A 72,089-nucleotide genomic window follows, 5' to 3' on the forward strand; every position below is an offset into this window, starting at 1 on the left:
GATCCAATGGACATTGAAACTAACACAATAAAAAGGAAAATGAAGAGTGGGGGAAAAAGAAGACCAGGAAGAAACGCTAAACACAGTAATCACAACTTCTATTGTAGGATTAGGAATATGAATGTCAGAATCCAATTCCATTTTGAAGTCTTGGAATCTGGTAGACCATGAAGTATAAAACTGATGGATTTAGAAAATGCTCAAAATAGAAATCCTCTGTATAAATAAGAGGCTCTGGTAAGAAAGGCAACACTTGTATCATACATGTAATACAGCCAAATAAGTAATGAAAACATAATACATAGTGATGTAGGTAAAAAAATGTATAGTGAAATTATTTTGGTTTATCCTCAAGTAAAAATGAACTCTTCAAATCTATTCAGAGAAAACCTCACATAGATTAAAGCATATAATTTTAATTTTTTAGTTCTCTGCAGCAAAATGAAGGCCAATTCATAACCAAAACAACAGTTGTTAACTTAACCACTTTCTCCAACTATAAAGCCACTATGTTGATATACCTTTTAAATGGAATTCAAAGATCATATACTAAGTTGTACCTGACAATGCAAATTGAAATCATATCTCATAACACAAGAGCACTATCTTCTTAGCTTACATTAAATCTTCCAATAAAGCCACAAATAGTATGATTTTCTATGAGCAGTGGATAAGGCTCTCTTAAATTCATGAATTAGAAATTAGTTCTAGAATGAGAAGGGAATTTTAACCAAAATAAAATGATATAAGATCCATTGAGAAGAGTTTTTATAATTGTGTTTTTTCCAATTTATTAATAATATCAAGATTCAAGACTTAACTAGGAGTTGGATGTATAGCTAGAGTTATGCATATAGTGAAGACCCATGATAGGAAATAGGTTACATATTTAGTCCAGCAAACAAGTATTGCCTTTAATTTACACCATACATCATACAAGTGGTGTAATGTATTCAAATAACTGGGGGTTGCTACAGTTTTAACATCAATATAAAAACTGCAAGCAGGCTGGAATTTAAAAAAAAAAAAAAAAAAAAAAGCTTTAACAAGAACAAAAAAAAAAATTACAGAACTCATGTTTACATGAAGAACAAGTGAAAAAGGAAATCATGAAAAACAATACCTGTGATCCCCAAGTTTTGGACGTGTGCTAGCCAAAGAACCAGTGAACCCCACCCCAACAACTGGGAAACCTATTAAAGATATGTCCACGTTACACCACACAAGTAATAACTGAGTTTTTTGAAGCAGAAACAAGTACTCAGTTTAAGATGCTTAAATACTTGCATACTGGAAAAAGTAGCAAGACTCTCTCTCTCTCTCTCTCTGTATATATATATATATATATATATATATATATATATCTTTTTAAAGGAAATTGAATTATATTCAGCTGTAACTATAGGAATATTTTTATCTAGTGGCAGAATCCTGAAGTTTGAACAATGAACGATGAAAGAGACCAGATAAAAATAACAATTATAGTTTAGCACATCTCAATTTCCATTTACCATAATCGATATCCTTAACTAAATAAAAGTGCTTAAATATCGCCAGGCACAGTTGTAATGAGAAGTATTCATTTCATGCAGTTAGACATGCATTATACAGAACCTGGACTAGAGAGCTTCAATGCACGGTTGTAAGCCAACAACGCCAATTCTTCAACAGTTTGCTGACCAGTGAAATGTGTTGGAATCTGCATAATAATAGAGAGATCTCGTTAATTCCGACTTAGACGAATGTATTGAAGAATTCGTAAACCTCTTCAAGAAATATTCCACAATCATGTTTATATGAATCTATATTCGAATTAATCCATATATAATGAAACAGACTAAAATTTCAACTGTATATGTTCTATTATCACATCAAAACGTCCATTTGGCGGGAAATTGATCATCAAATTTTAAATTACTAATGAAGGGGAACAAATCGTTTTTCTACCTTGCCAAGCAATTGGGTCATGGACATTCTGGAATAAGGGACGACAGCTTCTAGGACCGTATTCGAAGCTCCGGGGATGGACATCAACCAGCCAAGAGACTGCTCAATTTTTTATTTTTCTCGATTATTTGTCAAATAATTCCAGAAGAAGAAGATGGTGGTGAAGATTAAACTGACAAGTTTGTTACATAGAGAACAGAGGAAGCAAGGATGGCGTGGAACCTGAGAAGCTCCGCCGGTGAGATAGAGAACAGCCTGCGTGGGACTTGAGTGTATGGCTTCGACCAGGACCCGAATCCAACCGTCCGCCATCTGCGTACGTTGATCGCCTCTCTGCGCTCCCCCTGAACCTGAATCCAACCGTCCGCGCTCCGTCATCATCTATTCATCTTTGCACAACTACGGGTTACTGTTTCTGATTTTCTTGTATTTCAAAGAAATTATAGGTTTACAGGCATCAAAGTCAAGATGGCCGAGTTGGTCTAAGGCGCTAGTTTCAGGTACTAGTCCGAAAGGGCATGGGTTCGAATCCCATTCTTGACAAGTTAATTTTGCGCTTACTCAGCATTAGACCACCTGAATGCCTGATGGGTTTAATTTTGCGCTTCCTCAGTAACTATGTTAAACCACCTGATGGATTGAACCGCTGAGTAGACCGCATTTGGTAAATTGGTTGACGTTAGACAGACATTTTTACTGTTCTTTTTCATCTATTTATTTCGACATTTTTTCCCTTATTTTCTTCCGGTAGGTCTCTTGAGCCTTTTCATTCAAAGTCTGAATTTTAATTTCTTATATTGTCATAACCTTTTTATCATTTTCTTTCCAACAAGTTTTTTCTTTGTGCCTACTCATAATGGTTAGAGTTAGAGTGGTGGACCACCTGATGGGTTGCACTCCGGATTTGTTACTCACAAATTGTTCCCACATGACCACATCTCTACCCACAAAGCACCATGGGTCAATTTGGTTCAGTTCCATGGCAGAACCTGGACCTACCTTATAGGGGTCGGTTCCAAGTTTTTGGAACCGGAACCTATCTTGTAAAAGATCGGTTCCGGGGCCTGCCCATGGAACCTGTTCTTTGTTTACTCTTCCTTTTAAGAAATGAAACATGTCCTTAAAAAGTTGATTTCTTGACAAGCTTCATGTTGCACTTACTTAGTATGTTAGACCACATGTAGGTTGAACCGCTGAGTAGACAGAATTTGGTTGACATCAGGCATTTTTACTGTTCATTTTCTTCTATTTATTTCGACATTTCTTCCCTTTTCTTTCTTCTAGTAGGCCTCTTCGGCCTTCTCATTAAGCCTAAATTTTAATTTCTTACTAGTGGGAACCCGTGCGATGCACGGGATTTGTTAAGTTAAAGATAAACAATAGAAACACGTAAGAGTATACAATTGTTTTTATATAATAATTAATAATCATTTATATTTTATATACTACTTTTAATATTTTTTTTTACAATACAAAAATAACAATAATTAGTTTTAGATAGGATTGTTTATCAAACTTAGGGATGACAATTTTCCCCATTTCCCCGATCCCCGTAGGGATTTACCTCAAATGGGGCGGGGATGGGGATGATTTTCCCCCCACGAGGACAGAATGGGGAAATTTTCATCCCTATTGGCGGGGACGGGGAGAGCACTCCCTGCCCCGAGTGGACCCCGATCCCCATCCCATGGGATCCCTGCTAATATATATGTATATATACACATACGTTTATATATGTACACATACGTCTATGTGTTAATATTTTTAAAAATATGGTTGAATATGTTTGAATCTTTTCTATTAGGATTGTAAATTTTAATTATTTTATTTTTTTAAATAAAATAAAAAAAAAACATAATGGTTGACATTATAAAGAATCACGAGGAGTGGGGATCCCCGTGGAGACGGGGATGGGATAACTTTGTCCCCATTAGTGGGGATAGGGACGAGAACATGAATGGGGATTTTCGTGGGGACGGGGATAGGAAGAGGTTCCTTGTCCCCGCCCTGCCCCGTTTCCATTCCAAATTAAACTAATGAAACTGACTAACCCGATTTCTAGTATTCCCAGTTAGCTTTGGTTCAACAATTTCCCAACCTGATTAGGTTGGACCATTTTCACTTTGGCCATTTGTAAACTGACTAAAATCGAGCGGCCCAACCATAGATATATATTAATATTTTATATTTTAAATACATTTTTAAATATAGCAAAGTGAGAAAATTCCAATATTTCTTAGGCTAAAATAGTTTATATCGTAAATTTAATTTTTTAAGTTTAAATCTTTTGAACTAATTGACCAAACCGATAATTGACCCAAACCGATATAACCTGAGTGACCAATCCCCCAACCTAACCAAGTCAATTTGGTTGGCCAAACAACCTACAACTGAACCGAACCAACCCGTAAAGAATAGTTTAATCTCCAATAATTATTAAAAATTTATAGCGAAAGTACACAATAAATTAAATTTAAAAAGCTAAATAACAATAGTTTAAACTCTAATAATTATTGAAAATTTTCTATTAAATAACAAAACAAAAATAAATTTATACATAATTATTGAAAATATATTTATCACAAAAAACAATAAATAATTATTGAAATACAATAAATATTAATTTAGTATAGATTAATATATAATAAATAAAGATTAAGTTTTAAAGCTATTATTATTAAACAATAATTTTTTTGAAAGTTATTTTCTAGAATTATTAATTGGTATAAATGAAATTAGTTATTTACAATATTATTTATTTAATGAAATAATATCATTTAATATCATTTTTTAAATTTTAAAATATTAACTACTTGTTGAATTTAATAATCCATCAAATTATAGTACTATTAATACATAATTTTGTTATTTAAAATATTTTTTATTTAAGATATTTAGTTACTGAAATATTTAAATAATATTTCATTTTTAATCCAGAAAATCATAATTTATATTATTTGTACATAATTTCGTGATGAATTTTGTAAAAATATATAATTATTAATAATATGAATATTATTAAATCAATTATAATTATTTTTGTCTTTTTAATAAATATTTTAAAGTTATTATATAATTTTACTAGAATATTTAAATAATTATTAACTTTTTTAATTCAAACTTTCTTTAGATAGATGTAGATAAAGAGTGAGAGAGAAGATAAATAAGAATTAGAGATAATTTAGGAGAGAAATTCTCTACTAAATTAGAGATAGCTTATGAGAAAGTTGGGGATAATGGGGGAGGTTGTTTAGGAGAAATTTTACGATATTAGATTATTTAGGTTATTGGAAAGTGTAGGGGGGGAGAGAGAGAGATAGAGAGAGAGAGAGAGAGAGATTTTTTAATTGGTAGTTTCAAAAATGACATAGATTACAAAAATTCAAAAAAAGGAGAAAATTTCTATACTTCATTGTATATATATATATATATCGAGAGAGAGAGAGGGAGAGAAAGATATTGTTGTAACCTTTTATCATTTTCTTTCCAACAAGTTTTTTTTTTCTTTGTGCCTACTAAGTATGGTTAGACCACTTGATGAGTTGCACTCTAGATCTATTATTCACAAATTGTTCCCACATGGCCACTTCTCTACCCATAGAGCACCACCATCGTGCACTGGGAACATCTCCACTGAATGACAAAGGATATATTTCTAATGCATAACTGTAATTAGGGGTGAGCATGGGTTAGTTTGGTTCAATTCCATGGCAAAACCTGGACCTACCTTGTAGCAGTCAGTTCCAGGTTTTTGGAACCAGAACCTATCCTATGAAGTTCGGTTCTGGGGTCTACCCGTGGAACCTGATCTTTGTCTACTATTCCTCTTAAAAAATGAAACATGTCCTTTAAAAGTTGATTTTCAATAATGATAATATATAATTTAACAATTATATTATGTTTTATTGATTAAATTGACTAACTCAATGTGTAGATTATCATAATATATTAACATATGCTTCAAAATTTATCATATTATAATTTAAATTTTGTAAATGTTACCTTTTACATTATTTATAATGCATATTCAGATACTAAAAGAAAAACAAATAATCAAATTACTTGGGTACTTTAATGGTCAAGTGAGACCATGGATTTTGTAAAAATGAGTGCATGGGTTCAAATCTTCACATTTTATATTTTGGAGTTTATTTCAGGGCAAGTTTGGTTCCAAGGCCGACTCCACCAAGGGCACATATCCCATATTTTGTCCTCATCCCATTCTCAGTTCAATTGGACTTAAACCTTAGAAGACCTTTGAGAGACAATGAACTCAATGAAGTTACTAGTTTTCTGCACACCCTCAAAGAAGCAAACCTATCACTAAATACCCCTGACATTCAAGTTTGGGCCCTCCATCCAATTGGTAAGTTTTCAACCAAGCCTTGCTCTAGGGCTTTAACCGAGGAAGAACAGATAATTGATTAGTTCCCCTTCCAGAGAATTTGGTGCCCCCATTTTCCTTCCAGAGTTTGCTTTTTTGTGTGAAAAGCTCTAAAGAGGATCAATACTTATGACCTTCATCCAAAAAGAACCATGGAAGATTTTATTTACTCCCACATGTTTGTTGCTTCTTCTTAAAAGATGGAGAATCAGCCAATCACATACTGCTACATTGTGAGGAAACCAGGAAACTTTAGATTTTCTTCCACACTATATTCAATTACAGTTGGATCTTCCCAGAACATGTGATAGATTGTCTCACACAATGGTCAAGAAGAGGTTTAAGCAAAAGAGGGAAGACGTTGTGGCATTCAGAAGCTCATGCTATCCCTTGGAGCATTTTGGAAGAGAGAAATGATTGTATTTTCAACAACAGAATAAGAAACCACTAGAAGATCATGCCAATCATTTCTTATAGATTCTTCCTTTGGACCTCTAGTTCAGAGTATTTCAAAGGAGTCTACATCTCTGATCTTCAAAGGAATGCTGTAAACCTCCTATTCTCTAAACACATGTCATTTACCACCTCCCAAATCAATAGATCTATAGAGGAAGGGGAGAAAATCTTGTATTTTGATGGAAGTGTCATCGGAAATCTTGGTATAGCAGGAATTGGTGGAATTTTTAGAAGACATGATACAATCAGTTGGATTTTCAATGAACCAATTGGGATAGCCTCTTCAACAAAGGCTGAAGTCATGGCAGCCTTGACTAGAATCAAGATTGCAAGAGATTTGGGCTACTTTAATATATTCATAAAAGGAAATTTCGCATATACAATCAAGTGGTTAGCTGATTGTGACAGTGATCCCTGGACTTTAGCTCATTTCTTGGCTGAAGCTAGAGACATCCTCTCTAACATGAATGCACGGTTGGGTTGGGTCCCTAAGGAACAAAGCTTTGTTTTTGATGGTCTTGCAAAGGATGGCGCTCACAGGGATTTCTTGTTTAGCGATAGTTCTCTCCCTATATAACCGAGTTAGTAGTTTTCTGTGTACATTTACTCATGTACTCCTTTCTTTTGAATAAAGTTACCATCTTTTTCAAAAAAAAAAAAAGAAAAAGAAAAAAAGGGTTAGAAATACCTTAACAGCCTCTGCAGTGGACAAAAGGTACTGATAATAATAATGGCGTAAAGCATCCGGTACACAAGCAAGTGTATTCCAAACATCAAGGTCTTGGTCTGTAACCTGTAGTATGGTCAGCAAGGTACTAATATTGTAATGTTTCAAGAGAAAAAAAGGGAAAACCGATCAACATAAACATTAAATAAAGATGAATGCAATTGGAAAATACAAAAAGAAAACATCTATTCCTATAGAATGAGACTTTTTCCCCTATTGTTGTCTTTAACAAGCTACATATATCACATTTGATGAAATGTAACACAACAGTATCACCAAATATCCACTAGCTAGTATAGAAAAGATATAAATATCCTCAAGTAGTTTAGTATTAAAAATATCAGAAATGTTTTAATTTTTTGAAGAATGGTGAAAATTTTATTAGAAAAAAAGAGTGTGTGAGAGAGAGAAGGCTTCTAAGGGAAAGATTTCCTCAAAAAAATTTTTAATTGATTACTTTGATCTTTCTACATCTTCAACAAGGGGTTATTGCTTGGTACAACGACAAGAAATAGCAAAACCTCATGTTGACATGCCTTAAAACACAAATTCAAGCCTGAGTGTCGTCACTTGGTTTCAAAATGCTAGAGGTTAGCTCCATATCCAGTCCAACCAACCCAAGACCCTAGATAGATGGAACCATCATTGGAATGCCATTTTTTATCTTTCAACAAACCAAATCATCCTTTACTTTTTAATTCCTTCAACCACATCTTTCCTCATGACTCACAACCATTAAATATCCTTCTTCCTTCGATTTAGCATTTCTTTCCTCCTCCAATTGAAACATCTACTTAGTCCACAAAACCTCCAACAATAATCAATTTCTATGTGATGAACTCGCTAAAAAAAATGCAATGTCTTGATACACTTTGATGTCTAAAAAAGGACTTTCCATATCTTCATAAAAGGTTTAGTGTGCAAAACCTTGTCACATGATTTTTGTATCAATTATGAACATCATCCACATCAACCAAGTCGTAGCAAGTTATTATATGTAACCCCAAGGGAGGTTTCTCCAATAGTTCAGGACCTGGGGAAAGGTGAGTGTAATCAACACCACATAAAAATGTAATACAAATAGGTTCATGTATCTGAAGTTTTGGGAGTCATCATAAACAAATACTTGGAACAATTCCCAACAGTGTCAATAGCATTAATCCCTGCTTAAGTACCAAAATCATAAACTACCCAACTCCCAAAGAAGGCAAAAGATGAAAATAAGAGAGAGAGAGAATAATGAACTTCTTCTTAGAATGTCATTGCAGTGAGTCAATATCCTGCTAAATGCAGATATTCCTTTGGAATAGAGTTAAGATCTCTATGTTCATTATCTTTCAATGGGCCCAAATAAAAAAAAGGAAGTGCTTCACTTCCCTTGTTCAAAAGTTATTCCAGGAAGTACAAAATCATCTATATTGGAACTTGCACAAAGCACCCAGAACGAGAAGAAGTAGAGTGTTCTCTTTTTTGGCTGGCAAGAAGTAGAGTGTTCCTCTAATTGATTTACGACACTGGAGAGTAAAGTATAAAATTACTCTGGGAACAAATCATTAGTTGTAGTCACCCTATTGGTTTATAAAGCACAATTTTTGTCATGTTTTCTTAGCCTATAACAAAGCATAACTCTTTTCGAGTAAATTAATTTCTTTCAAGTGAAGTGAAAGGTGTCTTCCCTCAATTAGTTAAAAGAGTGTTCTTGTTTTATATTGGATTGAATGCAACCATTTTTAAAATAGAAAAAATGGTTCTAAACCCTATCAAGGAAGTTCTTGACTTCAAGATATTTTTCACTATGAAAAATGTCAATAAATTTGGTTGTTAAGGTTGTTATTGTTTTCAATAACCAAAATAAAAATTAAAATAGAATACCTACAAAACATCTCTCTCACACATACATATTTACATATACAAGTGGCATGTTTCCTAGCTGGTTTGTTTATTAAAGAAGTTACTTTTGAGAGGAGAGGTGAGATGGAGGCAGAAATCAAGGGCATTATGGTTAAAGGAGGGAGACAATACAACTTTCTTCCACGCATTTGCAAGTGGGAGAAGGAGGAACCTGATTACAAGGGTACAAGTAGGGGAGGAAGCGGTTGAGAATTGGGAAAATATTCAAAGGTTAGTATTGGACTTTTACAGGAAGCTTCAGGGAGGAAATGGTGTTGGATCTCTTTGGGGGTGTTGAAACAAAATAAAAAAAAAAATTGAGTGAGAGAGAAGCTGGTTGACTAGAGAGGGAGGTTGAAGTAGGATAAGTTAAAGAGGCTTTGAAGAGGATAAATGGAGACAAAGCTCTGAGTCACAAATGATCAAGGAATTCTATGAAAATAAAATGGTGGAAAGGAGAGCTAATGCAACTTTTATTTCACTAATACAAAAGAAGATGGGGGTTGTGAACATAAAGGATTTTAGGCCAATAAGCTTGGCATGCAGTCCCTGTAAGCTCTTGGTCAAAGTCTTATGAAATAGGCTATGGAAAGTGGTTCATGTAGTGGATGAAACTCAAATGGCTTTTGTGAAGGTAAGACAAATTTTGGATGGGGTGATGGTGGCAAGTGAATTTATATACTCAATATTGAGAAAATGGAGGCCTGGGCTAGTGTATAAATTAGACATTGAGAAAGCATATGATCATGTGGAGTGGAGATTCTTGGAAGAAGTACATAGGTTGATGGGATTCGGAGAAAAATAGAGGGGTTAGATGTATGGGCGTATCTCATCTATTTCCTTTCTAGTGATCCTTAATAGGGTTTCTTCATAGTTCTTTCAAGCTTCAAGGGGGCTGAGACAAGGGGACTCTTTGTCCCCCTTATTGTTTGTCTTGGCTATGGAAGCTATAAATCTCTTGTTAAAGTGGTGAATTCAGTAGGTTTGGCTAAAGGGATATAGTGTAGGGTCAAAGGGGCCATGCTTTGGACATTTACAATTTGCGGATGATACCCTCATCTTTTTAGTTGCAAAGGTGGATCAAGTGCTAAATTTAAAAGTAATACTATTGTATTTTGAGTTGCTGACAGGTATGAAAGTGAATCTAGAGAGGAGTGTTTTGATTATAGTTGGAGAGATTAGCTAGGAAAATATGGCAATGTTTGTAGTAGATTTAGAGTGCCAAATAGGGGAGCTTCCCTTTTCCTATTTAGGCCTCCCAGTTGGGGCCAAATATGGTTCAGCAAGCACATGGAGGCCGCTTATAGAGAGGGTGGAAATGAGGTTGGAAAAATGGAAAGCAAGATATTTCTCACTTGGGGGAGAATAACCCTCATAAGAAGTGTGTTGTCGAGTCTTACTACATACTACCTCTCACTATTGAAAATACCAACTGTTGTAGCCAATAAGATAGAAAAGATCCAAAGGGATTTTCTTTGAAAAAGGGCAAAGGGACTTAGAAAGTTTCATTTAGTAAAGTAGAAAAAGGTATGCAAACCAAAAACATTAGGTGGTTGGGTTAAGAAGGATAAAGACATTCAATAACTCTTATGGGTAAATATGATTATGGAGGTTTGGGTTGGAAAAGGAGAGGGATTCGTTATGAAGAGTGGTGGTTACGGGGTGGTGAGGTTTGGGTGGGAATCGAAGGAGCTTTCAAACTCCCATTTGCTTTTTGACATTTTTTTTGGGTAAATTGCTGAAATTTTCCTGAAGTTTCTCGTTATTGCTGAAACCTCCCCTCAGGTTAGGTAATTGCAATCACCTCCCTTAAACTTTCTAACATAGTTGCAAGTAGACCCCTTTGATAGAATCTTTTAAAAAAAGGCATCAAAATCTCCAAAATACCCTTTCAATTACTTTTGACAAAAATGTCTTTTTTTTCCCAAATTTTCTCTTCATATGAATTGCTTGCCCAAAGCCTTCCAATCTTTTTTTTCTGAAATTGATTTATTTTTCAATCACTCGAAGGTAAAGTTGGAGTGTGAAATTCTCTACTTTTTTGTTTTTATAAAGTTTGTATTATTTTTACAGTAGAAACTAGCCTCAATAATAATTGCATGGGCATTTTGGATTTTTTTGGTGCCGCTTGTTAGAGGACTCTAATAGGGGGAGTCTACTTGCAATTATATCAGAAAGTTTAGACGAGGTGATTGCAATTACCAAACTTCATGAAATATTTCAACTTTCAACAACAGTCACAAACTTCATGGGAGGTTTCAGCAATTTACCCTTTTTTTGTGCTTGCTCAGTGTGGTTAGACCACCTGATGGGTTGAACCGCTGATGGATAGAAAATAAAGAGGTACCAACTGGTTGAACCATTTGAACCATTATATATTGAGGATTACCCTTGTGCACCTGAAGCCAAAAGTAGTAACTAGTTTTATCTGGGATTGACGTTTAAATAAAGGTACTTTTTATAGAATATATTCTTATTAATAAATTAAACTAAAAATTATCAAAGTAATATATTACTAATAAAATGAACTAAAAATAACTTTAATATTACATATTATAATGAAATTATATTAAAATTATGAAAATGGCTCTTTAGTAAAAACACAACATTCAAACCATATTTGCTAATGGATAGAATAAGAATTTTAAGTATAAATAAGCATATTTAACTGGGTCAATAAACGTAGTCCGACTGAATAGCCTGGTTGGTGGGTCAGAATCTTAAATGTTAGCAAGGGACTAGGGAGACTGGGAGAGGGCGTGGCAACTGGGATAGGGGAACATCACATGAGACTCACGGCCATACCACAAAGAACCTATCGTTAACCAATCCCATGGAGGATATCCAGTGACCAACTAAATTCAGATGACAGGGGAGATATTCCCAATGTACGGCTGTGGTAGGATGTGGGAAGAGTTTGTGGGGTAAGAGATTCGATTATTGTAATTGGTTCAAGAACCCAGCTTTGCTGCATCTGTGGAGCCAAGCAGAGTGCCATAATCGACTGAATATCAGTTTGTTAGAAACTAATATTGCAAATTTGGAATTCATGCTCCATGTAGCAATGGGATAACTATGTTCCAGATCAATTGTTTCTTCTTCTCTGTTTCTAAAAAAGGCGACAGGAATACTTGAATTATCCAACACTTTGGGACTTTACGCAACAATTTGGGAAGCAATAGAATTATGTTTCTTTTTCTTTTCTAGCGAACATCAGATAGCCCCCATTACAATGCCATATTTTAAATATTAAGGAGCAAGCCCCAGGTTTAGAGAATCTCTATTGAAAATAGAAACCATAAAAAGGAGTTTTGGGATATTGGTCAATGTAAAATGCAGTAAGCACGGTGCCAATGTAAAACCTTTCCTTTTTAATGACTGGTCTTTTATTGGTTCCATGGAGCTACAAAGGGGGGTTAGCTCATACAACAAAACATGTGGGATTCAATCCAAGTCTCCCCTACAACCAGCTACAAACCTTACCAACTGAGCCGGTCGTCACCTTCAATTACTTGTCTAAGTAACTGACTAAATTGTATTTCCGTGTAGCAGAAATAGGTATGTAGTTTTCTTTGGAGAAGCCAAATTCACTCGAATAGTGACCTAATGACAACCACACCCAGCTTTCCACAAAAGTTACATGTGAGATACTTATCCATGAAATCCAATTTCAGCTTTATTGCTCATTTGAGAGGGCTTAGCTTCCTGTTACTGCTTTAGTTAAGCCACTTTGAAGATGACCATAGACATTGACAATTGCAAGAAGCTTGTCCTAACTCCTAAGAACTGCCTAGATTGCTATACAATGACTCTCTGAACCAAGGTTCGTATTGATACGTATTGGCCGATACGTATCGTTCCGGAACCCTTCCGATACACCCCTACAATGGGTGTATCGGGGGTCTGACTGATTCAGGGTGTGGAGAAGGCCTAAACCGGCTCCCCTGAACCAGTTGCAAAAAAAATAAAAAATAAAACACTAAAAAGCTGTATGGATTCGCCCCATACGCCCATACCAATATATCGGTATTTTGAACCTTGCTCTGAACTGCTTATAAGCTTGTTTGGTGAACCCTAAAAAACTGTAATCCACATCATAAAAACCCTCCTGATGGGATTTCCTAAAACCAAAAAAAAAAAAAGGTAAATTTGAGTTCACAATTCAGGTCAGTGTGAAGGGGGAGAGTGGGGGGATAAATACATTTTATGAATTCTGAGGTGGAGTGAACTGTAAAAAGGCCAAAAAAAAAATGTAAACATGCGGAGAGAACGGCATCCAGCTATGCATCAGTGTGGTAACCAAAAAACTTGTCCCGTTTACAGCATGCTATCAGGGTCGGTGCAGACACACATCCACAGGAAGTGGCTTTTCTAGTCCCTCAACAGTATCTTAAGAACCAGTACAACATCTCTCTTCTATAATAATGAGTTCCTATAGAAAAAAGATATCATCTTATAGAACTCCAGCTTTTGTCTTTTTGGAAAAGTAAGTAAACCACCATTACTCACACACTTGGACAAAAAGTGGACAAGTTTTAACTGTCTAATACTCTAATTTTCAAACAACCATCAGCATCCAGACCAGTATTTTAGCTCTAATTAGGAAAACATCTAGTCCTAAAGTCCTCTTGAGAATGTTCTAGATTAAGAATGTACAACTTCAATACTAAGCAATTATTACCTATTTCAGTCGCATGAACTAAATTTACATTGGAGAAGAACATGGATTAAAAAAAAAAACATTTTTTTCTGAGTGTTCTGTCAGTCAGAACTTCTAATGGAAGTCTTATGAAGCAATACTTAATAAATGATGTATGAAAAAAAATTCAACAAAACCAGACAGGAAAATTATAACTTGATTGCCTCTAGGAATTTTCTTCGTTGTTCTTGTTTTTGCCTCTAAGCATGTCACTGAAACTTCCCCTCATGATCCTCCTGAATCTTGTGTCCTCTTGTGGAGGTTGTTGTACGGGTTTTGGAGGTTCAACTGGCTCTGGTAATTCTGCACTCTCCTTCTTGCCCAGCAGCCCACCTTCACCAAAGAAACTGCTCACTGACGATGCAATACCAAGATGGGCACCCATGACCTTACTAATAGCTTCAAAAGTTCCACCTGCTCTTTCCTTGAGTATAATTTCTAGGGCTTCTTTGTGTGCTGGATCAAGTGAATCTGGATCTTTTAGCAAATTCTGTATGGAAGGTAGGAGGAAATCCCGAACACTGGTTGTAGGCAGATCTATTGGAAGAATGAATTTAACTTAATCACAAACCACCTCAACCGGATTAAAGTAAATGGCACTACAGACATGCATGAATTGCAGTTTTTACTTATTATCATTATAACAGTATAATAATTATACTAATAATCAATTTTGTTATCGTTAAAGGTAAATCAACAATAATACATGATAAAATCCTTGAATTCTGTCACCATCCAGTTAGTTTTCTATTCAACCTATGAAACAAAACTCAGCAACATTAACATCACCTGATCCTCTAAATATGCCAACTATCCTGATATTGCTCCATTCTAGCATATAAAAGAATCTGAAAACCACCAAGGTGCCAACCAGCTGGTTGGTAAGGTCTCCTGCTGGTCATAGCGGAGACTTGGGATTGATCCCGCCTGCACCTGGATTGGGGGATGGGATACCCCCCGTTGTGTAGTCCTTTGAAAGAAATCAAGAAAAAAAAAAGAATCTGACAACCAACTTATTCACTGGACCCATATCACTTAAAACAACATTCAACATAATAATCAAAGAAAAAAGAAAGAGAGCACTATTCTTGTGAGAAGCAAACCTGTAGCATCTAGGGCACGTATTGATTCACAAAATGCATTGGCTCTCTCCCGGCGGCGCATCACATCACTTCTAGGTGTTGGTGCACTTGTTAGTTCGAAAATCTTAGACAAAAGATGTATACCATGTTAAAGAAATAAATGTCAGAACTATAAAATAAAAAATTACAAACCAAAATCCAAATAGTGAGATTAGTATTGTTAGTGGTGTTAGTGAAGGGGTATTTTGGTCTTTGCACTTGTTGAGAATGTTGATGTGTACTGTTATGTTAGTTCAAGTGCCTCTTATTTAAATAAGGGCACTTAAGTCTTTTCCAATAAATTAATAATATAATAACAGGTCTGGCCGAATCTAGGGATAACTTTTTCTCTAATTCGAACCAGACCTTCTCTCTTTTCTCTCTTCTTCTTTCCTCTCCTACTTCTACTTCTTGCTGTTCACTTTACTTTACAGTCAACGAACAAGACAGAATTCTAGGGTAGGTCGAACTTCAACATGGTATCAGAGCCACATTGAACAAATCAGACTTGCTAGAATTCTGTCTTCTGCGCATTCGAACTAGGGTTTCTCAACTGTGAATTGGAGCCTAGGAAAAGGGCTGAAAAGGAGTGATCGCCCTCTTCCCTTGGAGGTTCCTATGCCTCCGATTGTGTCGTTGGTGATTGGTTGCTGTGGTTTCTAAGCCCTAATTAGGGCTGGTACGTGTGGTGCAATGGTGTCTCAGTCCTTCGTGTGGTTGGCCTTCAGGCGATGAGGTAAAGTTTCTTTTTATGCATATTTTCTGTTATGGAATACATGAGAGGTGTAGTACAGTTCGTATGATGGGTTTTCAGATTGCAATATGCTAGGGTTTATTCTGGTTTGTGTGTATCGAAGGGCAATAATGTCTACTTAATGGTGAAACTTCCGATAGCTGTGGATTAGGGTTTGTGGTGTTACAAGTGTGGTTTTCAGCATTTAATATTGCTGAAATTAGTGTGCAGACTTCGGTGAGTAGGGTTTGTGGTGTTGCAGTTTTCAGCATTTAATATTGCTGAAATCAGGGTGCAGATTTCGGTGAGTAGGGTTTGTGGTGTTGCAGTTCTCAGCATTTATTACTGTTGAAATCAGTGTGCAGATTTCGGTGAAGTGTGCAGTGTGTAGTGCTCAGAATTCAGTGATAAGGGAGTTCGGCAATGGCAGATAACAGTGATAGTAAACCTAGTGTCATGATATCTACTGACTACCTGAATGTCCAAATGACCTCCATTAAACTGAATGGAGAGAACTATGTCCCTTGGGCCAAGTCTGTAGAGGTTTTTCTGAAGGCGAAGAAGAAAGTGAAGCACATAAGAGAGGAGAAACCCCCCGCTAATTCTCAGGAGTATGAAGACTGGAAACAGGAAGATGCACAGATCATCACATGGTTGTGGAACAGTATGGAACCCAGAATCAATGTGAACTTCATGTTTCTTGACACAGCCAAAGAGGTGTGGGATCATGCTAAGAAACTGTATTCAGGTCAGGATAATACCACTAGGGTATATCAACTGTATCATAAATACTTCAATCTGCAACAGGGAAATCAGAGCCTTGAGGAGTACTATGCCAGTGTGAGAAATATCCATAATGAGTTAAACGTCTATCATCTTCTCACTTCTGATGTCAAAGTTCAACAGCAACAGCGAGAGCAGCTTGATGTGACACGGTTTCTGGTGGGGCTGAAGTCTGAGTATGAACCAGTACGAGCCCAGATACTAGGGGGATCATCTCTTCCATCTTTAGAGGAGGTGTTTGCTCGTCTTCGGAGGGCTTCCATTGGATCTATGGATTCTAATGTCTCAAATAAATCAGCATTTGCAGTATCGAGAGGTCGAGGTGGCAGAAGTGGGGCTCGAGGAGCCCAGCCTGGCAGGAGTGGTAGTGGTGGACCTACACATACCCGTGGTGGTGGTCGTACTGGAGGCAGAGATTCAGGGGGAGCTCGTGGTAGAGGACGTGGCTCGGGTCCACGGAAGTGTACTCACTGTGGTTTGGATGGACATACTATTAACTACTGCTATGACTTACATGGTCCTCCCTCGACGTGGGCCAACCATGCCATGACTAGTGACACTAGTTTCAGCTCTAGACAGGAGAACCGGGCAGCTGATCCGAATGCCTTCTACTCCCTCAGATGGTCCAGGCAAGGAGATGGTGAGTGTTCCTCGGGATGAGTATGAAAGGTTTGTTCAATCCAAGTCACAGCAGAACACAACTACCTTTGCACACTCAGGTATGGCTTGTTTGGCATCCACACCCAACCCCTGGATTATTGACTCTGGAGCCTCCGATCACATGACGGGAACTCCAGGTGTGTTTTCATCTCTCACCCATTGCTCAACATCACAATCTGTTACCCTTGCTAATGGCTCCACATCATCTATCTGTGGTGTTGGTAATGTTGACCTAGACCCTGTATCCCTATCCTCTGTTTTATTTGTACCTAAGCTTCCATTTAATCTTATGTCTGTTAGTAAGCTAACCAAGTCTCTTAAGTGCTCCATCACATTTTACCCCTCTATGTGTGTTTTTCAGGATCTCAAGACGGGGATGAAGATTGGTGGAGGGCATGAAGCCGGTGGACTGTATTATCTTGATGGTGGTGGAAGAACGTCAATGGCCCTTCAGTCATCCATTTCTCCTCTCCAGTGGCATTGTAGATTTGGTCATCCTTCGCTGAAAGTGTTGCAGTCCTTAGTCCCTTCATTGAGTCAACTTTCTGTTTTAGATTGTGAGTCATGTCAATTTGGGAAACACCATCGTGTTCCCTTTCGTTCTAGGGTCGATAACCGTGTGTCGAGTCTTTTTTCTTTAATTCATTCAGATGTGTGGGGTCCTTATAAAGTGATGTCATATAATGGATACAGATATTTTGTTATTTTTGTTGATGACTGTTCAAGAATGACATGGCTCTATTTAATGAAAGAAAGAAGTGAATTATTTGCCATCTTCCAGAAATTTTATGCTTAGATCCGCAATCAATTTGGCGTTCACATCAAAATTTTCCGTTCTAATAATGGTCGTGAATACTTGTCTTCATCTTTTCAAGAATACTTGGACCAACATGGCATTATACACCAAACTTCATGTGCCTACACTCTGCAACAAAATGGGGTTGCTGAGAGAAAGAACCGACATCTTGTAGAAACGGCACGCTCCCTCATGCACCACATGAATGTTCCTAAAACCTTTTGGAGTGATGCAATGCTCACCTCTTGCTTCTTAATTAATCGGATGCCCACATCTATTCTTGATGGTCGTTCTCCTTTTAGTGTCTTATTCCCCAACATGTCTCCGTTTCCGCTTCCTCCTCGGGTATTTGGGTGTGTCTGCTTCGTTCATAATCTGGGTCCCGGGACTGACAAGTTAGATGCACGTTCCCTGAAGTGTATCTTCCTTGGCTATTCCCAAACTCAGAAAGGGTACAAGTGTTATCATCCCAGTTCTCGTCGTTCCTTGGTATGTGCTGATGTTACATTCTTCGAGTTTACTCCGTTCTTCATGGGGTCCGGTGATGCTGCTTCCTCCACATCACCACCTCCTCTTCCTCTTCCTGTGGCTGATCCACCTCCTCTGGTTCTAGTCATGCCTACGTCCTTGCCTCCGGTGCCACCGTCTGTTGACCGTCCACCCATCCGTCACGTGTATACACATCGCCCGCGTGTACCGGCTGCAGCTCCTCCGACTTCATCACCGTCAACAGATCCAGCTCCAGCTCCGACACCAGCTTCCGACCTAGATCTTCCTATTGCCTTCCGGAAAGGTAAACGTACCTGCACCCTTCACCCTATTTCCAATTTTGTTTCACTTACTCACCTCTCCGCCTCCCATCGCCAGTTCATCTCTTTGTTATCCTCCGTGGTTGTTCCTAAGGATGTCCAGGAAGCCCTTACCTCTCTAGAGTGGTGCCGTGCTATGGAAGAAGATTTCTCTGCTCTGCATCATAATCACACTTGGGACCTCACCGCTCTTCCTCCTGGGAAGTAGGCTGTCGGTTGTAAGTGGGTGTATAGTGTTAAGTACTTGCCAGATGGTCGTGTTGAGCGCCTGAAGGCGCGGCTGGTTGCCAATGGGTACTCCCAAACCTATGGCATTGACTACACAGAGACATTCTCCCCGGTTGCTAAGATAGGGTCAGTTCGTGTCGTCATCTCCCTTGCAGCTATGTATGATTGGCCTCTACATCAGCTGGATATCAAAAATGCCTTTTTGCATGGTGATTTGCTCGAGGAGGTCTACATGGAGCAACCACCAGGGTTTGTTGCTTAGGGGGAGGATGGTAAGGTATGCAGACTTAAGAAGGCTATATATGAACTTAAACAGTCCCCTCGAGCATGGTTTGGTAGGTTCAGTGAGGTGGTCAAGAAGTTTGGTATGAAACAGTGCCAAGTTGATCATTCTGTCTTCAGTCTTGACTCTTCGGCAGGTAAAATAATATTGGTGGTGTATGTGGATGATATCGTTGTGACTGGGAATGATAAAATGGGCATTGACAGATTGAAGGCATTCCTACAGGAACACTTTCAGACAAAGGACCTTGGCAAGTTGAAATACTTTTTGGGCATAGAGGTAGCAAGATCTAAGCATGGCATTAATTTGTGTCAGAGGAAATATGTGCTTGATTTACTGGAAGAAACAGGGTTGTTGGGTACTAAACCGACTAAGACACCTATGGAAACAAATACGAGGCTGAGCAGTGATATAGGTGAAGTATTTGAAGACCCTGGCAGATACCGACGACTTGTAGGCAAACTAAACTATCTAACCATTACTCGGCCAGATATTTCATTTGCGGTTAGTGTGGTGAGTCAGTTCATGCAAAAACCGTTGGTCCCACATTGGAATGCAGTGCTAAGGATTGTGAGGTATCTGAAAGGAGCTCCTGGTCATGGTTTGCTGTACAGGAGTGGTGGAAAACTGGTAGTAGAAGGATACACTGATGCTGATTGGGCAGGTTCTATGTCTGATAGACGATCTACCACAGGCTATTGCACCTTTCTGAGGGGTAACCTGGTAACGTGGAAAAGTAAGAAGCAAACAGTTGTGGCAAGAAGCAGTGCAGAAGCAGAATATAGGGCCATGGCACATACTGCTTGTGAATTAGTGTGGCTAAGGAACCTTCTACAGGAGATAGGATATGACATCAGTACTCCAATGAAGCTCTATTGTGACAATCAGGTAGCGGTTCATATCTCTTCCAATCCGGTGTTTCATGAAAGAACCAAGCACATCGAAGTTGACTGTCATTTTGTGAGAGAGAAGGTGCTGAATGGAGTGATAGAAACTGCATATGTTAGTACGGGAAACCAATGGGCAGACTTGTTTACAAAGGTTTGAGTCGGGGGAGAGTGGACTACATATGTAACAAGCTGGGATTATATGATATATACTCACCAGCTTGAGGGGGAGTGTTAGTGGTGTTAGTGAAGGGGTATTTTGGTCTTTGCACTTGTTGAGAATGTTGATGTGTACTGTTATGTTAGTTCGAGTGCCTCTTATTTAAATAAGGACACTTAAGTCTTTTCCAATAAGTTAATAATATAATAACAGGTCTGGCCGAATCTAGGGATAACTTTTTCTCTAATTCAAACCAGACCTTCTCTCTTTTCTCTCTTCTTCTTTCCTCTCCTACTTCTACTTCTTGCTGTTCACTTTACTTTACAGTCAACGAACAAGACAGAATTCTAGGGCAGGTCGAACTTCAACAAGTATCAAATGTCTGATGACAAAATAATATTAATAGTTCTGATAATTATTTCATTAGAAGGTTGAGGATATAATCTCGCAGCCTGTCTGTAGTATGTGGTACTGCAACCACTAATGCATGGATCACAGCAATGGTAGCTTCATGGGATCCATCTTCAAGAAAAGCATCCATCTGAACTCGTATCTTATCAATTATCTGAATGATGACAAGCCTGTTTAGTCATAATGCGTATGGAATTGCTCATATAAGATTTGAAATGCCAAATCAAGGACCAAGAATTTGTACCATGTCACTTTTAAAATGTTGCGCTACAGCTCCAAAAGCATCTATGCTTGCATATTTTACATTTAGATTTTGATCAGAGCCCAGGGTGACAAGGGCAGGTAAAACATGCGTAGAAGCCATTTTCACATCAATAGACGGAACCTATTCAGGAAAGAAACCAAAATAATTAGAAATGTATAATAAAATGTATTAAAAAACTTTATCGGATGGTAGTGCATACAAGGACTTTCAATAGATTGGCAGCACTGATCTTCATATTTGCATTGGTGCTGACAACCATCTCCCACAGAATATTGAAGATGATTCCATGGTGTTCTTCAAATGTGCTGCATGACGAGAGAACTTGTCAGCCAAGGTACCAAAAACAGCACATAAGCCTCATGTTCAAGAAACCCTCTTTCAGTGTGCCTTGAACAACAACTTTATCAAGTATTCACAAGCTGGATATAGAATACCAACCAGAGGAAGCGGACAGCATCAATGATCTCAGTAGTACGATTTGTCATGGAACCCTCTTTCAGTGTGCCTTGAACCAACAACTTTCTCAAGTATTCAGATAATTGTTCATGCCTACTGGAGGCACCAAGAATACCGGCCAAGAGAATTGGTAGAACACACACTATAGCAAGTCTCTCAGCCACAGCAGTTTTAGGTTGTAAACCTGCAATTAAGCAAACAAATATAAGACCATATGATAAGTGCCGAAATCTCTACATACATTTAGAATGCTTTACCTCTGATTCTTGACTGGATAGCAGAGGGGAAATATGTCAAATCATAAGTATCCCCAACTGCGACTAAGAAAACAGGAAGGATTACGTGTGTTGAATACTGATCCCCGAAGTATTCTGATACAGCCAACAGGTACTGAATAGAAATATGTAAGTCAGCAATAGCTGTATGAATGGATTTGTCTCCAACATAGACTTGAGAAAAATAATGAAATCAAGGGATGTCGACGAACGGACTCCAAAGATGGAGTTTCTTACCTTTGTGATTCTATTTCTTAAGTTGTCTTCCTTTTGAGGTAATAGACAGGCAAGTTGAATCAAGCCATGGAAACAGTCAACATGCATCCAATCAAATGCTGGCCATTCCATGTGACCCCTAAACAAGACAGTTAAAATCACTCAAACGCACACAATGGAGTAGAAAGACCATCGAAACATCTACTGGAACGTATCTCAAGATAAAAAGGTTTTGTTCCACCAAGAACAGAAATATGAGAAATAGAAGAGTTCTGTGAAAGTTAGCACACCCTGCATACAACTCAAGCACGGAGATGGAAAAGAATGCTCCTTGAGGATCAGAAGCAAGAGAACCATTAACAGAAGGAAATGGACATGACTCAATTGCTTTCTGGTGCACAAACGGAAGCAGATCAGTCAACATGCGGAGTAAGACATCAATATTCCATCTCTCTCGTTCACCTAATACACGTAAATGCGACTCCATGGAACCTTCAACCCCCGAAAGTGGTGGACACCGCTGAAAAATTAGAAAATGAGTATATCAGAAAGCAGGTATGGAATAATTTCCAGTCCCTAAGTAGCCAATCGTTTCGTTCAAGTCAAGCATACCTGAGCAGAGCCCAGGATATGACAAAGTAGAAGTCGTAAAATATGATCCAATTTGTTTCCCCAGCTTATAACTGCAGGTACTAATTCTTTGAGCGAAGTCTCAACTACCACTCCAGAGGGGTCACAGACCAGCTGGAACATCAACTCCTCAACCTATTCAACAAACAAAAAGAAATTTTGGGTAAACTTTCTTGTTTTGGATGTTGTCACCATGTTATGATTAGGGAAAAAGCCTCTAAGCCATTCCCAGAATCATATGCTTTCAACCTTTCTAGAGCTTACATTGCAGCCAATTCTGTCAAGTCAGTTTTCTGCTCCATGATTGCCTCTGAGCATATGTAGTGAGGCTGACCTTGAAATATTTGTCCATATTTGGAAAGAGTGGAAGCAGCAATGCGAGGTTATGAGCAGCAGCTTCTCGGACAACAGTTGCAGAATCCTCAACCAGTTGTTGCACAATGGACAGAATCAGAGAATCACGAATCTCAGGTCGAACAAATTCTGCAAGCTCTCCACATGATTGAGCAACAAGCAGCCTACGCTCCTCATACATGTGATTAATCTACAGTCAAGAAATCCCATGTATTAAACAACAATCCTTAAGCTTAAAAGGATGATATCAGCTAATTAAGTGGTTCTCTGCAGAATAATGATTAAAGCTCACTTGTTCCCAACACTGTGGAAGCAATTCTGATTCAGTTCTCATCTCTCCCACATTCTTAGCTAAACTGACACATGCCTGAAATAAAATCAGGATAAGATTCAGTATCATATCTATATTGTAGAGATGTCTGAAGTTTGTAGTTTCATGGCCCAAAAAATAAAAGAATGCCGACCAATAATTAGAGCATTTCAGGTTAACTTACAGCCATTATAATCCTTCTTTGTTGTTCATCTGGTCGCTTAATTAAATTGAACAATAAATGTGTCAGGGAGTCCCTTGTGCTACTATCTGGATGGCGCTCAATCGCACACATCATTAGGGGAAGAAGCTCCTGCCATATATATAGCACATGACCTTAGAATATTAACCTTTCATTGAAAAACTATGGACATAGCAGTAAAAGAAATAAAGCATTCAGTATCAAACCTCACGATGGTTGATCAATACATACGGAACAATTTTAGGCAAGGCATCAGAAAGGATTTGAATGGTTTCCAAACCCTGTCAAAGGAAAACATTTATTTTAGATATTGTAAGGTAACATTGACCATTTGTAAAGTTTATAAATTTTTTGGAGGAAGATATCAATGCCATTAATAACTTGCCATCTTTACTGTAGTGGGTTCACTCATTTGATTCTCTGATTCAACAACTCTTGCAGCAACTTCTTGTGAGTGTGCAGTGTCATGCTTGTAGATAGTCTTGTCATTTTCAACTGTACCATCACCATTTGAAGAGCTAAATGGCGGCTCTTTTAACATTTCAATAGGCTTAGCCACATTTCCTACAAGGGTCTCAGTTTTCTGATGTTCACTATCTTCAACATTTGAGGTACTGGGTGCCAAGCCTGCAGGACAAGGCAATATAGTTTTATCTTCATGTATCTCAACAACCTTTTCTTCTGTCTGTGTATTCTCTTTTATGCAAACAACAGACTCAAGATTGCTTGAAACCGAGTTCTTTGCCTTCAAACTTTCTATTTCCATTTGCAAAGATTTTATTTCTGCCTTATAATTTTCCAAGGACTGAGATTGTGAAGAATCAATATCTCCAGTTACCCAACCTCTACCAGATCGAGACCCTTCTATGTGCATTTTCAATGATGTAATTTCAGCTCTACAGTCATTGAGTTCCTTCCTTTGAAGCTCTAGTGATTGTTTTAAACTATGTACCTGAAGAATAAGAAATTATCAAACAATTGTTTGCATAGAAATCAAAACTAAAATTATTCTGCAATTAAAAAAAGTGAAATGACCAAGAACTACCAATATCTCCCTCTCCTTCAGATCCTTATGGACAGCTTCTAAGGACTTTGTTAATGCCATTTTCTGACCTTCAGCCACATCCTTGTTTCTCAGCAAGGATTCTTTTTCCTGATTCAGCCTCTCATTTGCTTTAAGTAGAGACTCATTTTCCCGAAGAAGGGAGATTTTCTCCTGCATGACAGGCACATTCATCATTTTTGCAGTCTATACAAACAGCATGCTACCTAAAACTCCAAACTTAATAAAGGCAGGAAGTATGCTGAACATTGATAAACTATGAGGAATTGAACCCATCCAATTTTTTCATAGACCTTACATAAGTATATGATCAAGAAGAAAGAAGTAGAACATAAAAATCAGGCTCCAACAATTCTGAAGTACCAAAAGTTTAATGAGTGTTATTTTACATAAATTTTGTTGGTGAAATAAGTTGCAAAGTTTATTATCCCTATTTATCTTTCTAAGACCCATAAAGAAATTCAGTCATTCATGCCCAGATCAAACAGGTCCAGCTTGATTATCAATTCACCTATAACAAAGTCCAAGACAGGGGAATTACAAAAATTGGTAAAAATATCTCTTTTCCAGTATTGTTGCAAGCGACAAAATATATGATTTGATCACTGTCTCTTCTGGTTTAAGGAAACCAAATCCATCAATAATCTCTTTATGCAGATGAAACCGGTAAGGGGATATGGTCCTAGCTTTTATCTATCATGAACTTGGTTTCCACTTCCCTTTGCATATTTTTGGCTCCTCTTGCAAGTGCAACCAGACCTACTGGTACTTTTTGCTAAGAATAGCAAGCTCATTTGGTAGATGATTGTCCACAGATCTTTGGGAGCATTTGGGGGAGAAAGAGGGCATTCTAGTCCAAGTCAACCCCCATCCACTAATTCCTGTAGAAAGTGCATTGCAATATGTTTCTATAATGGAAGTGCATATATAACATACTTGCACATACTCGTACATATAAAAAAAATACTTTTAGAATACAATTTCAAATTTGATGACAAGATACAACACTACTGTCATAGAGGGTGTTTGCCAAATCTTTCTAAGTAGATCTTTTGACAGCCCAGCAGACCGAATGATGTACTGAGTTTTTGGGGTCTTGCCTTTAAAGATCAAGATTGTTTGGTAAGTATTGTTATCTTGAGAGCTGTACTTGAAGTAGAGAAGAGGAGAAGAACACCACTGATATGCTGTGAATGTCGAACTGAATAGCTCAGTCGACAGTACTATTATTTATATTATGATGAAGTACAATGATACAGGAAGTTACTGGAATGCCCCTGATTAGTGATGGGACACCCAGACAACTTAAAACATTAAACAGAATTAGGCCCACTAACATAGGCCTACTACAGGACAACTTAAACTTAAGTATAGGCTAATAAGAACTTTTATCAGCCGAATACTCATACATACAAAGACTTCAATCCAACACTCCCCCTCAAGCTAAGCATGGATATCAATCATGTTTAGCTTGCCAAGCATGTCCCTAAACTTTGCTGTTGCCAGCCCTTTAGTCAATACATCTGCAATTTGCATCTCAGATGGAGTATAAGGCACACAGAGTTCACCCGAGACAATTCTTTCTCTAACAAAGTGCCGATCAATCTCAATATGTTTTGTCCCGTCATGCTGCACGAGATTGTTGGCAATGTTGATGGCAGCTTTGTTGTCACAATACAGCCTGAGAGGACCTTCAGCCTTAATGCCAAGTTCATTAAGAAGAGTTCTGAGCCATAAGAGTTCAGCAATCCCGTGAGCCATAGCTCAATATTCTACTTCTGCACTTGATCTAGCCACTACATTCTGCTTCTTACTGTGCCATGTGACCAGGTTTCCTCCCACAAATGTACAGTAACCCGAGGTTGACTTCCTGTCTCCAACAGACCTAGCCCAATCTGCATCAGTGTAGGCTTCAATTTCAATTCTATTGTTTTTCCTGAAGAGAATTCCCTTCCCTGGACAAGTCTTCAAGTACCTGAGAATCCTTTCAACTGCTTTCATATGAGGGATCTTTGGAGAGTGCATAAATTGACTGACAACATGCACAGCATAAGCAATATCTGGCCGAGTGAGGGATAAGTATATCAACTTCCCTACCAATTTTTGGTATCTCTCTCTATCACAATAGTCCTCCCCTACTGATTCCTGCAGGCCATGATTCTGTTCTATTGGAGTATCTGCTGGCCTGCACCCCATCATGCCTGTTTCCTCTAGGAGGTCAAGAACATACTTCCGCTGATATATGTAGATTCCCTCTCTTGACCGAGCAACTTCAATCCCAAGAAAATATCTCAAATGACCCAAATCATTGATCTCAAATTCCGAAGCTAGAAACTCCTTCAGTCTTTTTATCTCTTCCAAGTCATTCCCGGTAATTACCATATTATCCACATAAACAATGAATGCAGTAAGTTTGCTATCCTGTCTCCTTATGAACAAGGTATGGTCTGCACCACTCTGAGTGTACCCCACTTTCTTCATGGCCCCACAAAGCCTCTCAAACCATGCACGGGGAGATTGCTTCAACCCATATAATGCTTTCCTCAGTTTGCACACCTTTCTACCAAAATCATAACCTGGTGGAGGTTCCATAAATACCTCTTCATGAAGGTCACCATTTAAGAAGGCATTCTTCACATCCAGCTGATGAAGTTCCCATGAAAAATTTGCTGCTAGTGACAAAAGAACCCGAATTGTGTTGAGCTTTGCTACTGGGGCAAAGGTTTCTTTGTAGTCAATCCCTTCTTTTTGAGTAAACCCCTTTGCCACAAGTCTGGCCTTGTACCTCTCAATAGACCCGTCCTCCCTGTGCTTTATAGTAAACACCCACTTGCACCCAACAGTGCTCTTCCCCTCTGACAGATCCACTAATTCCCAAGTTCTTGCTTTCATTAGGGCTGTCATCTCTTCATTCATAGCTTCTTTCCACCTTGGATCAGACACAGCCTCTGAGTACCTAGAAGGAACACGCACAGAGGAAAGAGCATACACAAAGGAGTGATAGGCAGGAGATAAATGTGAGTAAGAAACAAAATCAGCAATGGGGTGTCGAGTGGTGCAAGAGCGAATAGGCTTACGGAGAGCAATAGGAAGATCCAAATCAGAAGTATGTGAGTTGGAATTACCTTGGATTGTAGAGACAGATTGATCCGAGTCCAACTGGTTACTGTCATGAGATTGAGGGCCCCTTTTTCTTCTGTTGTATGTAAGTATCTCTTTCTGTTGCCTACTGGAGCCTTCAGGAACATCTGCAGCATTAGGAGAGGTAACTGGCACAGTGGGAGCCTCACTGGGTTGACCTGGAATGCCACAACAAGGAGTAGGAGGAGAGGATGGAAGACCCAAGGTAGATAAGGGAACAAAAAAAGAGAGAGAATGAGAATCCTCTTCCATCCTACTAGTTTCCCCCTGAAGAGGATTCTGAGAAGACTGAAAATAGGGTTGAGACTCAAAGAAGACCACATCTCTGGTGACATACTTTCTCTTGGAGACAGGGTCATAACACTTGTAACCCTTTTGTGTAGGAGAGTACCCCAGGAATATTCCCTTTGTAGCCTTAGGATCCAGCTTGGTCTTCTTTGGATCCTTCACAAGTATGAAACATATACAGCCAAAGACCCGAGGAGGAAGGGAAAAATCTGGAAGAGTGGGACACAAAACAGAGAAAGGAGTTTCCATACCCAACACCTTAGATGGCATCCGATTTATCAGATATGATGTAGTAAGAACCGCTTGAGACCAGTATTGCTTGGGGACTTTGTGCTGAGGGGTATAAGCACAGGATGACTGATGTAGTATGCCAGCATCTTCCATGAATAAGTTTAAGGATTTTTCAAAGTATTCAGCAGCATTGTCTGACCTGAATTGCTTAATCTTCTTATTAAACTGAGCTTCAACCATCTTGCAAAATGCCATAGTTATCCGTGGTACTTCATCCCGTCCTTTTAACAGGTAAATCCATGTGCATCGAGAGTAGTGGTCAATAAAACTGATAAAGTACCGGAAGCCATCAAAAGAAACAATGGGTGAAGGGCCCCAGACATCAGAATGAACCAAATCAAAAGGAGCACAAATATCATTACTGGAAATTGGATACACAGTTCTACATTGTTTTGACACTTGACATACTTCACAGGTTAAACTCTGACTTGAAATGCCCTTAAACAGTTCGGGAAACAACATTTCTAATGAGGAGAAAGACACATGACCTAGCCTAGCATGCCAAAGATGCAACTTAGCCTTTGACTCCACACTCTCCGGACTACTACCAGCAGATGCTTGTAAGGCTGAACCGATGTCTGCATCAAGATAGTAGAGTCCTCCATACTCATGACCGCACCTAATCGTTCTCCTTGTCAATCTGTCCTGGAAGACACAATGAGTAGGAAAAAAAGTTATACTACAGTTCAAATTTTTGGTATGTTTTGAAACAGACAAAAGATTTGAGGTGAGACTGGGAACATGTAAAACTGATTTAAGAGAGAGGTCCTTGCTTAGGTCAACCATTCACTTTCCAGAGATAGTGGAGAAAGACCCATCAGCAACTCTCATCTTATCCTGACCAGACAACAAATGATATGAAGAGAATAGGGAAGACATATGTGTCATGTGGTCAGTTGCACCGGAATCAATAACCCAAGAAGTATAGTCAATAGATCCAGTGGCACTGAAGGCAGAGGCTGTACCTGATCTGGCAAGAGATATAGAAGCAAAAGAATTATTCCTTAGACGGGCCAATGCCCTGCTAAGGCTCTCTACCTCACTGGCAGTGAAGCCCAAAGCACAAGTTCCAGAGGAATGAGCAACCTGTCCCATAGGAGAAGAAGACCCTGTTGGAGTATTCTGTGAGTTGTCACCATTGTTGCTGGTGACGAGGTTCCCACTTGCCGCAGGCCTGTTATCCCTAGAAGAAACTTCTCTGGATATTGGAGACATCTTTACTGCAGCCACTGTGAAGGTGACACTGACTAAGACTAGCCGAAGCAGTTCTGAAGGTTCTGGAGCAGGTTCTGATTAGCCGAAATGATCACAGCAGGTTCTGATTTGCCGAAGTGATTACAGCAGGTTCTGACAGCACTCGACACAGTTTCAGACTTGCCGAGACTGTCACAGTTCTGAGCAGTTCAGTTACAGCAGCAAGCAAGGAGTTCTGGGCTGGTAACCGACCTGAAACTAAGGGTTCTCAACTATTGTGCTATGCAGACTCCACTTGAACTTAGAGTACTGCAACTGTAAGGAGAGTGCCCCTCCTTCCGGCCAATACTAGGACTGCTGACATCAGTCCTCAACTAGGGTTCACAGTGCTGGACAATCTGGAGCTGGCAGCTCCCTAGGTAATCTTCACTTGAGCTGAAGCAGTTCGGGTACAGCAGTGGTGAGAGGTTCCGGACTGATAACCAACCTGAACATGGAGGAGTTTACCACTGTGCTATGCTGGTTTTGCTGGGGCTTCGAAGCTGCAGTGAAGCTGATAACCTGTAATCTTTGGAGCTGATAACCGACCTGAAAGATAGGGCTCTTTACTACTGTTCTGTGCGAGTCTTGCTGGAGTACTGAAGCTACGACTGAAAAAAGATAGGGCTCTTTACTACTGTTCTGTGCAGGTCTTGCTGGAGCACCGAAGCTGCAACTGTAGAGGAAGCTCTCCCCCTTTTTGGCTAGTGCTAGGACTGCTGAAATCAGTCCTCAACTAGGTCTGTCCTATACAGACCTCTCTTAGTAGCCGAATAGCTACTATTTGCTGGAAATAACCTAGTAGGACATCTACTTCTGGGTCTTACTTCCCTTGAGTCCTACAACCAAGAGAAACCCTAGGTTCGAACTTGCTTTACTCTCTTACATCCCTAGGTCTTTACTGTAGCAACCCAGAAAAGGAAGAGAGAAGATGAAAAGACAGCAAGAGAAGAGAGAGTGCGCTGGCTGAAACCAGGAAGAAGCTAATGCTCTAATACCATGTTATCTTGAGAGCTGTACTTGAAGTAGAGAAGAGGAGAAGAACACCACTGATATGCTGTGAATGAAGAACTGAATAGCTCAGTCGACAGTACTATTATTTATATTATGATGAAGTACAATGATACAGGAAGTTACTGGAATGCCCCTGATTAGTGATGGGACACCCAGACAACCTAAAACATTAAACAGAATTAGGCCCACTAACATAGGCCCAGTACAGGACAACTTAAACTTAAGTATAGGCTAATAAGAACTCTTATCAGCCGAATACTCATACATACAAAGACTTCAATCCAACAAGTATCTTGGTCTATCGGGCTGTTAGAAATGGACTGGGAGGCCTATTTGAAGCACAGAAAGACCAAAAGCTTCATTTGAAGCTTCCCGATTTTTGGCTATTTCAGTCTTTCCATGTGCTTTTCTTTCAGTCTTTCTGTCCTTTAATTGACAAACAAAAAAAGACCAAATTTTGGTCTTCCGAGCTTTGGAAAGCCCAAAAGACCCCACGGGGAGACTTGCCAAATGCCCTCATAAACATATTAAATATGTCAGGAACACATTGAAAGGTGAAAACACCAGCTTTATTTGAAATTGCAATAATCTATTACCAATATGGCCAATGGTCATCATGAATATTAGCAACTTTCAGATAGAAACCTAACTTCTAATAGCCTAAATAATGCCTCATAAGAGATATGTAAAATATCACTGAAGAAAATAAAAATTAAAAGCGGTTTATCTTATCATCTGCAATCTCTCACTCACTGGAAACAACAAGTAATTTAATAATTTTTGAGAAGCAACCTGCAAATTCAACAGATGCTTAGAAATACAGCTCTTCTCAGCAAATGGTTGTGGAGATTCCCTCAAGAACCAAATGCTCTTTGGACTGAGATTATCAGTAGCAAGTATCAGAAGCATGCCAACGGTTGGGATAGCAGTTTGTACTTGAACTGGGTCAAGGATTCCAACCCTTGGAAAGGTATCATCTCAACCTACCATTTTTTCATTTCTCATGTCAGGTACAAAGTGGGAAATGGGGATAAAATTAAATTCTAGACTGATGTTTGGTGGGGCAACTCTACCTTGGCCACTTCCTTTCCTCGCCTCTTCAGCCTTACCCTTAACCAAGAAGCTCACATATCCCACATTTTGTCCTCATCCCATTCTCAGTTCAACAGGACCTAAACCTTAGAAAACCTTTGAGAGACAATGAACTCGATGAAGTTACTAGTTTTATGCACACCCTCAAAGAAGCAAACCCATCACCAAATACCCCTGACATTCTAGCCTGGACCCTCCACCCATCTGGTAAGTTTTCAACCAAGTCTTGCTCCAGGGCTCTAACCGAGGAAGAAAAGATAACAGATCAGTTCCCCTTCAAGAGAATTTGGTGCCCCCATTTTCCTTCCAGAGTTTGCTTTTTCTGTGTGGAAAGCTACTCTAAAGAGGATCAATACTTATGACCTTCATCCAAAAAGAACCATGGAAGATTTTATTTATCCCCACACGTTTGTTGCTTCTTCTTAAAAGATGGAGAATCAGCCAATCACATACTGCTACATTGTGAGGAAACCGGGAAATTTTAGAGTTTCTTCCACACTCTATTCAAATACAGTTGGATCTTCCCAAAACATATGATAAATTGTCTCAGACAATGGACAGGAAGAGGTTTAAGCAAAAGAGGGAAGACATTGTGGCATTTAGTAGCTCATGCTATCCTTTGGAGTATTTTGGAAGAGAGAAATGATTGTATTTTCAACAACAAAATAAGAAACCACTAGGAGATCGTGTCTACCCTTTCTTATAGATTCTTCCTTTGGACCTCCAATTCAGAGTATTTCAAAGGAGTCTCCATCTCTGATCTTCAAAGGAATGCTGTAAACTTCCTATTCTCTAAACACATGTCTTTCACCCCACCCCCCCAAATCAATAGATCTGTAGAGGAAGGGGAGAAAATCCTGTATTTTGATGGAAGTGTCATCGGAAATCCTGGTATAGCAGGAATTGGTGGAATTTTTAGAAGAGATGATACAATCAGTTGGACTTTCAGTGGACCGATTGGGATAGCCTCCTCTACAAAGGCTGATGTCATGGCAGCCTTAACTAGAATCAAGAATGCAAGAGATTTGGGGTACTTGAAAATATTCATAAAAGGAGATTTTGCATATACTATCAAGTGGTTAGCTGATCGTGACGGTGATCCCTGGGCTTTAGATCATTTCTTGGCTGAAGCTAGAGACATCCTCTCTAACTTGAATGCACGGTTAGGTTTGGGTCCCTAGGGAGCTAAGCTTTGTTGTTGATGGTCTTGCAAAGGCTGGCGCTCACAGGGATTTCTTGTTTAGTGATAGTTTTCTCCCTATATAACTGAGTTAGTAGTTTTCTGTGTACATCTACTCATGTACCTCCTTCCTTTTGAATAAAGTTACCATCTTTTTCAAAAAAAAAAAAAAAGCTTAGAAATACCTCAGCAGCCTCTGCAGTGGATGAAAGGTACTGATAATAATAATGGCGTAAAGCATCCGGTACACAAGCAGGTGTATTCCAAACATCAAGGTCTTGGTCTGTAACCTGCAGTATGGTCAACAAGGTATTAATATTGTAATGTTTCAAGATAAAAAGGGAAAACTGATATTTATCAAAAAAAAAGGGAAAACTGATCAACAGAAACATTCAATATAGATGAATGCAATTGGAAAATACAAAAAGAAAACATCTATTTCTACATAATGAGAATTTTTCCCCTATTATTGTCTTTAATGAGCTACATATATCACATTTGATGAACTGTAACACAACAGTATCATCAAACAGTACTCATCACCACATTGGTTACTGTAGTTGATACAAAATCTACCTATCATACGATTTGATGCAAATTGGTTCAATACTGGTAAAACAAGAAATATTAAATGGAAAGAAAAACAGATTTATTTCCAATCCTTCATTTTCTCCCAGTTTCCTAGCTTTGCTGATTAATGGTTTTTCACTCACTTCCCTTAAGTCTTCTAACAATTAAACAGACCTTACCTGGGGATTTCTTAAGTTACATGCCAGGCCTCCTCAACCAGGACATTGTCAGGATTTCCGCTAACTGGTATAGAAAAGATATTAATATCCCCAAGTAGTTTAGTATTAAAAATATCAAAAATGTTCTAATTTTTTGAGGAATGGTGATAATTTTATGAGAAAGAGAGAGAGAGAGAGAGAGAGGGCTTCTGAGGGAAAGATTTCCTCAGAGACGCTTTTAATTGATTATTTTGATCTTTCTACATCTTCAACAAGGGGTTATTGCTTGGTACAAAGATAAGAAATAGAAAAACCTCAGCCTGACATGCCTTAAAACGCAAGTTCATGTCTGAGTGTGGTCACTTGGTTTCAAAATGCTGGAGGTTAGTTCCATATCCAGTCCAACCAGCCCAACACCCCAGATAGATGGAACCAGCATTGGTAATGGCATTTTATATCTTTCAACATACAAAATCATCCTTTACTTTTTAATTCCTTCAATCACATCTTTCCTCATGGCCCACTGCCATTAAATATCCTTCTTCCTTTGATTTAGCATCTCTTTCCTCCTTCAATTGAAACATCTACTTTGTCCACAAAACCTCCAATAATCAATTTTTATGTGATGAACTCGCCAAGAAAAAAACAGTGTCCTGAAACATTTTGATGTTTAGAAAAGGACTTTCCATATCTCCATAAATGGTTTAGTGTAAATAACCTTGTCACACGAATTTTTTGCATCAGTTATCAACATCATCCACATCAACCAAGTCGTAGCCCAACTATATGGGGCTAAGTACATTAATCCTGCTTCACCATTCCATTCTGTTTAATGCCATATTCAATGTTAAATTATTGGTGCTTAAAGCATTTCTTACTACATATAAATGTCCTCTTTGGTCTACCCTTAGCCCTTCTAGCCCCTTCAACTTGCAACAATCACTTCTTTAGGGGTGCTGTTGATGGTCTTCTATGCATATGGCCAAACCATCTAAGCCTATTTTTTCTCATTTTTTCATCAGTAATTATAAAATTTATTAATGTTCAAATAAATACAAGAATGATGTACAAAAATCTGCTTATGCACCTAACAACGGGCCAGAATCAGCTACCCATCCGTGGTTACTAGTTTCAGACTTGTTAAATGATTTCTTCCACACAACAATAGAAAAGGTATGTGCATAACTGCATACTAAACAAATAATAAATTCTTCCTTTATTTTTTGTTTCTTGGTTTCAATCCAAGAAGTATATGTAATGATATTTGTTTTATGAAACAAGAGAATCTTGGCAAACAATCCAAGATATGGTTGGGAGAGGTGGACAGTCAAACAAAGTGTCTTTTCAATCACATCTATTATCAGTTGATTTAACAATAAGGGAATAAGTATGGAATCAAGGTCCCTCCATTACCAGAAGCAATAAGAAATAGTAACAGTTAGGACAGTAACCTGAATTTGAGACAATTTTCTTCAGCTAACCACTAGAAAGGAATAGTTCACTTCCCCCCTGTTCTCCCCATTTTTGAGATTTTTTTTTCCGGAAATGGTAATCATATCAAATTATAGACTGACATTTGGTGGGGCTCCCAGCCTCTTTGCATAATCTATCCTAGTCTCCTTTGTCTCGCCTTCAATGAGGGTATCCCTATCTCTTCAGTTTTACCTAGAGCGAATTAGGAATCAGGGTCTAACAGTGAATTTCAACTTCTGTAGAGCTCTTATTGATAAAGATTGTTTAGAGGCCTCCTCCCTTCTTTTTTCCCTCAATGGAGTTTTACTCGCTCCCTCTATCACTGATAAATGCATCTGGTCCCTTACTCCCCCAAGGTAGCTTCACTACTAAATCATCTTTTCATCATCTTAATGCCAACTCCTTGACCTATTTCTATTTAGACAATTTTGACTTTCTTCAGTGCCCTTAAGGCTATGTTTGGTTTGAAGGAAAAGGTAGGGAAAGGAAGGGAATGGTAGGGAAACATATACAAAGTTTGTAAAGGTTTCCTTACCTTTCCCTACTTTTTCCTTCAAACCAAACGTAGCTTAAGTGTCTCCTTCATTTGGGAGCAGATTGAGGACATCCATACAAGGGGTTAACTTTCAAAGGGAAAAACTAGACCAGCTATATGTTTCGCCCATGTTTCCATCAATGTTTTAAAATGCAGAGGCATAACACCAGGTGTTCCACTACCTAGAGGCATAATACCAGGTGTTCCACTACCTAGAGGCATGAGGTGTAATTATAGAATGTAGGAGGCGTAAGTCTTCTAAAGAGGAAGGGAATGAGAAGGAAGAAGAAGAGGAAGGGGGATCTAATCTTTTTTTCTTTTTTCTTTTATATGAAAGAAGAGATGTCATGTATTAAGAAGAATGAAGATACATAACACTAGCTGAAAGAGGGGGGGGGGGTTAATTCTTAAGGCTGATGGAAGTGTGTTCAGGGCTTTTAGTCTCACTTTCTGTATGAGATCTCGGATATTGCAGCCTCTTTGTTTTTCTCTTTCAAATGGATTCCTAGAGATTTAAGCTCAAGGTGTGATGCTTTAGCTAAATCTAGGATGGACAGAGCTTTTTTGTATAGTGGTAATTCCCTTCCAATGTAAAATCAGGGTTTTTTTGGTCTTTTTGCCTCTAGTTTGTACATTCATTCATGTACATCCCCTCTCCCCTTTTTTTCTTTGAATTACCTTACTCATAAAAAATAAGTATTATTGATCTTAAAACCTAAAGGGTAACAAGTTATATAGAACCCTGAGGGAGGTTTCTACAATTGTTCAGGACCTGGGGAAAGATCAGTATAATTAACACCACATAAAAATGTAATACAAATAAGTCCATATATCTGAATTTTTGGAGGTCATCATTCACAAATACTTGGAACAATTACTGTCAATGTCAAGAGCATTAATCCCTTCTTAAGTACCATAATCACAAACTTCCCAACTCCCAAAGGAGGAAAAAGATAAAAATAAGAGAGAGAGAGAGAGAGAGAAAGAATAGTGAACCTCTTCATAGAATGTCATTGCAGTAAGTCGATATCCTGCTAAAAGCAGATATTCCTTTACAGCACAGTTAAGATCTCTACGTTCACTATCTTTCAATGGGCCCAAATCAGAAAAGGAAGTGCTTCGCTTCCCCTGTTCAAAAGTTATTCTAGGAAGTACAGAGTCATCTACATTGGAACCTGCACAAAACACCCAGAACAGGAAGAAAGTTAAAAACCTATAACAGCAGGCCTTGTTGCTAGAAGCAAAGTGTTCTCTTTTTTGGCTAGCAAGAAGCAGAGTGTTCTTCTAATTGATTTATGGCATTGAACATTAAAGTATAAAATTACACCGAGAACAAATCATTAGTTGCAGTCACCCTATTGGTTTGTAAAGCACAACATTTTTTTTCATGTTTGCTTAGCCTATAACTGAGAATAGATTTTCTCAAGTAAATTAACTTCTTTCAAGTGAAGTGAAAGGTGTCTTCCCTCAATTAGTTAAAAGAGTGTTCTTGTTTTATATTGGATTGAATGCAACCATTTTTAAAACAGAAAAAAATGGTTCTGAACCCTATCAAGGAAGATCTTGACTACAAGATATTTTTCACAATGAAAAATGTCAATAAATTTTGTTGTTGAGGTTGTTATTGTTTTCAATAACAAAAAATAATAATAAAATAGAATACCTACAAAACATCTCTCTCACACATACATATTTACATATACAAGCAGCAGGTTTCCTAGTTGGTTTGTTTATTAGAGAGGTTACTTTTGAGAGAAGAGGTGAAACGGAGGCAGAAATCAAGGGCATTATGGCTAAAAGAGGGAGACAATACAACTTTCTTCCACACATTTGCAAGTGGGAGAAGAAGAAACCTGATTACAAGGGTACAAATAGGGGAGGAAGTGGCTGAGAATTGGGAAAATATTCAAAGGTTAGTAGTGGACTTTTACAGGAAGCTCTATTCAGGGAGGAAATGGTGCTGGATCTCTTTGGGGGATGTTAAAACAAAAAAAAAAAAAATGAGTGAGAGAGCGGATGGTTGACTAGAGAGGGAGATTGAAGTAGAAGAAGTTGAAGAGGCTTTGAAGAGGATAAATGGAGACAAAGCTCCAGGACCTGATGGGTTTAACTTTAAATTTATAAAGCATTGTTGGCATTTCTTGGAGGATGGTTTTATGTAGATGATCAAGGAATCTGTGAAAATAAAATGGTGGAAAGGAGAGAGAATGCAACTTTTATTTCACTAATACAAAAGATGGGGGTTGTGAACATAAAGGATTTTAGGCCAATAAGCTTGATATGCAGTCCCTATAAGCTCTTAGCCAAAGTCTTATCAAATAGGCTAAGGAAAGTGCTTCATGTAGTGGGTGAAACTCAAATGACCTTTGTGAAGGGAAGACAAATTCTGGATGGGGTGATGGTGGCAAGTGAATGTATATACTCAAGATTGAGAAGAGGGAGGCCAGGATTGGTGTGTAAATTAGACATAGAGAAAGCATATGATCATGTGGAGTGGGGATTCTTGGAAGAAGTTCGTAGGTTGATGGGATTTTTAGAAAAATGGAGGGGCTGGATGTATGGTGTATCTCATATGTTTCCTTTCCAGTGATCCTTAATGGGGTTTCTTCAGAGTTCTTTCAAGCTTCAAGGGGGCTGAGACAAGGGGACCCTTTGTCTCCCTTATTGTTTGTATACATTATGGAAGCTATAAATCTCTTGTTAAAGAGGGGAGTTCAGCAAGGTTGGTTAGAGGGATTTAGTATAGGGTCAAAGGGGCTATGCATTTCACATTTACAATTTGCAGATGATACCCTCATCTTTTTAGATGCATAGGTGGATAAGTGTTGAATTTAAGAGTAGTACTATCCAATTTTTAGTTGCTAACAGGTATGAAAGTGAATTTAGAGAAGAGTGTTCTGATTATAGTTGGAGAGATTAGCCAGGAAGAGATGTCAATGTTTGTGGCAGGTTTAGAGTGCCAAATAGGGGAGCTTCCCTTTTCCTATTTAGACCTCCCAGTTGGGGCCAAATATGGTTCAGCAAGCACGTGGAGGCCGCTCATAGAGAGGGTGGAAATGTAAAAGAATGGTTCCCTAAATTTAAAATACCATATTCAAGGATCTTACTTGAACCATAATCGAACCAGATCTGAACCAAAAAGTAAAAATGAGGAATATACCTGATCCGGAGAAGCAGTATCTCCCAAAATTGGTGTTCACGCCCAAACAATGCACCAAGATCCGTTCCTACTGAAGATGACACAGCTGTGGATGGAACAGAACCAGCAGGGTGTGTCCTACACACTGGATCCTTCGCAAGAACCCTCTGGAAATACTAAACACTGAGTTTTTCAGTCTTTCTTGCAAGACTGATGTCAAGAACTGATTTCTTGACTTCCTTTTGCTGCAAAGATCGAATCTTGCAAGAGGGAATGGTGGCGGCTGGAGGAGAACTCCTGGGACGAAAATGGCTGAACTTGCTTCTCTTCTCTCTGGAGTACAATTGAGATCTGATCTCAATTCGCAGGAGGTATCACTTGTGTACCAAAAAGTGGTTCGAAATCTGATATGATTCCACACACTTGTTTTTCCTCTTTTCTTCTTGATTAAGAAAACTCCTAATTATGAGTTATCCCAATCCAAATCAGTATTTGGATAGGGGATAATCTTAATCCTATCTGTAGATTAAGTTAGCTTACTCCTGATCTTATCAGGAGGTTACCAGATTCAAATCTAATTTGAATTTGGTCTCCTGGAGTGGATAAGGTTAAAGGCCCTATCCTTTTGCTAACATTAATCTCAGATTCGCCCCATATGGGTGATCATATCAGCCCACCTCGAAATGGGCTTTTGGCCCATTAAGTGTTCAGTGTTTAATTACTTTTCAATCTACTGCCCAGTTGGGCTTCTTTGTATGGCGTGGGACCCAAGCATTGATCTACACACCAGCCACATGGGTTCGGCCCAACCTTTAATACAAGGCCCAGCTGAATTCACTGAAAAACTCAGTAAACCGCTGAGCCCATCATATGGACCCTATGGGCCCAACACTTACATTAAGTGGTCCCTGGGCCAAGCCATCTTATAAAAACCCAGGGACTGTGGGCAGGTGCAAGATTAGCCCATCAGGTACTATCCTAAATGGTCTTACACTTAACCTCTCAGCCCTTAATGATCAAGCACTGCCCGACAAGAGAGGACCTCTCCGTCAGCTGCAAGGAACAATGCCGCACTCTCCACTCACATGGATCCCGGGAATTAAAACCATTTGCAAACATTTTGAAACCGTACATATATATAAATATATTAATTTTGCAAAACAAAATTCCAACGATTGAAATCAATTGCCGGCAGTTTGGTTTCCATCAGAGAGAGTGCCTTTCCCGATCATTACCCTTTGTCCGACAAAGGGGTTGATCCCGTCACTATGATCACCCACTCAGATGAATTCTCAGACTGTCCCAACATACCCAGGTTTTGACCCCCATCTAAGGATCTCACTGATTGGCATATCAAAGACAGCCCGATCCGACAGCTAGTGAAATGTCATAATCGAGTCTAGGGGTCAAGTATAACTTTCCTGTTTTGCCCATCTGTCTCCAAGGTCCAGGGCAATACTGGAAATCTGGTCCGGTTTAAGGATTCAAGTAATCCCATACTGCATGTGCCTTGGGTCTTACCCTGGTGGCTGAGACAGGCCATCCCAATACTTGGTGGCACACCAGTATCAGCCTTGGCAGGATAAATCTCCCCAGACTTATCCAATGGCTGCAAACATTTAAAACTAACACAAGTCTCTATAAGTGTCCAGTTTTAGGGTCTTACACAGAATTAAACCAAACAACATGAATCAAACATGCACTTTATTTATTTCCACTAAATAACAAAACTACATCAAATCAGATTGAAGCTAAGGGCATACAAAACTGTCTAACAAAATGAGGCTGGAAAAATGGAAAGCAAGATATCTCTCACTTGGGGACAGAATTGCCCTCATCAGAAGTGTGTTGTCGAGTCTACCTACCTACTACCTCTCACTGCTGAAAATACCAACTGTTGTAGTCAATAAGATAGAAAAGATCCAAAGGGATTTCCTTTGGAGAGGGGCAAAGGGACCTAGAAAGCCTCATTTAGTAAAGTGGGAAAAGGTGTGCAAACCAAAAGCATTATGGGGGTTGGAGCTAAAGGATAAAGACATTCAATAAACCTCTTATGAGCAAATATGATTATGGAGGTTTGGGTTGGAAAAGGATAGGAAGTTGTGTGATCTTTATCGGTTTGTCCATCTTGGCAATAAATCCGATTGAAATATGAGGAAGTAGAGAAGAGAAGGGAAGAAGAGAGAAGAGAGAAGAGAAGAAGAAAGGAAGAAGAAAAGGTTTGGAGCAATGGAACAGTACTGGCGGCGCCAGCTTCTATTATATTATATAGGGCGGCAGAAATAAGAAGGGAAAAGACTCTTGTGCCCCTTCTGTAAGTGAGTACAATAACAAAAAATAAAAAAAGGCTTTAACTAGCCAAACAGACCCTAACACAAATAACTAAATTATTTCAACACTCCCCCTCAAGTTGGAGCATAGATGTCAATCATGCCCAACTTGTCACACAAATTATTGTGCCGCACATGATGAAGACCTTTGGTGAACATATCTACAAGTTGTTCTTCTGAGCTGACATATGGAGTACACAGTTATCCACTTACAAGTTTCTCTCTAATAAAATGCTTGTCCACTTCAATGTGTTTTGTCCTATCATGCAGGACTGGATTAGCAGCAATATTGATGGCAGCTTTATTGTCACGGTAGAGTGGCATAGGGTTGCTCACTGCAAAACCTAGTTCACCTAACAGATTTCTTATCCACATGATTTCAGCAACCCCATGAGACATCGCTCTATATTCTGCTTCAGCACTAGATCTAGCCACCACACTTTGTTTTTTACTTCTCCATGTGACCAGGTTTCCTCCTACAAAGGCACAATACCCACTAGTAGACTTTCGGTCATCAACTGCTCCTGCCCGATCAGCATCAGTATATACTTCCACCTTTAAGTGTCCATGTTTCTGGAACAACAAACCAGCTCCAGGAAACTTCTTGAGGTATCTAAGGATCCTCTCTGCAGCTTCAAAGTGAGTTGGCCTAGGATTGTGCATGAATTGACTAAGGACACCCACTGCATAAGCAATATCAGGCCTGGTCTTAGACAAATACAAGAGTCTCCCTACGAGTCTCTAGAACTTCTTCACATCTTTCAAAAACTCTCCCTGACTGTCTCCCAGCTAATGATTAGATTCAATTGGTGAGTCAATTGGTTTTACCCCCAACTTGCCTGTATCTTCTAGTAGATCTAGTACATATTTCCGTTGGGAAATAAAGATGCCCTTGTGAGAGCGGGCAACTTCAATTCCAAGGAAATAACGTAAGGGGCCCAGATCTTTCACCTCAAATTGAGTGGCTAAGAATTTTTTTAGTTTCCGTATTTCAGCTTCCCAATCTCTTGTGATCACTATGTCATCCACATACACAATTAGAGTTGCAATTTTCCCTTCACCTTTTTTCACAAATAGAATGTGATCTGACTGGCATTGTTTGAACCCCATCTGTTGAAGTGCTAAGTGGAACTTACTAAACCAAGCCCGAGGTGATTGTTTCAACCCATATAAAGATTTTTTTAACCTACACACTTTTTGTTCACTGCCCTTAGCACAAAAACCTGGAGGTTGGATCATGTACACTTCCTCATCCAAGTCACCATTCAAGAAAGCATTTTTGATGTCCAATTGGTGAAGTTCCCAATCAAGATTTGCTACCAATGAAAGAAGAATCCTAATAGAGTTCATCTTGGCTACTGGAGCAAAAGTCGCTGCATAGTCCACTCCATATACCTGTGTAAAGCCTCTTGCTACCAGTCTACCCTTGTACCTTTCAACAGTTCCATCAGCCTTGTGTTTCACTATGAACACCCACTGGTTCCTTCCCTTCAGGAAGATCCACCAACTCCCAAGTGCCATTTTTGTGTAATGCATCAATTTCTTCCTACATTGCATCTGTCCATTCAGGTTTAGATAAAGCTTCTACCACATTCTTAGGAACAGGGGCACTGTCCACAGAAGAGAGGAATGCACAGAATGAAAGTGAAATGTGATCATAGGACACAAAATTAGAGATAGGATGATTAGTGGTACAAGATCTAACACCCTTTCTCTTAGCAATAGGAACATCAAGATCATTGATGACAGGGGAATCAACATTGAGAGGAACAGGCATATCAATAGGAGCAAGTGTACCTGGCTGATGAGAAGGATCTGCCTCTAGCGAATCCGATGATGTTGGTTGCATAGTGTCAGGTTCCACAGCTCTTGAACTCTACTGGCTTTTATGGCGATGATGAAAGATACGGAATGGAGGAGGATCAGGTAAAGGAGGTAGTTGACTTTGAGCCGCCTGTTTCTCCTCAACCCTACTCTCCCCCTGAGGAGAAATCAAAAAGAAAGGTTAATTCTCGAAGAAGGATACATCAATGGAGACATAGTACTTGCGAGAGGTAGAATCATAGCAACGATACCCCTTTTGAGATAAAGGGTAACCAAGTAAAACACAAGGAATAGTCCGAGGATCAAGCTTACCTCGAGTAGGGGACAAGTTATGGACAAAGCAACGACACCCAAAAACACGCATCAGAATGGTGGACAACAGAGCTGTAGGAAACAGAAGCTAATGTGGGGCCTTATACTCTAGTAACCGAGATGGCGTACGGTTGATGATGTATGTAGCACACAAAACTACATCCATCCAAAAACTTTTTGGCACATTCATATGAATTAATAAGCCATGAGCTACTTCGAGAAGATGACGGTTCTTTCTTTTAGCAATACTGTTTTGTTGGGGTGTCCTAGCACAAGAGCTTCGTTGAAGTGACCCACTCGAAGCAAAAAACTCCATGAGATCACTATGGAAGTATTCCTTCGCATCATCTGACTGGAAGATATGGATTTCAGTTTGGAACTGAGTGAACACCATGCGTTGAAAGTCTTTCACAATTTTTGGCACTTCATCTCTAGATCGCATAGGGTAAACCCAAGTGTATCTAGAGTAATCATCAATCAAGGTAATGAAGTACTTATATCCAGCCTCAGTAGGTAGAGTAACAGGGCCCCAAACATCAGAATAAACAATATGAAATGGAAATTCAGATCTTTTATTTCTCGAAGGAAAAGAACTTCTACAATATTTACTCAATTGACATGTCTGACACTGTAACTGACTCGTTGACAAGGACTCAAACAAATTTGGGAACATAACTTTTAATGACTCAAAAGAAAGATGGCCAAGACGACTGTGCCATAAATAGGCTTGACTCTCACTGGACAAACTCATGGACTCTGTAGCCACAAGACCAGCTTTATTCTCCAACACGTAGAGACCATCCACCATGCTTCCTCTACCAATCGTCTTCCCTGAGGCCAAATCCTAAAACACACATGAAGACCGAAAGAAAGTGACTGAACAGTTCAAGGAGTGAGTTATACTATTGATGGACAGCAAATTTATAGGTAATTTCGGAACATGCAGTACATTAGAAAGGGTAAGGCCGAGTGGGAGAGGTATGGTACCTTGGCCAGCTATGGTAGAGAAAGAACCATCAGCTAGTCTCACCTTATCTCTCCCAGAGAAAAGGTTATATGTTTGAAATAAATTTGACTTACCGGTCATGTGGTTTGAGGCTCCGGAGTCAATAACCCAAGGAGAATCAGTGGTATGAGATGACACATGGAAGGCAGTGGCAGCGTTACCTGATGTAGACGCGAAAAAGGTAGAGGGAGTACGACCAGAATCCATCTGGCGGAGAGTCCTACCATACAATTCCAAATGGTCACGAAAGGAGTTGATAATTTCTTCCTTAGGGTCAGAACTGGGATGCCTCTCCTGAGTTACCAATGGACTAGTCTCTAGAGATGCCATATGAGCTGAGTTATACTTTTTCTGATTCTGCTGACTTGGTTTCTTGCCCTGATCAGGTGTTGACTTCTTACCCAAATCCTGTGCCCATTTAGGTTTTCCATGGAGATCCCAACATGTATCTCTAGTGTACCTTGTCTTCTAGCAGTGAGTGCACCAAAGTTTACTCTTATCATCTGTTCTCTACTAAGAGTCACCTTTCTTAAAAGCACCTCCGACATTTGTATCTGAATTTTCTCGGACAGCTAGGGCAACTAACTCCCCCTCTACACAATTCATCACACTTCTTCTACTCTCTTCTGACTGCACTAAGGCATACACCTCCTGAACTGATGGCAAGTCTTTACTACCCAAGATCTGCACCTTGATGGACTCATATGAAGGATTCAGCCCTAGGAGGAAGGCAAAGACCCGTTGCTGAGATACAAGTGACTTATACGCCTTTGCATCTTCATCACACTTCCAATTCACATTCTGGTAGTGATCAAGTTCTTTTCATATCGATGTCAAATCAGAATAGTACATCGAGAGACTCCTCTCCCCCTGCTTGCAAGTAGAGGATTCAACTTCAGTTGGTATATCTTGGCATAGTGTCTCTGCTCTGAATATGTGGACTTTGCTTGTTCCCATATCACACAAGCAGTTTCAGCCCACATAAAAGTGTTCCTTACCTGTGGCAGCATGGAAACCAAGAGCCATGACATCACCATACTATTCTCTTGGTTCCACCTATCATATTCAGCACTTCCGTTCTTCGGTTCCTTCACTCTCCCATTGATGTATCCTATTTTCCCCCTAGCAGTGATGTAGAGTTTTATTCCCCTAGACCACTCAAGGTAGTTCAGACCATCAAAGGGAATAACAGCCATGGGGAAATTCATATCCATTCCCCCACTCACTCCATTGTGGCTCCCTAAAATCTCTGAAGTAGCAGAATTCTCAGACGACATTGTAAACACAAAGTTTTTTTTATCTAAACTCTCAACTTAGGATCCCTCCTTATATCGACAAAAGCTCCACACACAACAATTCAGTTCTGGGCTTAATCTGAGCACGAAAAAACAGCACCAATTTCCAAAGAAGAACTATGATGAGACTGATTTTCAGATCTGCATGAAGAACAGTCCCAGCCTACTGGTTTTCTAGTAAGTTCCACCACAGCATTAATCAATAAGAGAGATCCTAACACACATGAAATCAGACTAACGAGCAGAGAAAACAGGTCATTTGTGACCTACAGTCACCTTTTCACAGGTACAAGATCACACAATCCAACAAATAAAAGAGGTATAACCCTCACAAAAGTCTGCCGACATTCAGTGGTTTGGATTCATTTGTTCTCCACTTGGTACACGACCAAGGAAAGAAATAAAAGAAGAAAGAAAACTTTAGGGTTGTACCAGTTGCAGATCAGATTTGATCAGCCCAGATTCAATCCTCTATTCCGCCCAGATTCAGCAACTTGAAGAGAAAACTTGGTCGCCCAGATTCAACAGCCTTGCTCTGATACCATCTTGGCAATAAATCCGATTGAAATATGAGGAAGTAGAGAAGAGAAGGGAAGAAGAGAGAAGAGAAGAAGAAAGAAAGGAAGAAGAAAAGGTTTGGAGCAATGGAACAGTACTGGCGACACCAGCTTCTATTATATTATATAGGGCAGCAGAAATAAGAAGGGAAAAGACTTTTGTGCCCCTGCTGTGAGTACAATAACAGAAAATAAAAAAGGCTTTAACTAGCCAAACAGACCCTAACACAAATAACTAAATTATTTCAACAGTCCAAGGCTGTATAGGTCGGCTGATCATCAGGTTTCGATGGCCTGCTATGTAATCATAAGTGAGCAGGTGGTTTGGAGTCCTAGGTTCAGAAGACCCCTGCTTGATCAAGAGGTGGAGGAATGCATCCTTTTGCTAGGCAAGCTAAAACAAACCAGAATCTCTACAACCAATGAAGATGATTTTTGGTGCATAGTTGTCAAGTCGACGCCTAGGCGGGCGCCTAGGCGACAAGGCGCCCTTTGAAGCTCGCCTCGCCTAATCGCCAAGCAGTTTTCTACTTCCTACTATAAAATACTTTTTTATTCATTCTTTTTTGAGATTATAATTATAAAATAGACATTATTAAACTAAAATAATCATTTTGTGTTTTTATATACTAATTTCTTTTTATTATTTTCTTATTTATTAGGTTTTAATCAACACAAACATTGCTAAATGCTGTATTGAACCCTCAAAGACTTAAAAACCTGAACCAATAAGGAAGAACTTAAAATTTTATCTAATCAGCACATTTTCCTCTTCGATATATTCTTCTTCTTCTTCTTCTTCTTCTTCTTCTTCTTCTTCTTCTTCTTCTACCAATACTTTTTATTTTCTTCTTTTCCTATAACAAAAATAAGGGTTCAGCCCCTATATTTTTGAATTTTATTTTCCTTATTCCTTTTCTTATCATGAATATGTTGATTTTCTATACTTTAATATGAAATTTATACTTTCTTATGAAAATCATGAATAATTATTAAAGAAATATGGTTATGGTACCTAGGGAACTACCCTAGGATCTATATTTTTAACATAAAAAGAAACCATCGCCTAGGTGACACCCCTTGTCGCCTAGCCTCGCCTTGGCGCCTTGAAAACTATGTTGTGGTGGAAGGAGTACATAAATGGAAAGTTCACGGTGAAGTCCTTCTACATGGCTCTCAGTAAGGAAGATGTGATCAGTGATCAAATAAGTGGAATTTGAGGAAATCTAGTACCCCCGAGAATTGAAACTTTTGCTTGGATGATTGGATTGGACAATGTTCTTCAGTATAGCTTGCTATGCCATTTGTGTAAGTCCGAAGAGGAAACTGCTTTTTACCTGTTCTACTCTTGCAATTTAGCAAACTTCATTTGGAGATTCTACTCCTTTCCATTTGGGATCCCCATTTTCCACCCATCCTCAACAGCAGAGATTTTCTCTGTTTGTTGAAAATTCAGAGGAAGCAAGAAAGTTAAAATCATTTGGATCTGCATCCCTTTTGCAGTGTGCTGATCTCTGTGGTGGGAAAGGAACAGAAGGCTCTTTGAAGCAAAAGAAAGAAGTATTGAAGTGATTGTGGCTCAAACCTATCACAAGTTGGGTTCTCTCCCTTCAAAAATTTGAACAAATTAGTACTTCAGACTTTGCAGAGAACTTTTGGGACATTCTTGATATTCAAGCTTGTAATGTGAATCACTTCAGTCCAGACTGATGTTCTGATGCATTGTTGTCTTGAGGTGTCATCTTGATACCTGATCAGATTGTACCTGTTTTAATTTCTAAAAAAGAATTTCTCTCATTACTCTTCAAAAAAAAAAGAAGACCACTCCATATGTTAGGAACTTTTCAAATTTGTCACTCCTACAATACCAATGCAGTTCCTTCTCCGCACTTCGGTAAAATATCTCGAAGAAGTAGAGCAAAGGGTTCTGGTTGAAAGAGGCAAACTGGCGGCAAGGAAAAGAGGGGGGAGCAGTCAAAAAGAAACAGAGAATTGCTGAGATTGACTTGGGGGCTAAATGATAAGGCGGGGAGTAGTGGGGGATCTTCAAGGAGCACTGCAATTAAAAGATCGAAGTCACAAATAGTGCTACTGCAAGAAATTAAATTGGAAGTGGCAGAGGCAGAAGTAGTGAGGAGTGTGTGGGGGAGGGCCAAGTAAGATGGAAGGCAAAAGCAGCTAGGGGTACTGCGGGGGGCTTATTGACTCTCTGGAATCCTCTGATTTGTAATCTGATTTCCTTTAAAGTTGGGCAATTTTCAATTTCAGTAGTTCTGGAATCTGTGGATGGGAAGCAATTCCAGATAATCAATGTCTATGGACCTTCAGTTGCTGGGTTGCACACAAATTTCTGGGCAGAATTGGCTGATATGAGAGGCTCTTTAGTGTGTCCGTGGGTAATAGGTGGTGATTCCAATGCTACTCTTTCTTCAGAGGAAAGGAATTCAAGAAATAGAAGATCCAGGGAGATGAGTTTGTTTGCTGAATTTATTAATAATTTTGAGCTGCTGAATCTTCCTTTAATAGGAGCTCAGTTTACCTGGGCAAATAATCAAGAAATTCCCTCACTAGTTAGGCTGGACGGATTTCTTGTTTCGTCAAATTGGGAGGAAATTTACCCGGATTTTAAACAGCTGGCCCTCCCTAGACCAGTTTCAGATCACACTCCAATTCAGCTTATTTGTAGGAATAGGGAAAAGGTAAAGACTCCTTTCAAATTTGAGAACTCTTGGTTTGAATAAGTTGGTTTTTTATCTTTGCTAGAATCAGTGTGGAATGATTTCTGGGTGGAGGGTACTAGCTCATTTGTCCTTGCGAAGAAGTTGGGAGCAATTAAGGATAAGGTCAAGAACCGGAAGGCAGAACAAGGTGCAGATTTTGAAGCGGAGAAAAATAACTACTTGAAAATAATTTCAGAAATTGATAAGGAAGAAGAGGGAGGTCTAATTTCGGAAGAATTGAGATTGAGGAGAATTCAGGCCAAAACTAAATTTGATAAGGTGATGGTGAAAGAAGAGATTAAATGGAGACAGAGAGCTAAGATAACCTGGCTAAGGCTAGGTGATAGAAATTCCCATTTCTTTCACAAAATGGCCAATGCCCGTATGAGAGTGTCTTCAATTAGAAAGCTGGAATGGGAGGATAAAGTAGGGGATTCAGTAGTTGAAATCAAGTCAGTAGCTACAGCTTTCTACAAAAATCTATATAAAGAAAAATGGGACAAGAGACCTTTTCCTCTAGATTTACCCTTCAAGAAGCTGAGTTCAGAGCAGAAGATGTTCCTTGAGAGACCTTTTTCAGAAGAAGAAATCAAATCAGCAATCTGGAATCTAGAAGGGGACAAATCTCCTGGGCCGGATGGTTTGTCTAATTTGTTTTATATTAAATGTTGGGAATTTCATTAAGTCTGATCTGTTAAAGGTGTTTCAAGATTTTCACAGAAATGCTTCTTTACACAGAAGTCTTAATGCTACCTTCATCTCCTTAGTCCCTAAAGTGGAAGGGGCCACAAACATCAGGGACTTTAGGCCCATCAGCCTTCTAAATAGCTTCTACAAGATTCTCGGAAAGGTGTTAGAAGAGAGAATGAAGCAGGTGCTAAGCAGTGCTATTTCTAATAATCAGTTTGCTTTTGTGCCAGGGAGACAAATGCTGGATTCTGTCTTGATTGCAAATGAGCTTATTGACTCAACATTAAGGGAGGGTTCCCCAGAGCTGATTGTAAAGCTGGATATTGAAAAAGCATATGACCATGTTAACTGGAGGTGTCTGGATCAGGTTCTAGAGAAAATGAGCTTTGGTCAGAAATGGAGAAATTGGATAAAAGTTTGTGTTTCTTCTCCCAAATTCTCGGTGCTGATTAATGGGCAGTCAGTAGAGTTTTCTGATAGTACGAGGGATCTTAGACAGGGGGACCCACTATCTCCGCTGCTCTTTATCTGTATATCAGAAATCCTGACCCAATTCTCTTTAAAGGCGGCAGCAAATGGCTTGTGGGATGGTTTTGCAATTGCTCCGGAAGCGGAAAAAGTTAATCTATTGCAGTTTGCTGATGACACTCTCTGTTTCCTTGATGCCTCTTTTGACCAGGTGGATGTTCTACTTGGTATTCTTTGTTGGTTTGAAGTTGTTTCAGGCCTAAAAGTTAACCTTCATAAAAGTAAGATAACCCCGGTGGGCCTTGTTCCTAATATGGATTCTTTTGCTAGAGTGATGGCCTGCCAGGTGGAACTTGCCAGGTAAATACCTTGGCCTCCCACTAGGTGCCAAATGTTTTTCTTCTTCTTTATGGGATCTAGTAATTGAGAGAGTGGAGAAAAAATTGGCATTATGGAAGGCAAAATATTTGTCTATAGGAGGGAGAGTGGTCCTTATCAAGAGTACCCTTGCCAACCTCCCTACCTACTTCATGTCCATGTTTCCTATGCCATTCAAAATTGCAAAGAAGCTTGAGAAGATGCAGAGAGATTTTCTCTAGAGAGGGTGGGAAGAAGAGAAGAAGATGCACCTTGTGAATTGGGATCAAGTTTGTCTTCCTAAGGCAGAGGGTGGATTAGGTCTTAGAAGACTATAGGTGGTAAATTTGGCTTTATTAAGTAAATGGTGTTGGAGTTTTGCAACAGAAAGATCCTCTTGGTGGAGGATCTTAATTGCAACAGAATTTGGTGTGGATCGGGGTAATTGGGAATCTCAGGATCCATACACAACATGGGGTTGTTCGGTTTGGAAAGGGATTCTAAAATCTTTTCCTATGATGCATGAGGGAGTGAGACTTAAAGTGGGAAGTGGAAATAGGCTGAAATTCTGGAAAGATCCCTAGTGCATGGACAGACCTTTAGCTGAGGCGTTTCCCCTTCTGTTTCAATGTGCAGTTAATCAAGAAATTTCAGTGGCAGAGTCCTATGTGATTTCTAACAACTCAGTGATCTGGAATCCTCAATTCCGAAGAGATTTATTTGATTCGGAAATAGAAGGTGTGATGCAACTTCTGCAAATTTTACAGGAGCAAGCGATAGACATTGTAGGTGAAGACGAGTGGAGTTGGTCCTGGAGTAAGGATGGCTGCTTCTCAGTCAAATCCCTGACCTTGAAGCTTAGTAGTATGGGTAGTACTAAATTCCCCTACCAGCAAGTATGGAAGTCCTGTGCTCCCTCGAAGTCTGTATTCCTTGTTTGGACTATGGTGCTGAACAAATGTCTCTCAAGACTCAACCTGGACAGAAGGGGCATTCAGCTCCCTTCTCTGATGTGTGGGTTGTGTGCTTTGTTGCCCGAGTCCACCGACCATCTGTGCTTACATTGTCCTATCTCCTCAAAAGTCTGGTATCATTTCATTGGAGCAGCTGGTCTTAATTGGGTGATGCCAAAGTCAGTTAAAGATCTGATGCTTTGCTGGAATCTCCAAGGTTTGAAGAAAAAAGGGAGGTTAATTTGGAGAACTATTCCTGCGGCAGTGATGTGGGCAGTTTGGTCTGAAAGGAATAGAAGAATCTTCAGCAACAAAGCTAAGAGCATGGAGGAGATAGTACAGCAGCCGGTCAGCAAGCTGATTTCTTGGGTGGCTGTTACACCTGATTTTAAAGAACTATATGTTCCTGTATTAGTTAAGTCCACTTCGATCTGGGATCTGTAGCTTGTCCTAAAATCTGAGCAGCTACTTGTGGCTGGCTCTCTTGTTGTACTGAGTTATTTTCTGATTCAAGAAAATTATTACTTTACCTTTCAAAAAATATATATCACGAATGACTAATAGATAGGTGCAAAAAGTAATAAAAAGGAAGAAAATGAACAACCATACTACTGATGGTACAATTATAATGAAATGGGAACCTTGGACTTGTTGATTTATCAGAACACAACAAAAACAAGAAAAAAATGCCTTTTTACCACCGACCAGAAAAGTTAAATACTGATCACGAAAATGTCTTTATACCAAATGTTGTTTCAAATGCAATTTTAGAAGATAAAAATAAATCCTTAGTTTCAATATCAACTACTGAATAACTTCATGCTCATAGTAAGCATGCATAAGCTATTGTAGGAAGTTTTGTCCCATTTTCGCTCTTGTCCAAAACTATGATCACAAGAACCACAAGTCCAGAAGAGGTTGCAAGCAAATTCACATTGGCTCCCTACAGAGCACGCCCCACATGATTGGGATGTGCTGTGGAGCACATGTAGGTGTGCTATGTGGGGAGCCAATGTGAACTCATTGCAAGTATCATTAAAACAATATTAATCAGTACTAAAAAAATCATGTTACGTTCTATTTAAGAAAATTCATTTTACATAATGAATCACTAAATAGAAATTGACATGACAAAGGAGCAGTTTGATAACAGCTGAAGTGGCTGAGCTGAAATGACTTATTGCTTTGTTATTTAAGTAAGTTGCAAGCTCCTTTGGGCTGAAGCTCAAGTTGGATTAATTGCTATACCTCAAACATGTTATTATATAATTATTTTATCCACTGGTGGATAAAACAATAAATCATTCTGTTCAGACACTACAGCCACTACCAAATGACCCCTAAGACAGGTAAACAAAATGCACAAAAAGGTACACATCACTGTCCCTTAGATGGCAGCAAAAGGGAAATCATACCATTGACTTCTACAGAGCATTCATTTCTCTTTTGTAATTCTTCCTTAAGTTTCGAAATATCTTCTTGGGCTAAACGGAGTTCATATTCACTGACTGCCAATTTTTCTTCAATAGTTTCTTTCTCTTCCAGTAAACACTGAGGATCGGCAACTGTTTCCATGAAAAAAAAAATTATTTTGCTTATAAATCCAAGTCTGATGGACATAAGGGAAAAAAGCAGGAATAATACCCAATTAGTTGAACATTGAGGAGCTTATATATAAGAAAATGAGTAACTCTAAGCTGGTCCCTAGGACCATGATTAGGTGATCTAGATTTCACAATCTACAATCCTTTCAAAATCTAGCCACATGGTGGACAGATAGAGCTCCTCTTGGAGATATTTATTTTCCCATATGTATCAACAGTTTATAAAATATAGGTGCATGCAGTAAAAATGAGACATAAACCATTAGCCTATAGAATTAATGAGAGTCCACGATGTGTTGTATAGGTAACAGAAAAAAGTATATATAATGATGGATAAGTATGGATACATGTAGATGTTAATAATCATTCAGGAAAACAAATAAACAAGACAAAAGTGTTGTAAGTAGGAATTGAGTGACTTGCTAACAAGGCACTCTGCATTTTTCACTTGATACATTAAGATCATTTTCTTCTGTTATTCCACTTCCGTTCTATATTCATAGAACTTCTTTGGTCCATGGCTGATCAGAAAAAAGAAAGTTATTTTTTTCTCTCTCATGTAATGTTAAAGATAGTTTTGTAGTATCCTGAAGCAGAAAGATATCCTGCTGAGGTGACTCTTTTTTGATGAGTAAAACAAAGTGTTAGCAAGTACTTAAACAAATAAAAAAGAGCATAATTGGAACCTAAAATGCCAATATATGGATATAGATACCAAAATTGACAAAGCAAACGCAAATAAATTAATTTCCTCAAAATTTAGGACATTATGTCTGTTATCATTAATTCAGGACATTAATATGGTAAAATGATACCATACCATTGCTTCTCATTTTTAACATAAAGTATCTTGTCTATATAGCATTCCATTTTATGTGGCTAATCCCACAAAAGTAAGGAGATCATTGGTTCTCAAAAGATAGAACAATCAGAAACAACAAACTCATAATCTGAAAGTATCCACATAGTATATGTGCCATACGGGAAAACTAAGCAGTTCCAAAATGTCCAGCCATCGTTGGGCGTCCATCCTCTTCAACTATAATTCAAGTTTCAATTTATTAACCTTGTATTTCCTGCATATTAGATTTGACTGATCCAATCATCCCCTAGAGCAGTAGGCTAAACTGAAATATAACTGAAGCTATGACAATAAACGAAGACATTATAAATCTAATAAGGTTTCATAATCCTAATGTAACTGATTACTTCAATGTGGCACATTTATCAATTTTGAGCATATCTGCAGCTGAGCAAATAAAGAGAACTGTCATCACATTTCAATTTCAGACCATTATATCACCAAAACTAATGGACCAAATTTCCCCCAATTCCCACCCTAATCACAGCATAGTGCATGCTAATGTTGCGATTAGAATGCACTAAATCATGCATCCTTCTAGATACACAGACTAATTAATCATCATATAACACAGCCGATCAATGTGGAAAATTTAGTAAGATCTCATTCGACAGAGTTCAATTTTCAATAATCAACGAAAAAGAGCAAGAAAAAACAAAAAGTTGAGTTACTAAGTTTGAATAAAACAAACACCTAGAATTGAAATCTTAAAGAAATCGACAAACAGTCAAGCAATAAAACCTTTGAAAATGGCTTCAGAGACTATTGAAAACGAATTAGATTCGGATCAGCTTTAAGAGAAGGAAAAGTAAGATCGAAGAGGGAGAGGAAATTCTACCTCGGAGAGTGTTGAAGCGGGAGATCTGATCTGGCGGGAACTGAGAAGTATCAGAGAAGAACTCCTTAAGCCTGATAGCCTGGGCGTCCCGGCCGTCATCGAGGAGCTCGTGAAGCAGCTCAAATGCAGTGAGTAAGTAGTTCTCTTCGAGGAGAAAATTGACAACGCAGTTGCAGAGAGATGATTTATCGACGTCCATCGTTCAAAATTGTCCAGAGTCAGATCTGCGCATACTCGATTGATATAGCTCTTCTTCAACCACACGAAGCTTTATCAATGTGCGTGAAGGCGTGAACACAGAGAGAGACGGCAGAGAAATTGAGGAGAGGCTTCTTCTCGTTCTTGCTACTTTGTTAGCTGACTTTGATTAGCGACGGTGATAGACAAGAGGCATAAGAGAAAAGAAAATGATTTCTCGTAATGACACAAGGTGAGAGCGTAAAGCGGAAGAAAAATGAGAGTGTCACCCGTAGCCCGTAGGTAAGTCACCGTGATCCAACGTAGACACAGGATAGCCACGTGGCAGATCCAAACTGTCGGCGTGAAAGGTGAAGGATTATATAATCCCTCCTCTCAATTTAAAGAAGACTCAGGACTTGGATCTGGCCCAAACAGCTGACCTATTCAGATTTCAGAAGATTAGATTTAAAATGAACGGTCCTGATCTATCATGTGACCATAAATTTGGCCACGTCAGGTACAGGTTACCCACCAGCGGGTGACTGTCAGACTTACTCTGAGGTCAGAGGGGAAAAAGGGTAGTAATTCCTAGTTTCGTACTGCGCATGGTATCAATGCTAATAGCTGCCTCGTACCAATTGAATCATTACTTCAAATCAGGGCCATTGAAAAATCATTCATCAAGATCTTGAATGTAACATGGTTGGCACGTATAGGAGGTCCCACCAAATGGAGAGGGAAGAACATGAGCGGTGAGCCATTGTGGTTTACAACGTGGGAGATGAATGTAGAGTTGGGTCCCACTGTAACAAAAGTTCCAACTTTTTGACTTTTGAGATTGTTACCGTGGGTTGTGTGAATCAAGGAAACACGATAGGAGCACAAACACATGCAAGTTATCGATTAACGATAAATATAATTATTTGAATACTAATTAAGGAAAATTTATGATGTGGAAAGATATAATATGGAAAGAGTTTTGACCTATTGGGCTTTTTTTTCTTTTGATTAATAATTAAGCACATGCGTGTTCCACGTGAGAAATGTTTCATTATATTAATTACTTTAATTTTAGATATATATCATAGTTATGATATAAATTGAAAATTAACAAAAGAAATAATATAATTAAATAACTTAAATATTTATTATTTAATTGTGACATCATGGGCTTCTTTGAAAAGTTGGATCATATATTCACCATCTATATAAGAAAATAGTTTTACTTTTGAATTAGTTTTAAATTAAGGAAAATTATAGTCGAGTTGACTCTCTAGTTAAAATTATGTTACAAGTTGGTCCATAAACCAACAAAACTCTAACAACTAGCTCTACATTTCAAATTATAAAAACTATCGCCATGTCATTGGATACTTATGTGATTGTTGCCAACATGGGACTCTTAATCCATGTTAGACACACCAAAAAGCTTATATTGAAATTTTCCTTTAATATTGGGTGATTGGAAAATAAAAAAAATGGTTTTTACTCTCTCTCTCTCTATCTCCTTTACATTCTCACTCAAAGTCATCTTTATCTACTCAACGATTATGTAATTTGAAAATAAATAAAAATGGTTTTTGGTTTCTACTTTTACGTTCTCTATATCAATTTTTCCCATTCTCTCTCTCTCTCTACCTACCGTTCTCCCTCAATCCTTTTCATTTTTTTTCTTGGTTGATCTCTCATTTTTCCTTAATTTATATTCTTCTCCCTCAGTTTCTTTCTCACTCCCTCTCTTGTTTTCTTAATTTTCTTACACACTTATATGGTATTACTTAGATCGTGTAAAATAACATGAGACCAACTTGGTATGGTTCAAAAATCATTACACCAATTTGATAAAAATTCACAATAAACTCTTGGCTATGAAATTTACAATAACTAGAGAACGATAGAGATTGAGGGAGGAGATATTGACTGAGAGGGAGAGTGAAGGAAAACAACAAAGAGAGAGAGAGAGAGGTCTTGATTTAGCTATAGACTAAAGCTGAGAGCGAAAGAGACAGAGGGAGCGAGAGATGACTATGAGAGTGAGAGAGAAGGAAGGGAGATCGAGAGACAGAGGGAGTGGGAGAGAAAATGAAAACCTATTTTCGGTATATGTTTTTTTATGTGTCCAGCATGGATTAAGAGTCCCATGTTGGCAACAGCCACATAAGCCTCCAATGACATGGTAGGGGTTTTATAATTTGAAATGTAGAGACAGTTGTTAGAGTTTCGTTGATTTTTGGACCAACCTGCAACCTAATTTTAAATGTACAATTGACTTTGACTATAATTGTCCCTTTAAATTATATATTTCATTTACATTATATAAAATATTTTTTTACTTATCACACTTAATTTTTGTTTGTCTATGATATCATTTGACTCAAACCACTAACCCACCATCTAAAAATAAAAATTGTTTGATTTCTAAGTTGACATTAAATTTTGTATTGCATTTCCATCATTGATAAAATTATTTCATATGTATAAAACTTATTTTTGTTCAATATAATGAATGCACAATATTAGAGATGTACCTAATATTTTATTTTTTATAAATATATAACATTAGATATGTGCCCAAAATTTTCTCTATCTTTTTTTTTTAATTTTTGTGATTTTTTGTATTTTCTATTACTAAAAATTTTATTATTTGACTATGACACCATTTAATTTCTAGGTAGATTTTGAATTTCACATTCCATTTTCATCATTAGTAAAAATACTTCTTATGTTTCATAGTTATTTATTTTAATTTGTTATTATTTAATTATGGTATTATTTATTAATCCATTTGACCCCAAATGGTCGAATTGCTTGCCCACCACTAGGAGGGAAGAAAATGGTTTTGTTTTCAATTTACTTTTCAAAATATTTATTTTTATACCTTTAAAATTAATATTATGTATTTAATTACAAGAATTTAATGATAAGAAAAATATATCTTAAATATAGAATTTAATGAAAAAAAAGGAAAATAGTTTTATTTCTAATTGGTTTTACATTTTGCATTCCATTTTCATCATTAATAAAAAAAACATTTCTTATTTATCATACTTATGGTTAATACCTTCTTTTGCACAAAATGGGCGTTCTGCCTCTTTTCTAAACCCCCATCTTTTGAATCTTTCTTTTGGCAATAATTTCTTACTTAGCACCACATGTGGAAAATATTCCTTTTGGTCAAGTTTCCAAATCAATTGATCTTTTTAAGAGATTCAAGGGATGGGTATATATTTGATTTATCCCATAGCTCTGATGGAATTTTTTTTGGTAGTTTTTTCTTGATCTAGCAATGATTCTCCTTAGAGATAAACTCACTTTACAATTTAGATCTTCATCGACTCTTTTGTGGTACTGGGTTAATGGGCTTGTGTTTATCTGGTTGTCTTTTTAAAAGTGGATAGATTCCCCATTTCCAATTTTCCATCATATCCAATGTTTTACCCATTATTGACTCGACCGATTGAACCATTTGAACCATCACCTGGCCAGGATTCCAGGTCCAATTCAGTCAAGACTCGTCAAATGGTCAAAAATTGTTCAACCTGGCCAGTTTGAATGTTGACCCGTTCAACCTAGTGACCAGTTTGTAGGTTGCACACTCAATGCATGCAAAACTTTCAGAGGCCATAACTTTGCACTCCAATGTCCAATTGGGGTGATTTTTTTTTTTTTTTTTTTGGGGGGGGGGGGGGGTTGTGTAACTTTTCGAGATCTATGTGTCCTAAGGGGTTGTAGGTGCCTTGCCTCGCTATTCTTGCGAAAAAACCCTTTTTGGCCTCAAATTGTAATTTTTAATATTTTTTATAAATAAAAAAAATTAAAAACTGAATTAAAAGATATAAATTGAATATATAATAATACATAAAACATATCTAAAACATATTTAGTGAATGCCCCTTCATTCTGGAATTTTCATTGGACGTTTGCAATCCTTTTGTCTAAACATACAATGGGCATAAAAAGGGCATATATGTCCTTTACTCTCATTTTAGAAACTGCCTGCTTATAACTGTTCAAAAACTGCCCATGAATTATGAATAGTTTTGTCTTAGAGATACTGCCACGTGCAAATGCACGTATATGTTTACTAGTGCATACAAATATATAAATATATATATATATATAGATATATACATACTTAATACATATATACATTGGCGTGGCACGGTCTGAACTGTTCAACCCGACTGGTCAAACTGGTGACCTATGACCTAGAGACAAAAACGATTCAGCCTCCAAGTCAGTTTTTAAAAGATTGATCATATCCATTTCTTTAATAATTCTTTTTTATTAAGAATTCCTCTCCAAGCCCAATAACAACCATTTTTTGATGAAGTCTTCCAAAAATTATCATTTCTCAAGTATTTATTGTTGATCACCTTAACCCAAAGATTGTTTGGGAGGGAGGAATGGGGGATAAGGATTTTCCATAAATACTTTTTAAAGAAGAAATTCACTCAGAAAAGGGCTGAAAAGAATTTGTCCAAGATGTGGTACTACATGGAAAAATCTGATGTCTAAAGATAAGGAACAGATACAGTTGGAGTAGGCCTTTCTCAAGCTTCCTCACGTGTCAATAAAATGTGAGGGACTTTCTGTTGGTCTAAGGCGATTGCACTTTGTAAACTTTTCACTTTGTAGGGAGTAGGAATTGAACGTTTGACCACCCCTCCGCACATGGAGCATCCAATGATGGAGTCTTCTGCATCACTGCCAATAAAATGCATTCCACACCCTACCAACATTATGACACTGCACATTTCATGTATTCATTGAATTTGGACGAACTGAAAGGACCAATATGATATATTAGATTGGACCTGGTCTGTTCATAATGAATTTATATTGGATTGAGACAATATCTGATCCGTTGATAGAAGATAAGAATATGGGTGTTAATGGACCAGGTTTGAATTGAAACCAATCTAAATTAATAGGAATTTAAACAAATTGAACAGTCTTTAAGCCAGTTCAAAATGATCTAAAATATTCATTGGACTGGATTGGACCAGGTCCATTTATAATGGACACACATTGAACTGGACCGGATTGGACCAAATCCAGTCCAATTGACACCCCTAATAATAGGTCCCACTTTAATGATCGGCTCCACTTTGATGATAAGATGTATGGTGTAAGATGAAGTTGATAGAGTGTTGCTGTTGGAACGGATTTTATTGGCAGGAGATTCCAACTCCCAATGATGCCTGTTTATAGCATAATTGCAAATTTTGTAATACTTATTTGGCTAGCTAAGAGATCTCTTAATTTTGGTCCTGAAATTATTAAATGGTTATGTCATTACTGTGTTTTATCAATGACATTTTGGCCTAAAATATGAAAAATACCATATAAGTGAATATAAGTCAAGTTAATATTAATTGATAAGATGTTCATAAACCTTAATGAAATATTCACGGAATATGTGACAAAGCCGCTGACTGATGCATGTATGAAACAGGAAGATGTCGGATGTGTTTGATATGGGAGTTGTTTCTTCAAGCCCTATCCAGACACTGTGAATGCGTTGAACTATGTGAAAGTACTTTTTGGCAAAAACTTTTTTTTTTTTTTTATGTTTCTTGCAATTGAAACAAAATTTTCGCCTTTCTAATAGAGAACAAATAAACTACAAAAACACCGATCGAGAAGACTACTTAAACATAGATTCAAACCAATCTGAAAAAGAGTCTTCCATCCAAAGTTCAAATGAAACAAGTTATGCGCAGTTGCATTAACTTCACGATTAGAAACCCATCGAAAACTGATCAACAACCCCACACACAATTTCAAAATACCATTTCTAATGAAAACAAGATCTCGATGACAATGAATACCAACCCTTTTCTTCTTACCACTTTGAATGCTTCAACAAGCAAGAGCTTCAACCATTAATGGGGTTTCAATAATTGTCAAAGGACCACAACCTACCCAACTACAAATACCATCAAAATCTTTATGAATCTATAAGCGGATTTATTTGAAGAGAAAAAGGCACAATTCAGGCTCAGTTTGAAAGTAATACAAATACAAATATGTAGTGTGTAAAATCGTATGTTTTGTATGTATTTGTATCCTACGTAATTGTATTTCTACTTCTTCCACACAGAGCCTAAGGAATCAAAATTTAGTGAGGACAAGCAAAAAGAGTGAGCATCCTCTCTTCTTCTGGCTGAAGAATTACCACCCAATTAAGGGTGGTAAATGGGTGGTGGTAGAGTTTTTGTGGGCCATGTCAAGACGACATGGGCGTAGGTGGTCATGCTTGCTAGAATGGAACCCCTTAAAAGGGAAGCTTGACACACAGCCTGCAATACGAGCCCAAGCGGGCCCATGCCATGCCGGGTCACAGGTTGGGTTAGGGTAGCACAATTTTTTAAAAAAATTGAAAAAGATGATAAAAGTTAAAATAAATTAATAAGATAAACAAGAAATTGAAAAACTCTTAAAATTTTCCTACCCTGAGGCAATCATTTAAAAAAATCTAATTTATGTATATTTTACAAATAGGATTATGGGAATTTGGGAGTATTTTAGGAATAAGATTATGATAATTTAGAGGTATTTTCTAAATGAAATTCTGGGGTCCTAGGATTATAAGAATATGAGGAAAACTTAGAGATATTTTAAAAATCAATTTTAAGCCTATGGATATTTTACCAATTTGCCATCGAGTCCAAGGAATTATATACAAACCACATCCTTAATTTGGGGCAAAAATATTTTCTTTGTCCCACCCTGTCTTTGCCCCATCCCCATTTAAGATTTGAGAAAACTTGCCCGTTCGGGGTGGGGCAGGGTAGGACCCAATTTTATAGGGAAAATTGCCATCCCTACAATTCTAATAATTTTCTATAAGTAATTAACTAATAATAATAATAATAATAATAATAAATTACAATATTTTATGATAGTTTTCAAAAAATTATGGAAATTGTTATTTATTCGCTGTAATGTATAGAAAATTAATTATTTACAATAACAATAAATTAATATAACTTATTTACTTTTTAAGTCTAAATTATTTACTACTAATCAAAGTAAATGTACTTATGGTAAATTACATTAGTTTTAATTAAAAATAAACCATTTGTTGTTAATCAATGTAAAACTAGGTATGATCGAAGTCAACCAGATGGTCTAGATCGATTTAGATGAACTTAATATTTTTCCTAAATTATTTAATAATTATTTATTGAAATAATAATAATAATGGATTGTTATTTGAATAATTATGAAAGCATAACCTATATCGTGTTGGGCCACTCCACAGCTATATGAATGGATTGATTGGGTGAGGGTTGAGGACCAACCCACCCATATTAACCCACCAGCCCATTTGCAACCCATATTTAAGTATGTTAGAAGGTCACAACCCACCCTAATCCATCCAAATGACACACTAAACTTATTAAAAATTTACAAAATTACCCATATAAGCTTTCTAGTTCAACTTAATTCCAGACACTGTTTATGGTCTTCTTTCTTGGAAGCCTGAACTTGCAGCGGTGAAATTTCTCCTCTCCCACATAAGCTTTCTAATTCACCAAGAGAAGGATCCTAAAAGTTTATGAGCTGATCAAACCAAGCGGCAAGGAAATATCAGGATCAACAACCATCCGTTCTCAAACCCAGACCTTTATCAAACCAAATACATCTACTTTTTTTTTTCACAATTAAGGCATGAATGATAAACTCATTTTCTTTTTCACATCTAAGTCAAGTTTGGAAATGAATAACTTTTCTCTTAAATATTATCATTAACTGCAAACCCATTAGAACAGCATTTCTAAATAAGAAGCTTTACTTTTGGCTCCGTTGGGGATTTCCAAAATGACTTCTCCTCAGGGTGCCTTCTTGTTAGATATCAGGGGGTTATGACACAATTGAATGGCTAAGAAAAGTTGATTTTCCTGAGAATTTACTAGAGTCATTTGCAACCCAAACAACCACTTCCTCAGGAAATAACCCCCTTGACTAACCGAGCATCCCAACTTCTGTCTCTATTATTACTTAATTTATTAATAAGAATAGAAACAGTTTGGTTAACATCATTCCGAGGAGGTAGAACAAAGGGCCTGAATCCCTCAACCCCAGGAATCCAAGGATTAAACACAGGTCAGCCTTAATCCACTGCCGACTTTCCAAAACACACCCTTTTCATAGATCCATTACTGACTTTCCAAAACACACACCCGTTTCATGAGATAGGCTTCGGTCAGCGCAAGGTCCGTTTGAACAGTCTTTACAGCCTTGCACCGGGAATATTTCTGTACTTCGGTGCTTTATTTCATGGGGAGATATTCTCAATGCAAGGCTATAATGGCTGTTGAAACGGGTTCTGCACTGACTGAATCTGTTTTCCCTTTTCATAGATCTGTTGCTAACTTTCCAAAACACACCCTTTTCAATAACCTTTCTATCTCTACAAATTCTTTGGCCAGGGCAATGCCAATTTGAACAGCTTTTATAACCTTGCATTGAAAATATCTCCATACTAATATGCTTTACAATCTCTTGCAAGATTGCAAGAGGCTGCCCAATGGAAAAGGACCCATGCCATTTCTCATAATAAACTCTTAACCCGAATTGGAGATCAAATCAGCCAAGTAAATGGAGTAATCTGCTTAGACCATGCTTATGAAGTCAAGAAGACCAGATTACTTCAAAACCTGGTCATCTCCTTTTGTCAATACATTTACTGATTTACAGGTAGGGCTACAAGTCGGGCCGGGTTAGGTTGGGTTGAGGTCAACCCTAGCCCAACCCTATGTTCTAAACCCCCAACCCTAACCCTAACCCAACCCGACCTTCAACCCCACCTACCCAACCCTAACTAATTCTTTCAACCCCAACCCAACCAGATGTCAACTTCGGGTTGGACCCAACCCAACCTTCCCATCCCTTAAAATCTAGTAAAAAAATAAGCATTTGTTTATCGTGAGTTATGACTTATGATAGATTTTTTCTCAAAAATATAAATTCATGAAATCAACAATAATGAAACACAAAATTATGGAAATAAAATCACTAATAACAATTCATAGGATCGAGCAAATAATTTGAATCTATTAGATAGGTCACACATAAAAATTACAAGACAAAAGGAAAAGACAAGTAGTCAAGTACCTATGAATAATTTAAAGAAAGGGGGCTATACAACTATCATGCATCTAAACAAATCAATGTATGTTATATATATAATTAAATATATGACATGTAGTAGAGTTGTAGACTAGTAGACTAATAGTCTAGTACTATATGGGGTCGGGTTGCCCGAGGGGTCAACCCTAACCCAACCCGAATTAAGGTCGGGTTTAAGAATTTTAACCCTAATCCTAGCCCAATCATCAACCCGGCCCAAGTTGCAGCCCTATTTACAAGGATCAAGGAGATGCACGGAGAGAGAGAGAGAGAGAGAGAGAGAGAGAGAGAGAGAGAGAGAGGTTCTTTGTTCACTTTGAGTCGTAGATTGCCCAAGTACAATGACATTTATTTGCTGAACTATGAATGGTAAGGAAATGAATATCATCCATGTATTGCTGTACCAAGAGGAAGACCGTTTGGAATCAGTAATAAACCTAATAAATATTGATGTCCACGTATCAAACCATCCTTACTAGACCTCTTTCTCTCTTGGTGCTTGCATATGCTAGCATTGATTTATCTCGATAATAACATTTAGGCTCCATTCATTTTTTGGTAAATGTAATTACTTGGGTAAGTTTTTCCTAAGAAACACTTATTCAGTAAGTGCATTTTATCCATATTCTTTTATTTTCCATGTAAATAATGTAATAACCATTTTAGCCATAAAAATTTATTATTAAAAGGGGCATTTCTGTCCCATTCAAGTGTTGGCAATTTTCCCATTAAGTAGGAAAATTATTTACCCACCTAGGAGATGGGTAAGCTATCCCTAGTCCCCACATAAATACAAAAAAAGAACATGGGGTTCTTAGTCAATGGGAACCAAAATCCCATTGACCAACTTTTCCCCTCTCAAAATCAAAAAAAAAAAGAAACGCCCCCTTAGGATATTTTGGTGAAGGAAATCTATAGTCATATGCTTGACCCAATTCACCCAACCAATACAGTTAGGGAACTATTCTGGTGTAAATTAATGTACACCCCCAAATGAAGCAACATGGGCCCTAAGACCTAAGACCCAAGTGTCACGGGGGTAGTTCTACAGCAGAAGAAACCCGTGCGGCATCCAGGCCAAGGTAGGCCAAGACAAGCCTTTGTGCACTTAGAGGCTAAGAGTTGCCCGATGGGATGGTTCCACCAAAGTCAGTAACACTGGATCATGACCTCTAGTCCAATGGCCAGGGCACTCTATTGGCTCAGACCGATCCATGGGAGGCGCCGCTTACGTGCTAAAGGGGGACGACCATAATGCAAGGCGACTATGCGCCGAAGAGGTGACTTGGCACCGATGTGAAGGGTCTCCTGTATGTCGATGATGATGGGCACCTATGTGCCATGTTGATAGGCAACCGCTTGGGCCGGAACACATCCGTGCGCTAGGAGCAATGGGATAGCTCAATCAGCTTGGGCAAGGGGCTGGCGAGGTGAACGGTCATGCTTGAGCTAGGCCCGCATGTCAAGCCTCCCTTGAGTGTCGGTAGCGCAGTGCCGGTCCAAAACTGTCCCCATGAGCATGTGTGCGCCCATGAGGAATCCTGGTAACCATGCTAGTCGTTAACCAGGGCCGCCCCGCAAGGGGATGATGGTCTAAGAGTGCCAAGGTTAGGCACCCAAGGAGGTTGACCACCCCTCCTCAAAGAGTACGTTAAGCTTTTGGTGGTCTGCCTGAAGATAACATCAATTCTCCCAAAAATCTTACAGGCGAAAATAACGATGATGTCCCTAACGTAAGCCTGCCAAGCATAGGCAAGGCTAAGCCTGTGTCAGACCGTAACACAAGGGCAGCCCATTGCATAATTCTCAGGATTCTCATTCTCAGAATCCTTTTAGAAAATGATGGATTCTTAGAATTTTCATCCTAAGAATCACTAATCTTATTTGGCATAGTCATTTGATTCCTGTTTCTTAGAAATAGAATCATGTTTGACAGTAACCAATTTCTTTGAATCAATTTTTCGATTGTTTGATAGACAAAACCATATCAATTTTAATACATATAAGTTCAAATACATATGAAAAAAGGAGAGAAGTTCACTTGTTCACATGTTTCATTTTAAAATTAGAATGATACATATGGTTAAAATTACATAACATACATAAACATCACAATATCAAATAAAATCACATTAGAATCCAAGATGACATAATATAATACTATGAACATACTTGTAGATCTTCAGTCGGAGATCGATACAGAAAATGAGCGTTGGTTAACCAAAAATTGAAACAAAGTTGAGCGTTGGTTAACCAACAACTGAAACAAGGTTGAGCGTTGGTTAATGAATCTTTATTGATCGTTGGTTGTCAACAACTGAAATAGAAACGGGACACAAGAGTTACAATCCAAACCTGTAATGAGTGGGAGATCGAAGATCTTTAGAAAAAGTGAGAATTGGAGCCGGAGATCGTGAGATTAGATGGCCTCTATAAGGAAGAAGAAGTTGGATCGTGAGATAACTAGCACAAAGAAAAGTGGAAAAAGTTGAATGTTTATCGCTTGAAACATGATCGGTGCCGGAGATCATTTGGACCATTGTAGACGATGAAGAAAAACCAAAGGGGTAGGGTTTCGGGTGAGTGTTAGAGGTTAGAGCCTTAAATGGAAATTACAAAAATACCTTGCTTTTCATGCGTGACTCTATCACACATGTTCGCTATTTACAAACTGGAAATTTTCCGATTAGTACCCTGTACTTGTGGCCTAGTGCCACTTTGGTCCCCAAACTTTAAAATGCGACAATTCAGTATCCAAACTTTTAAAACGTGACAATCTAGTATCTGCCATTAACTAGCTGTTAACCAGCCATTAAGTGGAATTTGGAAAAGACCCAAATACCCTTCGAGTGTTATCTAATTTTCTTTATCAACCATCTAAACATTGACAAAATATTAATAGTCCCAAATCTTGCCTTTTCCATTCAAGGAAGTTGGGGTCACGTTTGAGTGGGCATTTTAGTGACCCCTGGGGTCACGTTTGAGTGGGCATTCTAATGACCCCAACTTTCAAATGCCACTTAACAGCTGGTTAATAGCTAGTTAACAATAGGTATTAGATTGTCATGTTTTGAAAGTTCAGGTACTGAATTGTCGCATTTTAAAATTTGGGAACCAAAAGTATAGGGTACTAATCGGAAATTTTCCTTTTACAATAAACATGGCGAGAATTGAGAAATGCAAGCTCAGAATCCACTTTTTTTCACTCCAAAAAATATCGTTTTGGGAGGGATTTTTTCATCCCATTTTGAATGGGAAACAACAGACTGGTTTGAACCAAATGCCGTTATCATCCTAAGAATGAGCACAATTAGAAGAATCACTCCAGAGGAGTGATGCCACACAGGGCCTTAGTGTCAAGTATTTATAGCATCATAAGTGGGTGGCATATTAACAAAACAATAGTTAGTATATGATCGTCTAAATATAATGAAAAGTATTTATTACTTCCTTATAGAATAATAATTATTTTTAGGGTAAATTGCTAAAACCTCCCCTGAAGTTTGGTTATTGCGATCATCCCCCCTCGACTTTTTGACACAATTGGAAGTAGACCCTCTCTATTAGAATCCTCTAGCAAGAGGCACAAAAATGTCCATAATACCCATGTAATTACAATTGAGGCTGATTTCTATAGAAAAAACAATAAAACTTTATAAACAAAGAAAAAGGAGTTTAAAGTTGCAACTTTACCTTTGAGTGATTGATATTAAGGGCAAATTTGAAAAATAAATCAATTTTGGAAAAGAGGTTAGAGGGGTTTGAGGTAGTGATTGATATGAAGAAAAAAATTGGAAAATAAATATTTTGGTCAACAATAAACTATGTTGGTATTTTGGACATTTTCATGCCTCCCATAAGAGGATTCTAATAGAGGAAGTTTACTTGCAACTGTATTAAAAAGTTCAAGGGAGGTAATTGCAATTACCAAACTTTATGAGAAATTTTAGAAATGTTTAGAAACTTCAAGGAGGTTTCATCATTTTACCCTTATTTTTATAGAATAATAAAGTAATTATTAGAGGCATCATCAATTACACTATAAATATTATAAATTAATAAAGCTGGAGCTAAGTCAGCTAACTAATGGACACTGGTCCATTGAGCCTAACAAATAGAATTGGGATCTTCTGCCAACAAAACATGTTCCAACCCTCTACCAACATGATTTAATACCACACATCTCATAATGAGACTGGGACCAATGGACCACCATAAAAGTAGGACCCGCCATGTTTTGTTGGCAAAAGATCTGGACTCTAATATACATGGGTTGGCGCTGTAATATTTAATAAATTGGGGTTAAAGTCTAGCTAGGGATGCTCATGGTTCGGTTAACCAAACTGTGGGGCTTTTTCTTGCATCGAATCGGTTTTTGGAAAACTGGGAACCGAAACCAATCGGTTAACCATCGGTTCGGTTTGTTGGTTTTTCAATTTTTTAATTTTTGTAATATATATTTATATAATAAAATATTATAAATATATATAATTTTATATTTTAATTAATAAATAATATATCATATATTATAAATATATATATTTATATATAATGCATATTTATTAATTTATAATATATAAAAAATATTTAATATATATAATATACATAAATATATATAAAATATATAGAAATATATGTATATCGGTCGGTTCAATTAACTACCGGTTTTCTATATTGGTTAACCGAAACCAAACCGGTACCTTTGGTTTTTTAAAAACTTCAAACCAAAACTAAACCAGTCAATTCGGTTAACCGATTTTTTAGTTCAGTTTCAGTCGATTTTTCGGTCTATTCGATTTTTTTTGCTCACCCCTAAGTCTAGTATGCCCTGATCCATAGACCGAAGATATAACTCAGGCTAATTTACACAACATCGTTTAACAATTCTCCAAAACTCCAACTACAACTATTGGTTCGTGTGGTTTAGCATCTGAGGGCGTGGGTCGCATGGCAAGTCATGTGCCTTTGATGCATACGTGACTTTTCTTTTTGAAACCAAATCTGCTCCAAATTCTCCAAAACATTTCCCGTACTTATAAATTATTATTTATGGGAGATGTTCCTAATTCACGGGAATATACTTGTGAGGCGCCCATATATGAGGAGCAGATCCCGTTCCCTTTTATTTGAGACGGGATCTGCTCCTTACACTCGGACGCCTCACATGCACATCCACCGTGCATTGGAAACATCTTCCGTGAATAATAACTTAAAAGTACGGATGATGTTCCCATGGTAGAATGTGCTTGTGAGGCGCGTGTGAGGCGCCTTTTCTTTTTATTCACGCTTAAGCCCTCACGAATTCGGACCTTTTGTCTTTTCTCCCAAGATGACACTTCACACCCAGAAACCGACAATTTTGATTTGATTGTCCGATGCTTTAGCCTTTGGTTAAAGACATGGTTTTCTCTACTTTTCTCTGCTTCCCCTCTCAATACATGTTATCAATTTGGCTTTATATTACTAGGATCTGGTGAAAAACGAATCGGGTTTAAGACATTGGCTCAAAATATCTAACCCGGATCCAAATGGTCGGTGAACGGTGGTGTGGATGGGTTGGCGGGTTAATTACCAATGGCCTCATTTTAATGAGGTGTCTCAGAATTCTAAAGACCGTTGGTTCTGTAATACATGGTGGAGAAACAATTGTCTTTTTCCGGACTCGCTGAATGAACCATGAGACCTGTTTAATACGATAGCCCCTGGTCTACTAGATTTTGAGGTCACACCAACTGTCAGAGACTCAGAGTCTCAGGGAGCGTCATTTTCAATTTCAAGAATATATAATAATTTTCAGAATTTTTCATGGTCGAAGATGGCAAAATCAGCATTTTTTATTTTATTTTATTTTATTTTTTTCTGACGAGAGTTCGTAGTTTCAATTACAGCCAATCAAGCCCTTCTTTCTTTCTCTCTCCGTTTTATCTTCTTTCATGGGGGACTTCTCTGCAATCTAACGAAGTGAAGCACAACACTCTCCAACTCACATGGGAAGTGAGAACTGGCTCAACAACAATATCAGGTAAGAGTTTCTAGTTTTTTCTGTTTATTTATAGAAACTTTCAATTTTATTTTTATATATTTATTCAAATTTCAATGGAGTGAATGGTCAATCGATTTCGCCTTCTCCTTATACCCAGATTCTAGTTTCAAATCTGTAACTTTGTTTGTTGGAATTTTTGGTTTTGGATCAGAAGAATGTGTTTCCAGCCATATCCTCTAATTTGTTGAAAAAACAGAATGTCGGTTCATCTCTTTATTTGTTTTTTGGGTAAAAAGATAAAAAAGATTAATCTCATTTTTATATGAATCAGGGGTGGAATGAATAGAGCAGAGATCGATGACATAAAACGAATTGGGTCAGTTAAAGCAGCTGTTAGTTTGTATGGAGAACGATTTCTGGAGAGAAAACCTGGGCTGCAAAAAACTCAGGTGAGTTTCTCAGAGGTACGAAAAGAAGAATCCACAATGAACCCTTCACCTCTCTCTTATAATAATTTTCTCTTTCTTTGTTGAATTTACTACTGCATTGAGCTGATAATAGTTGAAAATTTTATATAATGAAGAAGCTACCATCGAGCGCAAAGGAACTACATCTGGCAAAGAGGGACATTGGTCGACTGAATGAGAGCAGAAAGGTTGCAGAGTCTGAAAAAGCCCAAGCAGAATCTGAACTTTTTAATGCGAGGAAGACTGTCAAGGATCTCACTTTGCAGATAGAACAATCAAACTCAGAGGCTAAAGCACAGAAGCAGGAGATTGAAAAGCTGAAGAAGAAGGAAAGAGGTGAAAATGGACTGCCACTGGATGTTGGAGAAGTGGATAAACATCAGTACATGGAAATGATGAGGGAATTGGAATTTGTAAAACATGAGTTGAGTAGACTTAAACTTGATATGGCTTCTGTTAAACAAGCCAAACTGAGGGCAGAAAAAGAAACTGAAGCCTCGGTTTCGAGAATGAGGTCTTATTCATGCTCTGTGGAAGCACTAAGAAAAGAGATTGAGGATGCCAATGAGGAACAAGTACTTGTTGAGCTGGCTAGGATCGAAGCAATTAAAGAACTTGAAGCCATTGAAGCTCAGAGAGTAGCCGAGGCTACTCAATTTTCCGATACAATAGAGAAAACCAGAAACAGAATCAAGGACTTTACTAAAGAACTTGACTGGGAAAAGAAACTTGAAACCCAACTGGCCATAACAAATGCAGATGTTGATGTCCTACAGAATGAACTAAAGCTAGTAAGGGCAATGGAGAGCAGGGTTAAGCAAAACGAAAATCCAGGTGATACTGAGGTTAGTGAGGGAAGGGAAGAGCAATCAGAAACTTCAATGTTGTTACAGTCAGTAACAGAAGAACAAGAAGCAGCAAAGAAAGAATTAATGTCTATCAGAGAAGAAGGATACCGGTTTATGTCCTCCATGGATGCCATAAGAGATGAAATCAAGCGTGTCTCCAAAGAATCAGCCCAATTGAAGAGTTTAGAAGATAAAGCAGACTTAACCGTTCAGAGTCTCAATTCTAAGCTACTCAAGGCTAAGTCAAAGATGGAAGCAGCATCTGCAGCCGAGGAAAAGGCAAAGGCAATTGTATCCAATTTATCAATCACGCTTCAGCAGTTAAAAACAGAAACAGATGCAGCCAAGAAAGAGAGAGAGCTAATTAGAGAAGAAACTGCTTGTGTTCAAGCAGCAATTCAGAAGACAGAATCTCAGATTGACTTGGCGGAGAACAGATTGGAAGCTGCCATGCAAGAGCTTGAGGCAGTGAAAGCATCAGAAGCAACTGCTCTTGAGAGCTTGAAAAAACTTTCTGAGAAAACCATGAGAGCTAGAGCTATGGCATCTAAGCGAAAGTCTTCAATTACCATCTCAAAATTTGAATATGAATATTTGATTGGGCGTGCAGAGGAGGCCAAAGAAGTTGCAGATAAAAAGGTGGCAGCAGCTGAGGCATGGGTTGAAGCATTAAAAGCCTCTGAGAAGGAGATATTGATTGAGACTGAAATAGCCCACAATGAATTGAAAGAGCTACAAGCAAAGCAAGAGACATCCAGAAAAGATAAGTCAATGGAAGTTGAAAGAGCAGCTGGG

The 72,089-nt window shown here is 38.2% G+C and overlaps 3 protein-coding genes and 1 non-coding gene across 7 annotated transcripts in view; 2 read left to right on the forward strand and 2 right to left on the reverse strand.

Annotated features, from left to right (window-relative positions):
• LOC104613296 (Nucleotidylyl transferase superfamily protein) overlaps positions 1-2,342 on the reverse strand; it is an 8,789-nt gene extending 6,447 nt beyond the window's left edge. For 2 of the 3 annotated variants that reach the window (XM_010281060.3, XM_010281059.3), the window contains exons 1-4: positions 2,170-2,342; positions 1,948-2,046; positions 1,615-1,699; positions 1,124-1,193 (exon numbers count right to left, since the gene is read on the reverse strand). In XM_010281060.3, the coding sequence (XP_010279362.3) occupies positions 1,124-1,193; positions 1,615-1,699; positions 1,948-2,046; positions 2,170-2,328 (413 nt within the window). In that variant the 5' untranslated portion in view covers positions 2,329-2,342. The remainder of the gene's footprint in view (positions 1-1,123; positions 1,194-1,614; positions 1,700-1,947; positions 2,047-2,169) is intronic. The other variant, XM_010281061.3, reaches the window with a different exon arrangement.
• A 67-nt stretch (positions 2,343-2,409) lies between these two features.
• On the forward strand, positions 2,410-2,490 carry TRNAL-CAG (transfer RNA leucine (anticodon CAG)). The gene has a single exon. It is a non-coding gene; the product is annotated as a tRNA-Leu (tRNA).
• An 11,567-nt stretch (positions 2,491-14,057) lies between these two features.
• LOC104613297 (HEAT repeat-containing protein) lies at positions 14,058-55,100 on the reverse strand. Its single transcript, XM_088903299.1, is given in 20 exon segments — positions 14,058-14,640; positions 15,207-15,321; positions 21,003-21,128; positions 21,219-21,359; positions 21,439-21,544; positions 21,678-21,887; positions 21,889-22,085; positions 22,208-22,325; positions 22,477-22,706; positions 22,799-22,951; positions 23,151-23,360; positions 23,463-23,537; positions 23,665-23,793; positions 23,889-23,963; positions 24,068-24,634; positions 24,728-24,898; positions 33,170-33,274; positions 36,717-36,895; positions 52,787-52,936; positions 54,676-55,100. Coding segments are annotated over 20 exon segments (3,627 nt in total). The 5' UTR covers positions 54,875-55,100; the 3' UTR covers positions 14,058-14,269.
• A 14,691-nt stretch (positions 55,101-69,791) lies between these two features.
• Positions 69,792-72,089, forward strand: part of PMI2 (PLASTID MOVEMENT IMPAIRED protein (DUF827)) — a 2,939-nt gene continuing 641 nt past the window's right edge. Inside the window, exons 1-3 of one of the 2 annotated variants that reach the window (XM_010281063.3) lie at positions 69,792-70,018; positions 70,311-70,443; positions 70,563-72,089. The exon at positions 70,563-72,089 is cut by the window's right edge and continues 641 nt beyond it. In XM_010281063.3, coding sequence (XP_010279365.1) covers positions 69,984-70,018; positions 70,311-70,443; positions 70,563-72,089 — 1,695 coding nt within the window. In that variant the 5' untranslated portion in view covers positions 69,792-69,983. The remainder of the gene's footprint in view (positions 70,019-70,310; positions 70,444-70,562) is intronic. The other variant, XM_010281065.3, reaches the window with a different exon arrangement.

The sequence above is a fragment of the Nelumbo nucifera genome, chromosome 4 (assembly GCF_055504915.1).
Source record: "Nelumbo nucifera cultivar China Antique chromosome 4, China Antique-T2T, whole genome shotgun sequence".
In the NCBI taxonomy this organism is placed as follows: Eukaryota; Viridiplantae; Streptophyta; class Magnoliopsida; order Proteales; family Nelumbonaceae; genus Nelumbo; species Nelumbo nucifera.